We start from the raw sequence: 71,830 nt of genomic DNA on the forward strand, positions 1-71,830 counted from the left end.
TTTAATCCAAAAATTAAGTGCAATATGATTTATATTCTATTGTAACAGTTATTGTTTTGTTTTATTATATTTTATTTGAGTGTTGTGGACGACAAAATAGTTTACTGACATAATGACCTATTCTAATTTATGCATTTGGAAATCTTATGTAGAGTTTCTGAAGAAACACATTGTCGGATATTTTATTTATTAATTTAATTCAAGCATCAAGGCCCATTTATATAAAATGTTACCACACAAAATTATATGTGTTACTTATCTACATAAATAAAGCGAAAATCAAACCTATATTTTAACGTTTAAATGAACTCTAAGAAATGTTCAAGTAAATTATTTTGTCGTGCAAGAAGTATTGTTGTAAGGTTGCATTGCGCAAGAGTGCATTGAATTGTGATGCCCGTCGTAGTACATAATGTTAAGTACATTGTTGTAGCTGATGTTGGAGATCATTCCCATTAAAACTACATTTTACACAAAGCTTTTGTTTTATTCTTATACCTATTCTATTACAAGCAAGCATTTACAAACGAACATGATAAATAATAGGCTTGAGTTGAAAATTGATAACGGTCATAAAATTGCACTACTTATATAGTACAAATAATGCTTCTGCGAGTTTATCTAGAGTCAGAGATATTCTAGAACTTATGGGCTGGTTTGAAAAAAAAATCAGACAGCCCATTTATTGAAGAGAGCTATATGCAACTTTTTCCAAGTGCGTTAAAAAATTGGAAGTGCGCTTGAAACCACTGGTGGAAGATAGTAACAGACACAAATAAATGCATTCACTGCATTTAGTTTAGGTAGGTAGGTACTATAATATAGCTGAGAAGCCCCATGCTCCTTGGATGCCGTACGTAGATGGTGAGGTTGCGTTTCACGGTCGCGGCCTTATGCTGGCCAAGTCAGCTTCTAGAGCCTGCTAACGAATAAATCTGTGATTAGTCTACTTCTATACAATACACTATACGATATGGGCTACTCTTTATCCGAGATAGGAAGCAGTTTCCTCGCGTTTGAACCAGCTAGTCATGTATTCTATTCTATGCTATTATTAAAAGAAGACATCATTTTTTGTTTGCATCCAAGGCTCTGAAACTACAGAACCGATCGGAACCAACTTTTCACTTATGGGAACCTACACTATCCCCGATTATATTTGTATATTTTTTCCGGGTGCAGGAAGAAGTCTCCCTAGGATCCAGCTAATCTAGTCGAACATTTAGATACAATTCAAACAAACTTTCAAATCCAAGACCTTCATGTCCAAGCTCCTCAGCGCGTCCTGCAGCTCCGACAGTCCAGGGTCATCAGGTTCGTACACGCAGCATTCATCAAACTCCCTCTGTATGCGTCGGCGCCATTCCTCGTTGTAGCGACGCCGAGTTTCAGCTAGTTCGGCTGCTAATCTTAGTTCGGCAGCCTCGAGTTCGTCAGTTGGGTCCAGTGAGATGTAACTGTTGGAAAAGCAGTTAGCATATTTGTCTACTCTTACCTTATATTCCTACTTATATAGTGAATTAGCTTCCGCCTGCGGCTTCGCCCGCGTAGAGTTCGGTTATATCGCGTTTCCAAGAGAAATCTTCAAAGTCCGGGATAAAAAAACTATCCTATGTTCTTTCTCAAGGTCAACTCTATCAATGTACCAAATTTCATTAAAATCAGCTCAGTGGTTTAGACGTGAAAGCGTAACAGACAGACAGAGTTACTTTCGCATTTATAATATTAGTAGAGGAAGGTTTATTAAAATTTACTTATGTTTGGTTAAGCAAAAACTGACTGGCATTTCTTTTTAGGGCTTTATTGAGTTTAAAAAATGTGTGTCCAGCCCCGTGCTTTAGACTTCGAAAATAAAGAAAGGTAAGTTTTACTGTACTAAGTTACCTGTTCAGAGAAGCCATGTAATCTGGCGGGAAGGCGTTCACAGCATCTCGCAGGTGATCCCAAGTGTCGGTGTAGTTCAACCGGTTGTACTGAAAAAAAATAATTTTAGACAACTATTAGAGTAAATGCCACATAAAAACCACTGCCACATCTAATAAGTTAATTCTGACTAATATAACAAATACGAATGGTAATATTGTTTTTATTTGTGGCTTGCCTGGATTTGGACAATACATCAGGCCGCACCAAACATTAAAAATTACCCGTTTATAAAACCCATAGTCAATCTCCGAGTCAGTCATTGCCCTGGACAGCGGAATACTAGAGTCAGTACTATAAGTAGCCCTGTCGATCTCTGCCATACTGTCAGTAAGGAGGCTCTCACTCCTCAAGGAGAGAGGCTCCTCAGGATCCAACCACTCGTACGGCGTTAGCGTAATCTCCGGTATCTCCAGGTCCTCGACGTACTCAGACCTGTTCTTTGGTATTGAGTTCAGTAGTGTTCTGAACATGTTCATTTTGAGCGGTTGTTGAGGAAGGCAGGAGTATTACTTGGCAGATGACGTCGGCTAGGAAAGGGTAGGATAATGATGGTGCTGATTCAGGATTAGACAGGAGCAACTAGGGTCTTGATTAAATAAATCCGATACAAAAAAATTTGGGGATTACACATATACACTAACGACGATCTATGATTCATATGACGCAATTGATACACCTTGGGCCCTTAGTGCCAATAACAGCTTGAAAAACTAATCTCTTTACTAAACAAACTTGCAATTTAAGCTTCTTTTTAAACCCTCACGTGATTTAAAGTTATCGGTATTAAAAAACACTGATTCCGGATTGTACAACGCGGTAGAAGTCGCGTACACCTAAGATGTGTGACCCGGTTGGAACTATTGTGCAACCGTGAAGTTTTGTCGATATGCGACGTGATGGTTACCACGCGACAGCTACAAGCAAGCGGTCACGTTGGCAATTTTTTTTGGCGAAATCACGAATGGTAAGTATGTTAAGATTTTACTGGGAAGTTTTGTAAATACATATGTGGATGTAGTCACGGATCTTCAGTAGGTAACATAAATGTGATCCAATTTTTTTTTTCATCCCACCATCTCGGAAAGAGTAGTTTTACCCTTTGATATCTGAGCGCAAAAGCCGTTTTTATCCTCTAGAGCGGCAAAGTGATTTGAATTTATAGTAGGGGAGGCAAGGGTGCTAAACCGGGAGTGACTCGAGCGTCAATGAGACCTATTAGATTGCGAAGCTTAGATTATAAGAAGAAAAAAATGTCCTGACATACACACACTTTCATCGGTGGGTGGAGCGGCTATAAACTTTCAAAAATGTAAAAAAAAACAGTTGCATGGACATACTCGAGCGCGTCAGATATTAATAGCATGCACGTCGTACGTCATTTTGAAAACATACGTATATTAATCTGACTGTTTCCATGGTGGGGGTGGTCGTAGGTAAGGGTTAAAAATGGGAAAAAAAATAATTTTATTGAGCGCGACAGATTTTCAAAAGGGGTGTTAAGTGAACCAAGACGAAGTCTCTTATGCAATAATCTGACGATTTAGACGTGACCTAAACTCGTGGCCATTATTTGAAATTGCAAAAAAAAATCGCCATTTTGAAATACTCGAGCGCGTCAGATTAAGATATATATGGTTCATTTATGTACCCTTAACGTAATCATCTTATAATCTGACGATTATCTGGAGAGACTCGCTTAATCTGACAATGGAAAGTTTTTAAAACTAATAATAATCAATACTGTAACCTAATTTTCTTTGAAAAATTAACACCAATGTCGTTGTTTTTTAATTTTGTTATAATCATTATCTAAGTCGTGGTGGCCTAGTGGGTAAAGAACCAACCTCTCAAGTATGTGGATTCGATTCCAGGTCAGGCAAGTACCAATGCAACTTTTCTAAGTTTGTATTTACTGTCTAAGTTTATCTTGGACACCAATGTCTGCACAGCAAGTACTTAGTACTTACAAGACATACACGTTGTAGCACTTTGGTATTCCTTAAAAACTTGAGATATCAATAGATTATTTAGTTTTAACTTTTACACACTTTTTGATCTATATCCCAGAACGGACAAACATTTCAACAAAGCTGTCATAATAAAGGTTGTTCTAGATAAAAAGGCCTATCCAATGATATGTATGAAATTGCTATTGGCGGAGTGTACCAATCTGCTCATACATTACATACATTGCTATAATAATTACATTGAATTATAATGACATTGATAAATATACATGTGACATAAACAATACAATTGAATCTATAATAACATGGCTTGACGGAAATAATCTACGCCTAAATCTTACAAAAACTAATTTTATTCAATTTAATACATATAGATAAAAAAATAAGGCTCATCATCATCTGCCTAGCCTTTTTCCCAACTATGTTGGGGTCGGCTTCCAGTCTAACCGGATGACTAGGCCACCACGACTGTATAAAAAGAAGACTATAAAGAGTAATTATAGAGGACATAAATTACAAGAAGTATACGAAATGGCATTTCTCGGTATCACGATAGACAAACAATGCAACTGGAAGGCACACGTACTTAACGAAAGTATCCAATAAAATGAATCGTCTTCGTTAAAAACAGTATATCTGCATACTACGTATGACTTCCTGAGATTAGCGGGTTCAAACAAAAAAACTCTTCAGCTTTATAATATTAGTGTAGATTATTTAAGACCCAAAATGTACCAACACTACATACTAACACACATTCATTTGCACTAAAATGAATTGAATTGAAAAAAGAGAGAGAGGAATAGAAACCTGGGAGGAGAATACCGGCATCACGTAGCTGCACGCTTTAAACTTTATCGATTAATTTTCCTTACTTCGGCTTACGGGAATCGTCAGATTATATATTTTTCGTGAACGTTGAATTATTCCCTTCAAAATAAAAAAAAATTAGCCGCGCTCGAGAAAGTCAAGATGACGTTTTTTTTTACAAGTTTGTAACCTTCCTACTTCTTATCGTCAATCGCAAATTGTCAGATTAGTGGAATATACACTTTTTAGCATATAACTAACTTACCCTATCTTAATCTGACGCGCTGGAGAATGTCAGATGATATTTTTTTTTTTACTAATCTGATCCTTTATTCTAGACACGCGGCTACATATACAGGGCTTATACTTGGTGGAGGTGTTAAATGGGGTAATAGGTACCTCCCTATATACTAATCTGCCGCGCTTGAGTAAATCCCAAAATCCCTTCTAGGCCTCCCCTACTATTAGAACATCGTGTGCAATACTCCATTTATGACAATCTTGATAAGACTTTTCAAACAAATACATATTAAACAAATAAAATACTGCTTTAAATAATGATTCAATTAATTAAGTAATTTTTATTATTGTTTTTACATAGATTTTTATCCTCGTTTCATTTTTAAACTGAGTTTTCAAATAAATGAACTTTAATAGGTACTACTTTTTAATTTGATACTCATATGTGCGCGCCATTTTGTTTTTTGCATTTAGAAAGGAGATGGCCAAATTTTCATAGTAAAAAAACCCAGAATCGACAGCAACGAAATGGGTTCATTATGATAGACTTTTGATGGTGCCAAAAAGTCAAGCCTGAAATCCATGGGGTATAGGAGCTGTACCATATTTTCACAAAAATAGGTTATGTTGAATTTATGTTGATTTTAAAGATTATTTACATAAAGGACCTAAAAAACAAGGAACATTAACATTATACATGCGAATAGTAATATCCCCATAGTTACAGAGTTTGCCTGGTAATTAAAAGGTCTTGAGTTTGACCCCCACCCATTGCACTATTCACATGAACCACTCCAGATACGATTAAGTACCCTTTCTTTTCTTTCCTACTTGAAGAGGTTTCCCTGTTAAAAAAACTTCGTGTAAACTTCTGAACTGGCAAAGGTTAGTAAAAAAAACTTAAAAGTAAAAAAAAAAGTTTTTTTGTATTTTTTTTTAGCTTTTTAGTCACTATTCGCATACGTGAAAAGTTCTCGTCAATGCGAATAATATAAGCCCAAACACTAGGTTGTTAATATTTACCATTGCCGAGTTCCCTTTACCTTCTCTCTTCTCCATCATCAGGTCAGCTCTAAACCTTCACTCGTGTATCGTGCTAACAGACATACACCTGAGTGTAAAGTTTTTACCCTATGCACAACTTCTAATGAACAGCAAACACAAAGGTTAAGCTTTTTTATGTACTAAAATCTTAATCGAAAAAACCGCGTAAAAAGAGAACCCCATGGTTTTTAGATGATATGAATGATATACTTTTTGTAATCTACAAATTATACTGAATCCAACCATACATACAAAGTTTCTGTCGACTCTGGGTTTTTTTTTGGCCATCTCCTTTCCTCGATGAGGTGGGATGAAAAGTTAAGTGTTGCACTCGAGTGCAAAGATTTTTCACCTTGTGCTCTTTTGATTCTGTCGCTATCGCTCAGGATTCTAATTATTGAAACACTCGCTACGCTCGTGTTTCAATTTTAGAATCCTTCGCTTGCTCGGTCATCAAAATTGAGCCCGCGGTTAAAAAGCAACTTTGCACTCTTGTATAACAAATAACTATTGTCGGGTGCAGAGCCCTGCAGATATAATGTAGTTAAAATGGACTAGGTTCGTTGTTCCAGGAGACGAAGTTTGTATACCTAATAGTCGGTAGCGGTCACGGCTCATTTCTTGGAAGGACGAGACCAGAGACAAATATAGTTTGGAATTCGATTGTAACTCGGCAACGACTTAGGATCCGCCGCCTACGCAAATCATTAGGTAGTAACCTATCTATTCTGAATATTCATATGAGAATTTCTCATATGAATTTCTGATATTGATAAATTCTTCTTTCTCCAATTGTCTCGTTACGAATACAATTTTGCACGAATTTACAACTTTTGGTATACTGACTTCGATATTGAGAACAGCTGGGCATTAACATACCTTGGTCTTCACGAAGAGATTTTAGCTTACTAAGCTATTTTAGCTTAAAAAAAGACCATAATGTCTTTTTTTTTAACGACGTCAAAAATCATCAAATGATCCCGCTGTGGGTTAGCAGCGATGAGGGAGTGTCAGACTCTTACTGACTAAAAACCGTCGTGTTCCGTCATAGGCCTTTTATGTACCAGGGCCGCGGTAACTCTTTCGAACAACCCGCAGCCCCGGCAGGCCTCGGCCCTGCTGGGCCCCGCTGGGGTTATATTATGGTCTTACGCGGTAAAACGAATTAATTGAAATGTGGTATCCAGGTTGTATGGACAAAGTACCCAACTGAGGTAAAGGGACGAATTAGTTGAAATGGAACAGAGGCATAACACATTCTTCACTCATATGATGAGCTCATAATTAGCAGAACTTTTTATTTGTTTAGATTTTTGAGTAGGTATTAGTCAATGCTCATCGACATTTTTTGAATAAGTAACTCTTGAAATTGGTAATCCCCTAGTCATGAACGTGACTTATTTGTATCATTCATAGGATTGGAATTTTAGTTAAAAGGGACAATTTAGTTACACATTTACAAACTCAGACAGCAGTTCTTTCATACGAAGTATCATCTTTCAGCGAATTGATTTACTATTAAATATAGTAAATATATAAACTAGTAAATATTCCTCCGGTACCTTGTTTCATATAATTTGCCTGTCTTCAATTTGATGGATCCAACTTTTAGTACCCACCTATAATATTTTCCAGAGTGCGTTTCAATCAGTACTTAGATATTTACAGAGTAGGTAGACTATGATATCGCGTAGCATGAACGCACCCATTGTCTGCTTTCGAAACTATTGGCTAACATGATAATCAATTTGAAATGGTTGCATACTGTTCCCTTTCTTTGTTATATTCAAGGATCCAATTGAAATGCAAAGTATAAAACTGCGCTTTTGCACATAAATATAACAATAAACTAAGGATATCATTTAATTATCACTTATAATACCACAAGAGCTTCAAAATTATCGGGTATTTTCCGATAGGTTCGTTGCAAACAAATGAAGGAGTCAAGTTTTTCAGGTTAAAAAATAACGAGCGCGAAGCGCGAGTGATTTTTCCTGAAAAACTTGACGACTTTATTTGTTTGCAGGGAACCTTGAGGGAAATGCCAGATAATTATGAAGCTCGTGTGGTATTCGGGAGATTATTTTTCCGTCCCAAATGTCGGCCACAACCTGTCAGTTTGACGTAGCAACGACCAGAGAAAATATTCAAAAAATTTTCAGTATAATACCATGTAGGTTGTACCACGTGACGTCGAATGGTGCAATTCTATTGGTCGATATTTGGGTCGGAAAAATAATCATTTATTAATCATCGTTTGTTGTGAAATTCTATAGATAGATTTAGATAACAGTAGGGTCAACCCTAGAATTGCTCCACAAGGTACTTATAAAACTAGACTTTTGTAAGTGGCTATATCAGTTTGAGGACAAAAGGACACTTTTGTGCAAACTGACCGATATATTGATAGCGACAATAAAACAATAAATTAAATGGATTAATTGCCATTTAAACAATGTTTCACCTTGCTTACGTTGACTCAGGTCTTAGGGAATTGCATTGATAGGTACTGTGGCAATAATAAAATGTATTATCTATGGTGGCAATCGTGTCGGGGAATAACCGCTCAGTTCTTGACAGCGTATCATCAGTAGCCATCCTGTATCCGTTTTCTAACGAATTGAATGTTACGGATACTTTAGGGTGCTGCCGTAGTAGTGCCTATTTGATGTTCTACAACAATAAAGAATACCATCTATCTACACTAATATTATAAAGAGGAATGATTTGAATGTATGTTTGTTAGACTTGAATAGACTACGAAACAACAGACCGACTTTAAAAATCTATCACTGTTGGGTAGCTACAATATTCCTGAGTAACGTAGGCTATATTTTACTCCGGAGCCTGTGCAGTAGGTTTCAAGAGATGCGGATGAAACTGCGAGAAAACAGCTATTTTCATGAACACATAGATAGATATAGGTAGATTTTATTCAGCACAAACAACACAAGGATATAAACATCATAAAAAAGAGAGTGAAGAAAATAATACTCGTGTAAATTCTATTTGTTTCAGCCACAGATACTTATGTCACTATGTCCCCGTTATTTTGTCTATCTCAGTAAAAACCTTGAATTTTAAACAAACGATCGTAATATTTTTTATTGCCGCGATAAGACGTGTTTACTTACTTGTTCGTCAGTTTCTAAACATTAACTTTAGGGAATCCCGAGTTGTTTAGGAAACAAACTAAATTATGTTTGTTAATGTCATTTTAATTATTATTTCTAAGTAATTTGCTTACGTGTGAGGTAAAAAGATGCCACATATGATTAATAGATTACTAAACACCGAAATTATTGTTGCTAAGTCATTATTTAGTACCTACTTAATCTGAGACTAAATTAGGTACTACTAGAAAAGCTATTTCGCTGATATTTTTATTGATATTGTAGCTATTTATTTGAAATAAAATTACATTTTTAAGTACTGATATGTTCTTATATAAAAAAATCATTAAAAAATATAAAAACCTGTTATTTTTTTCTTTAGTTGTTAATTTCGTTCAGGAATATTCGAGATATTCCGGATTGTTCAGATGAAGGTCAGACATTATGCTAATAAATTAATTTAAAATGATGTGCGAGCCCCCAGCAGAACTCGTTTCTAAATAAACGTTAATAAAAAGTTATTTTTAAACCTCTAATAAGATAATTAATTCCGTATTACGGAAATAAGTTTAATAGATATGGCAAGGCAAAATACGTTGTAATTTTATTACTTTTTATGTTCAATGAAAAGGAATATTACTTTTAGGGTGCGTCCACATCTGGCGAATGTGCCGCGAATGTGCGGCTCGCGAGCCGTTTGCGACCTGCCCGCGAGCCGCGCGGGTGCAGTCACTGCAATAGTTTGGTGCGCCTCTTTAGCGCAACTCATGCAAGGCTCGTATAGAGCGCGCGAGCGGCGCGCGATCTGCGCGCACTCAGTTCTCGCCCTTACAGTTCCGCTTACTGGCTCAGTACTATCGAAGATGTCAGAGGTCGCGCGCCGCCCGCGCGCTGATCGCGTACGGCGCTTAGGTCGCGCGCGAACCGCGCGCGAACCGCGGGCGGCGCAGAAGCGGCGCACGAACAAAAATGCACGCGCGCAGCTCGCGAGCAGGTCGCAAACGGCTCGCGAGCTGCATATTCGCGGCACATTCGCCAGATGTGGACGCACCCTAAGGCTCTACGGACTAACCCACTTCAAAAGGATAAAGTATTTTACTCCAACTTTAAACCTCATCTAATCCTTGTTTTTGTGTTACTCCAATTAGTTGTGATGAAGTTAAATATTCCTTTAGCCGCTGCAACAATTCTTTTTCAGGTTTGAATTTTTACTTATCTACTCAATTTTTTGCTGTCCATCTTGATTTTTCTTTTTAGATACAATGTTAATTTTATTTTGCTTTTTCCCTGCAGGATCGTACCTAGTTAACAGTCGAACGTCGCTCCAATTCAAAGCCTTTTATGTAACCTTTATTTACTAACAATTTTGTATAACATATTTATGTAAGTATGCTAGTTTTAAGGTATTTATCTATGGGCCTTTGATGCATGACAATAAAAATGATTTGATTTTGATTTATTATATTATATACGAATTGCAAGTGAATAAAAATAAGAGACTACCCATGTTCGATACATTAAAAGCGTCTCTACCAACATATAATTTGGCGTATCCAGGAGCGTTATCAATCGTCAACTGAACCACGCTCGAGTTATGTGGCTTCAAATCTCGCCTTCCCATTTCCCTGTTCTTTCTTCGAGTTTTCAATCATGCGATGCGGTGAGCGTACCGGGGCGGGAACGCTATCGTCTGTCCCGCACTCGCTACAGGAATACACGCATGGCTCGGAAGTGTTTACGTTGAGTATGGCACGCTGCCCGGCTCCCCGTGCGCGCTGCGTGACAGTACGCCCTGCTCGCCTGATCGCCCTTGCACTTGAATGTCGCCCCGCACCACATGCAAACAGATGCAAACAAAGATATCTCCGTTTCACCCGCGACGCCTCCTCTAGACACAGTGCTCAGTATACAATCAGCTGAGCCGCGGCCACTGCATGCGCGCGCGGCCCGCCTCGACTCGGTCTCTCAGTCATGCTTCGATAGCGCACACAGATGGATGTGACAAACGGGTCGCCGTCGCTGCGACTTCGCGGCGGCGTCAACAGTAACAGTGATAGTAAAAAACATGAGTTAAATCTGTGCCCGAGTGTGATGTCGCCGGAGACCCAGCGGCTGCTGCCGCCTACCACGGAGACTATTATGACGAAGCCGTTCCCTATACGAGGTAACTATAACCGCCACTCTAGAATAATAGTTCTGTCGGACTAAAAATACGCCGGACGCGCGAATTTGTGACAGCTGCACGAGCGACCCGCTACGTTCCTTCTCCCGGACGCTCGGCTGACGATCATTTGCAATGTGTTCACGAGCTTCGGAACTGGACTATCATATTTTATTTCCTCTCACGACGCTATAATGTGTGTCGATTATAAACAGCTTAGCGGACGCTTGGCTAGCGGTAATACATATATTGTTTTATAACTACGATATAAGAACACGCGCCTCAGATATGATAGTCGGCTCAGTTATGTGTTAATGTCACATTAAATCTACAATTCCTGTTTCGTCACAGAATAATCGTAAAATTCCATAATCGCCTTATGCTCTGTCAATCCGTACATAAATTCTAAGACGCCTTTAGTCATGAATAAGAAATAATAGGATTATACAAATGACTTTAGTCTCTCACTAATCCCAGTTTTAAATCAATCTTGATGCATCTTTCTCGTGATGAATGACGAATACTGAGATAATAAATCGCGGGAAAATCCATAATTGTGTGTTTGCTACGTTAGAAATCCTCTTACCCATATCTATATTATGTACAGAAGCATTAACAGCCAGTTTCTTCATCAAAAGTTAAAGCCAAAGTAAAAGTCAAAGTAATGTCTAAAGTAAAAGTAACGGTCAAATTCAATTTTTCTATTAGTTTTGCTGTCACTTTAGCCTTGAAAAAACGAATTTGACCGTTACTTTTACTTTAGACATTACTTTAACTTTAACTTTTGATGAAGAAACTGGCCGTGAGTATACTTAAGCTTAGTTTATGCGAGTGGTACTATGCTGTTAATTATATTATTTGCAATTAACAAGAGTTATTGTAATTTATACTTAGCTAAAAACGTTTTTCTCATTCTTACAAAAAGAAAACAACTTTTTTTTTTAATTTGATAAAAAATGTAAACTTGGGCCGAATCATTTAAAGTACTTACTTACCTTATGTGGATTCATTTTGTTTTAGTTAAATCCAGGGTATTGTGTTTTAAAATAGTAAGTAAACAAAAAATTCCGTTGTATTTTGTTTACTTTAGTCACAAAATGTTACATTTGCACCTGTATCAAATATTAAACGAAAATAAAAAAAAAATTATTTAGATACGTAACTAACAAAAAACCTAAATTATTTTATAACTTTTTATGATAAACATCTTCACAAGACACATAGAGGAAAGTGTTGTCATATAATTATATGTATTCGCAGACCTTCACGAAAAACATCAATTTAATCAAAATATATTTAAGATTGAATATAATTACTGTAAAATAAATTAATTAGATTCAATCAACCAACGCATACATAATAAGATTATTTATAAACCTGGGGTCAGTTTAGTTGACCTGCATCTATCCTGGGTCTTATGTCTGATCATGTGACTCGAACGGCCATTAGATCACATATATCTACACATATATGTATTTATAGATAGCTATAAACCGGTTACACATATCAATAAATACTTATAAATGACACATAGTAGGTATGCGTATATAAACATACTTAATATAAATAGTTGAAGAATACAAAATTATGTATTAATGCAGAAATTTAGTTAGAAAAAGGTTTAATTTACTTTATTTACTCGTTTGAATTGTTTCAATACGTTGGTTTGTTATTTAAATTACTAATGTTTTTTTTACGTAAAAGCTACTGAAACACGCCCATTCTTGACTAATAAATATTCAACTTTACTGAGTACTGAAAATTCGAAATGTTTGTCCAGGCTAAAATCAATTTTACATGATTCCCTACGTAGAATTAATTCTCACGAGTTTGAAGAAAATTTCGCATTAAATATTGTCTTAAACACGTGACAAATGTCTGTTTAACTTTTTCGTAATAAGACCCAGTCTAACTTTTCTGAATCCACCTAATTCGTCCCCTTAATTTCTTCAAAGTTTTATATAAAATCACTTTTGAAACCTAGAAACGATGCTTAGAATCCAGCCATTAGGGGTCCTATTTATGCTTCTATAATCTCTTTTGCTAACTTCTACAATGAACAGAAACGCGATGACCATCACGATGTTTGTATCAGAGACAACTTAACATGGCTCTCGAGATAACAATGTATGTAATTGACAAATAATCCCATTCTTACAACTTCTTGATAACATCGCGATAAAACGAGTGACGAATGTTGTATTACCTAATAAGTAATTGATTTATTAATAACGTTTACATAACAATAAAGAACAATACCATCATTAGTTACATTATAATATTTATGTTAATTTCCATATGAAATTATATACGTAACAACCTAATAACCATAGATAGAAAGAAGATGTCTATGGCAACAACTTTTTTCAGAGGAATTGTGGCTCAAGAAACACAATACACAAGATTGAAATAGGTTCTATTAGGTGATGATAAATATAACACTCTGTATTTGATAGAGACAGTTCTAGATACGTGACAGTATTCCCATTAAATAGAAAACCAATTTCTTTAGTTAACTGTTTCACTGGAAAACGCAGCTGTTACAAAGATACGTACAAAATGGCGACCACTCTCTCGCTTTCAATCAACTCGGCCAACGGATTTCATCAATCAATCCTTGTTCCAATACAACCGTTTTATTGCTTTTCTCTTGATTCAAATAATTTAATAGCGGGCATCCAATTTTGATCACATTCTGTCGAATATCCCAGTAGAATAATTGGCTTTTTCGCTGGATTCCCCAAGGTTCAATTTTAGGACCCTTGAAAATATCGTTTGAAGATCGAATGCACCCTTTGAATTCCTTCAGTCAAAAATCGAATGGTCCATACCTCTATGTCTGCATGTACAAAATAAAGATTGAAAGCTTTGATTTCTTTAGAAATCTACAAACTGGGCTTTTAAAATTATGCTCGATTACCATCAAATCTCAAAGAAAAATATTAGGTACCTTTAATAACTATTTTATCCAGTTAACTAAAGATTATACTTTTTATCGAATGGATTATTATAACTAGTAGACTGAATGGCTCGTTTCTCATCTGTTTACAACTGCAGATGAGAACGGATTCAGTCGGCTGATTGAATTCATAGACGTGCGCATGTGGGTTGACCCCTCACAGTAATCATTTGATGAGACTCCAACGCTACCAATCTTTGTTTGTATCCGGTGACTTTCAATTCTTTTGTTTACATTTAGGTACCTTGCTCGACCTTACCCCCCTCTACAATACAGAACAACCGCAAAAAACAATTTCTTTAATAAAACGATCGAAATTAGTCAAATTATCACATAGGTACTATGTTGGTTATCGAAATTGGTCAATTGTTAACAGAGTAAAAAAATACACATCAAAAAGTAACGAGTTCTTCTAAAAAAATAAAAATATAAACAAGCCCATTAAGTATCTTTGAAGATCCTTCAACACAATGTGGCAGACATCTTAAATATCAAATACGACCTCTTTGCTACGAAGGCTGTCGCAAGGTTTAGGAAATGACCTAATTCTTGTATTACGCAACGAGAGACTTAACTTAGGCATTCTAGAACTCACTTCCCACTTACCTACTTAGTATTAACACTGCCCTCCTATTTATTAAAGAGGCAACTGGTACATTTACGTAATAAGCCAAACCTACCAAGAATCTCTTGAGAAAAGAAATAGTTCAAAATTCATATTGAATCCGATTCCCACTTGGCTATTTTTTAACTGTAGTACATAATAACATACTGTAATACTTTCAGCTGCCAATGCATCGCTGGGAAAGTATATCTATTCTCATTGTATAGTTACGGAAATACGTGATAAGCATAATCTACATTTGGCGGCGAGCAGTGCCAAAACGCTTCGTGTTTGTTCGCCACAATAGATGGACAAACATAGGCTATTTGTTTAGTGTTTACTAAATAAACTTATGTAAACGATAAACGTGCTAGCGTTTCTATTAATTTTTAATTTATAATCAAACGATTTTAATTAGGTGAGCTAGAAAATGTCTGCCGTCAAAAATATTCGATTTTCGTCACAGTTTTATTGCGCCCAATTTGGTAAGCTCATACAAATTCATTCTTTTTCAAGTAGGAACATTGTAGTCTATTCATTCATGACTTATTTTACGTTTAGGGTCACGGTTAAATGTAGAAGTTCATTAGTATGCACGCAACTACTTACTGTTCTAAAATACATTGAATGTATATGTAGTTATTTGTAGTATTCTGTGGTTTGCGATTCGTTGTAGCACAGCTTTAGGTCCTATTTATAATCCTCTCCATATGTGGAAAGTAACGTTGGCCTATAATAGACGATTAGTCGCCTCTATGGTGCGTCGTATTGTAACTCGTGGAACAGTGAAAAATATTAGGTTACAAGATCTAACAGTTATTTCAGATATATTCTATTGTTCTTAGAACTTTCACTCATAAGGATTTTCTTACTAAATCAAGTGTAAAATATAATGACATTGTCTCTACTTGCTCTATTAATTGTTTTTAAACCATGCTGGTGAAAAACAGTGATAGTGCAGACGTAGAAATATTTTCGTCATGATAAGCCCTGAATGTGGCACTAAGCCAAGTTGTTACATGAACAATACCTCAATGGAAACATTTTATGGTGCATGAAAGCTTCCTAAGCATAGAAGATTGAGTTACATAAAGATTGGATGGATAAAACTGTTCAGCTTACTTTTATAAAATTATATTATATTCTGCTCTATTTTCCCTTATATTACAAAAGATGTAATTATTTATTAATTTTGATGTTACTTTATTTTCTTCAAAGCATAAAATCCAGCTTTAAAAGTGATTAATGGGATCTCTTATCTCAGTTATCTTTTTTCACAGTTTAATTAATTTTAATGACTGGAAAACCTCCCTCGCCTCGGGGTTTTTTCTCGAGCAACATTCTTGCTCTCGCTTAGACAAATGGTTTTAAAAATTCCAGTGTAATTAACTCTTAAATACGGTTTTCCTCGTACTTTGGGATATCCTCGTACTATGGGGCCGGTCAAATCAATAAGTCTGTACTTACCTAATAATCTTCTTACTCGTTAGCATAAAAAATACAAGTCTCGAAACTTCCGTAATGTTATGTTTACTTATCGTTTCCAATTGTTTGCAAAACATAGTTTAACTATAAAATAATTTTTCTGGAAGCATTTTTTGTCACATACAATACATAAATAGGTCATTATACTTTGATAATATGTTTACAATTTATATCCGTGTATTTACTGATTTATTTGTATAAGATCAGAAGTCATTACGAGTTTAATAATAAAGGAACCATAGCCGTGACATACTTTCGCGAATCAGACAGTCAACGTCACTTATTGGTGTTTTTTCCTACTCAAATAAAAATAAAATGGTATCTACACACATCAAAAGTGTCTAGGGATCAAGCATTTTTATGCGGATTTCTTGAGATTGAGATGTGGCTTTGTAATAAATTTATGATTTTATAAATTTATATGGATCCTTTTTGGTGCATTTCATAATTTGAATCAGGAACTGTGAATCAAATTCGAGTAAAAGATGAAAATCAGCTGTCAATATTTTCCCTATAAACACATACAACGCATTGAAGACATTATTAGTGCTACTGTTTCCCTACTACTGATTAAAACCAACGTTATTATGGAGCGGCGACGTCATTTAAGCAGGGAAGAAATGCTCAGAGCCGTGGGAATGATAGAAGCTGGTTCCCGGCAACGTACTGTGGCTTTAGCTCTGAATACAAGTCAGAGTGTTATCAGTCGACTTTGGACACGTTACCGAAGCACTGGTACCGTAGCTGAGCGCCATGGAGGACGGTATCGCTGCACCACACGGAGACAAGACCGATACATTCAAATCTTAACTCGAAGAGCTCCAACAATAACCGCCATGATGTTAGCCGTGAGGCTTCATCACTCTTCAGGGAACTTAATTAGCGACCAAACAGTCAGAAACCGCTTGCATGAAGTGAACCTTCATTCCCGAAGACCGCTACGGGTACCACCTATAGCAATGCACAATCGTAGGATTCGATATCAATGGGCTCTTGAACACAGAAATTGGGCAGAAGAACAATGGCGTTTCGTGTGCTTTTCTGATGAGTCTCGTTTTGGTATGAGACCGGATACAAGACGTATACGACACTGGAGAACCCCTGGACGCCAACAGCGATTAAAATCCTGCCAGGAAGTCCATCCTTATAGTGGTGGAACCATCATGGTATGGGCGGGTATTTGGATCGGCGGAAGAACTGAGTTGATTTGGATCAGAAGCAACCTCAACGCTCAAATTTATGCTGAGACGATTGTATCAGACGTCATCGTTCCTCTACAAGTGCAAATCGGTCCCTTATTTCAGTTAATGCATGATAATGCACGACCGCACACCGCAAGAGTTGTAAGACAGACTCTCGCGGCAGCTAACATCAATGTCCTGCCCTGGCCTGCTCAGTCGCCAGACTTGAACCCGATTGAGCATGCATGGGATATGCTACAGAGAAGAGCTCTGCCGAATATGGAGGGTATCCAGTCGCAAGAAGACCTTTTTTTGTTGTTGCAACGAACATGGGCGGCCATTCCACATCGTGATTTGGATGAACTCATTTTGAGTATGCCAAACCGATGTTCTTGTGTTGTTAGTGTTCGCGGTAGAAACACGGATTATTAATTGTTTAAGTTACCCAATAAACTTTTAAAGAAAACTGTTATTTCAGTCTTTTTTTTCGAACTTTTGTGTTAGTGTTTCAAATGTCAAAAATCCCTTTATTAGGAAAATGGCAAATTTCTTTATTAGTGCAAAGGTGACTTGGTTTATCGTTACTGTGACAAACGAAAACACTTTATTTGATGAATCCTTAAAGAAAATTTTAATTAATATCAATCAGGAGAAAAGTTATTGCAAAAATATATGTTGATCCCTAGACACTTTTGATGTGTGTATATAACGAAATTATTTATTCGCTTAGTTCCCTTGGTTCCTAGAGATAACACCATAATGTCAAGAAAAAGCATGTGATTCGGCTGTGATAATCTTGCAATTGCTTATCTAGGTAGGTATATAGGTACATTATTTTTCACAAGTATGACCAATCCATTCATACTTAGTAAACACAGTGAGTCATATTATTGTTTAACGGTGTAACTACGTAAATCGTATTGTTATAACTTAGTTCTGCATTATTTATAAACAAGCTACAATTCCCATAAAGTGTTATAACAAATACTTCGTACGCAATACATTGCGCCTTACTTTTTTATCTATACTTCATACATTTATGTATAGGTACTTCATTCATTATAAAGAGGAAAAAGTTGTACTTTTGTTTATTTGTAATGGATCAACTCAAAACTACTGGGCTGCTTTTAAAAAAAAGCTACATAATCTGCGAGTAACATAGGGTATATTTTATCCCGGTACGCGCGTGATACCGTGGGAAAATGACTAGACACCATTTAAGAAATTCGCGCTACCTACCGCGAAGCATCCTTGACCCAGAAAGTACATGCGTTCCGAATTTCTCAGCGATCACAAAAACCTTTTATTCGCCTAGAAAATCCAGTATTTATAAACTATGTAGGTATTTAATGTACCAGAGCAGCTGCGTCGGCCGATAATGTGAAAAATCACGAGTGAACCGCGTGTGCCGTGATAACCGCACAATAAATTATGTAATGTAAACCGTTGCCATAACAAACGACTCGTAATGTATCAACTAGTCACTATAATGTATTGTCAGCGAACGCCATTGTATTTTTTTAGGTGAAGTCATCAATATATGATGACGGTGTCGCGAGAATGGCTTAGAATACGTGTGAAGATCCTGTTTTTCTATATTTGGAATGTTAGTTCGTGTTAACAAAATAGAAAAGATCGCAAAAGTGTTTTTTTCGACGTCATACAAACCTGAAATACTGCGTCGAATCAAGTAGCGTACCTTGTCCATTAAAATTTAAAATATTTTTAAGATAAATCTATATCTGAATTAGAAAAAAATAACCTTAAACAGAAGATACTGCACTTTGGAAGAGACAAACAAAGCAAAACCTGTTCACTTCGAGACACTAGACACAACGAATCGTTTGTCCAGTATCAATACCGGTATCTGTTTACATCAAACATACATAATCAAACATGTAATGCAAATATACTGATATACGCAATAAATCCAGTTTTAAAATACTGTCTAGTACAAGCTACAATACCAGTAAATACTAATTCCATCGGGTCATTGTTCCCGATATTACGTGTTCCACTCAACTGTTCCAAATAACAGCGATAAAAGAACAGATGGTATTTGTATAGAACAACACTAGTGTACGACTTATAAATTAATTGAAATTACATTTTGACTTTATTATAACTGCAAGATGAATATAATATTGTTAATACATACAGAATTATTTAATCTATGTTAATTTTTAATGAACAATGAACAGACTAATGGCGGATGTCTGTCATTATTTTTATTTACAGAAGCGATTTTTTCTTCAAACTTATCACAGGCAAAGGTCAACGTCTATTAAACATTGGTATCTTAATCTACAACATTCTACAATGTTTAAGTAGTCAAACAATAATAAACAAAAACTAACATGTCTCGTGACTGATGATAAGTTATCGATTACATAGTAACTTCGAATCGAGTCGAAAATAACAACAAATCGATTGAAGGCATTCATGTGTCGTGCGCATAGATATAATATTACTAAACAAGATTGCGCACGCTCAAAATATATATTTACGAAAATGAACTCTATTCTAACGCAATAAGGTACTAAATTGGTTGCATAATACACAGAGGCAAATCCGAGCCGAGAGGGATAGTTCGAACGGAGGCTGTTTGTCTCTTTCTAACACCTTGCCAGCATAAAAAAATGTTGTGATCAAAAGTTTTGTCTTCCCAAAAACAATTGAATCACTTATATTTTTATCTTATTTTAACAATTGTAAGTCAACAAATTAATAACAATCGCATTAATTTATTCGTATTTATTATTAAAACATAAACAACATAAATTTTTATTTTGCTTTTTTTTATTTTTTAGCGGTAACCCTGAACATTCTTGGCGCGTAATCAGCATTTAAAATTTTGTTTATATTTTTTTGTATTAAATCAATTTAAACTATTAAAATGGTGAAAAAGTGTTGCGTTTCTACTTGCAAAAGTGAATCCTATGGTGGTTGCAATATATCGTTCCACAGGTTAGCTAATAATAACATTTTCGTAAACCAAACAACTAGGGTGCCCATGAATTCTTGTAACGAGTCGAAATATGGGTGATGGATTTTAAAACTGTTGTACCATTGTTATAGCTTCCCAAAAAATGAAGAAAGGCGACATAAATGGCTCAGCAGTCTATATATGAAGTAGAAATACAAAAAAAACAGTCTTCACTTCGAATCTTCCTGCTTTTATACTGCTAATTTCCGCTAATTATTAAAGCCTTCATTAGTATCTTAAGGTCACTAACTGCGTAAGTTAAAACTTCAATACTAATCTGTGTTTAATAATCTTAGGAAATTCGGATTTGTCTCACATAGCTTAATCTCATAGTCACCCTATTAGAAAGGGACAGACAGCCTCCGTACTAACTGTTTCACTCGGCTCGTTTTTTGGGTTTATATGCGCAGTCCTGTTTACTAATATTATGTCTATGGTCGTGCGTGCGTGCGTGACGTGTTGTGCCGAAAAAAAAAAAAAATGATATAACTGATTGTAATTGTATGTTCGTGACCCCATATTTTACCTTAATTAACCCTTAAGTATAAAAATTAAAGGGTTTATTAACATTTACTATTATAAAGCGAAAGTAACTCTGTCTTTGGCATTCAGGCCAAAACTACTGAAGAATTTAACTTATATACGGTACACAAACAGTCGTAGGCTACTTTTAACTTTTACCCGTTTGGGAAAAGTAGATCTTCCGGAATGGTTTAAACTATGGGAGCAGTAAGTTTTAATTAAGTATCTATTACTATCAGATACTTACTTTTTAAATATTGAAAAGAATATTGAAAATTTACTGCTAGTAAAATCTATTACTATCAGATACTTAGCAGAAACTGCAGACGACTTGAAACGCTACTGAACTGGAATCTTGATAGAACGTTGTGGAACTCAAGATCTACTCGACATAGATAAGATATTGAAGTCAGTCTACGGTTTATCAGCTTTTCAGACTCAGTTTCATTCTTGAATACACAATGGCTAAATATTTAAGTCCTCTATTCTACTGTCTGCTGTTTTGCTCTTCATTAGGTATCTGAAAAAATCAAGTCTTCAACTTTTCTATATACAATACTGAAGTACCTAGGTACTTATTTAAGGTACTATTTTATCATGTTCTTATTTCAGTTAATAAGCACTGAATTCTGATACAATATAAGGATTTAGATACTAATCAACTTTTATTTTAATTATGATTTGTAATAAGTTGGATGGGGTTGGAAGGCGCAAAGTTTATTTAAGTTAAAGAAAGATTACACGTTTAGAAATACTTCAACAAAACACATAACCGATATTGTAAACTTACAAAATAAAATCGTCCATAAACACTGTCTCCTTCAAAATATAAAAATTATAGAAAAAAAGTAAAAAATGTCACAATAAATTCTCTTTCGTATCACGTACTCGCACGACCTTGGTCTCCGTCTGTTGAACCGGTCGCATCTGGCATTCTCCACCTTGCTGTGAATCACTTACTGGATCATACCACTTTCTGCAGTCGGTTATGTCATGATTTACAAATTGCATTGAATTGAGGCAGGATGTATGCTCATTGTTCAGATATTACGTGACTTGATAAGTGTGACGTTTTGATAAGCAAAATAAGTGCGTCAAGCTGTTGCAAGATGTGATGTAACAAAAATACATTATATTGGTTCCCCTGAGACCTAATATTCTATGTTTTTTATTCTACAAGTAAAGATTTGTCAACCTAGACTGACAGAACAATTTTCTAATCATATAGCTTCTGCCAGCGCAGTGGTTTCGGGAAGAAGCCTCCGGTAGGCTTTTACCGACTCGATAAAAGGACCACCTAGATATCTAACTGTGAAATACTCTGGAAAGCAAATTCATCAGCTTTATTAGGTACTATTCCGCCTTTGTAAACAGTAGCACAATCAGGCTACTACTTCAGGAACTCTATCATGAAGGTTTGTTTACAAGAAGTTTAGTAACGCAATCACATTTAGGATGAATGAGAGCTCATTGTCTGTGCCAAATGACGGCACTGAGTGAAAAGATTGCATCAAAGCAGCTATGATGATGACATATTTGAGCCTCATTATACAAATTGCTGTTTCTGCACTTACAAAGATCATTCTCAATTATCAACGCCATATTATTATGCCTCTTTTTCCTAAGATGGTCCTTTTCTTTCTAGGTAGATTTATTTAATCATCGCATAATGTCTCCAGAGACAATAAAAGTCCTAGCATCTGTTTCGAAATAACCACAGGTTATCCTCATAAAAATCTGTGACATCACCATTTCTCACGCAATTACTGTGAGGTGATGAAAAAAAACACATTTAAAAATAAAGAATATGGTGTAGGTTTTTCTGAAAATAAATACAAACGTGTACTCAGAAGAGTAGGTAGGTACACATCAGTTAGATAAAACTTTAATGACTGTAATTGTGAAGGCCCATCATTATGTTGAACCGAGATATGAAATATGTAGGTATCTAGACAGTTTATTTTACCGTCTACATGCATTAAGTATATGTCTAGACTTCTAGAGATAACTTCTTTCATGACTGAAAAACGTGCCCATAATTTATGCACATTAATTAGTCATTCAGGGTCGATTTCAAAAATCAAATAAATTAGGTTTCTTAAAAGAAGAAGTGAAGAGAACATTAAATTCCACCCTATGTTTAATTTTCTGTCCCATAAATTGAGAACTTTTTACTAAGGGTGGATTGCACCATTTAACTGTAACGATAACCAAACCATAACCAACCATTAAATTCCCGCCCATTGGTCTAATCGTTGATTTGATCAGCTGATTATCACTTGGTTATCGTTATAGTTAAATAGTGCAATCTACCCACCTAGTATACTACTCTTAAAAATTATATTCAGCAGTCAAGTTCTGCAATTTCATAAAGTTCCAGCGAATTGTTTCTATCAGAGTTCTTATTCATAGATGCATAGATTTTAGAGCACTTCTACCATTGATACTGGACCAGCGGGTTATTATTGCAGCAATTACTCGTACTTACATTGTAAGATGTGTTTAGGTACCTACGTCTATGTGAAAGAGATGTTGAGACGGCCTAACGATAAACTGAAAATCGTGGAAGAATTATTACACCACTTCTCTTAAGTCTTGTGCAATGTAAATACCTATTTAGGAAAAACTTATTTCACGGTCTTCAGTAGGTATGTACTGTAATAATTGCTTTCAAGTCCTTCCTTATAAAGAAAATATTTTATCAGTCTTGAACATTTTCAGAAACTGAGAGTCAGAGAAATATATCGACAATACGTCAGACAAATATGTAATCTAAAAACAGTCAAGTTTATCTTAAGTCTATTATTCCACGTAACAACCATTCTACGGAACAAATACAAAATACAAACTTCGTGCAATCCGCGTTTATCAATGGCCGCCATTATGTTTTAGCCTAGGTTCGCCTAGGTCAATAAACTGTGCACACAATGGGCTGTAATCGACCGATAGCAACGTTATGAAACCTTATCGGTATCGCAGTGAGAACTACCACCTGTTAGGCTGTATATCTGCGTTGCTTGTGCCTTTATTGTGGTCTGGAAGGTACCTAATATTAGATGTATTGCGAAGTCAAGTATGGTTACTGTAAATAAATCATCATCTCTCTGCCCTTGTCCTTAATTTATTTCAGCTAAACTCCTATGTCCATAGAATATCAGTCCAAAAAAATAGCTTCATGATAATTTCGCAGTCTGAAAACGTGGATAATCTTCATAGACAAGCTTTGTATGGATAGCTAGCTCTATCCTTAAAATGTTCAAATTAAATATTTTGGTATTTTTACAGCTAAAACCAGTCTGTAGGTGTAGCCTATTCTGCCTATTTACATTAAAAACTTAAATACTGTCTCTAGACAGTGAATCAAAAAATCCACCTAAATAACAATTACATAATTTACTATCAAAACATATTTTAAATAACGAGTCTTAATTATTGTTTAAATATGCACATAAACATTAATAAATAAAAGTTATATAATAACGTAATCTGTACATTACAAAGTACAAACTCCAAGAGATTGATTGGAGGTAAACAGTTGTCTATGTAACGTAATTTGTTATCGTTGAAACAACAATAATTATTAATTAGAAATAACTGGTTGCACTTTGAGTTATCAGTCAACTTACTTTTGTAATTTATAGTAGCTTAAAAATCTATTAGATAAATACCTAAATATAGTACCTAGACTATATGTATATTGTTAAGTTAAGATTGCTTTTGCTACAAAAATATTAAAAAAATAAATACGAATAACAGGTAGGTACCTAATATTGGGTATGATTTCCTATAATAAACGCCAAGTTTCTACAGCGAAGCCTGGTATTCAATAATATCTAATAATCTTGTTTCGACAGTCCGCATTACACCAATCACTCCACGATGCAGCCAATAATTGAATATTCCTGAATTTGCCTGAAGTCAAAGATTAATGAATTTCAGTGCAAACCCGTATATTCTGAATCTTTGGCATAATATAGTTGTTTGCTATTGTTTTCCTCTGGTGCTTATCACATAATATTATAGACGATAATTTCTGACTAAACATTAGATGACAAGTGAGAGGTAAACATAAAATATTATCTTTATTTCAAAGATATGTCTATGTTATGCTAACCTTTATCTTTTATTAGATATGTGGTCACAGCCCGTCATAACAAAAATAAAAATTTATAATCGATAAGGAAAACTCGTTAAACAAGATATTTATCAAATAAAAAAGCGTCAGACCTAAAATGCAACCTTGGGGCACTCTCAAACGAATGTTCGAAAACAGACTTCTCTAACAATATATTGCAAATAATTCTCAATTATTGCATTTTTTTAATACATAGAAATGAATGTGTAATGTTAATTTTATGTTTTTGTACTATATTTGTTGTAAATTCCTGTGTCTGACGATGTCGGAGGCCGGATGCAAGTAGGCTGCAATTTCCTTGATGATCCAATTCATTACCGCCTCTGTTGTTTCTCCATATAAGTACTTGAGACTGCAGTTATCTAGCTCGTCTGAGACGGTTTAACAGGCCTTCGCAGTGCAATAACCCGGCCATGTGAACATTTTACAGTGTTAATCCTGTCTCTATTATTGAAGTATGAGGTACTTACTATTATTAGGTAATACCATTTAGTTTCTATAAAATAACTTTTGGGCACAATATTTTTAAAATATTCACCTGACTGTGACATATGTATGACCATACTAGGAATTATAAGTGCTGACCGCAAAAAGAAATACTGACGATTTGGATGAAGTTATAATTCTCATTAGATGACAAAAACCTATTCCTAGACTGCATGTGCCGCTACTCTACCACGTGTTGCATAAATATGCCTTAAGTTCAATGGCCAAAAGGACGGTCAAAATGTCTTTGGCAGAAAACCTAAGAATGCAATAATAAAAAATAGGGCATTCGAAGAAGTCTGACAGCAAATTAATAATGATTACTCCATCAAATAAGAAATTGGCAATGCAAAAAAACATGATACAAGCTAGGGATTCTATTGGTGTCACACTCTTCATAAGAGCAATAAATCCATACCCAGAACCATAATTTTCATATGACTTTCCACTGACGAGAAGTTAAAAAAGACTCTTCCTTCCACCATTTATCAGCTACATTTACATTACATATAAGTACATTTATCTTATCCAAACGATCCACAACGTATACTCTTTTTATTCATTTACGAAATATATCTGTTTTTATACTTAAATAGTAGGTACGTATTTGTATGAGTGTTCTTTATTGAAGTAGCTTCCAATTTATCATGTACGTAGGTATATCCGACCTTCCGTCTGATTGCCCTATCAGGCACGTGGCGGCATGACATGAGTTGACGAGCAAACAATTATGTCAAGTGCCCTCGTGACCTTTGCCAAGTAATTACTTAATTAAACTTTGTTTTAATACGCTATTACTAAAGTAATGAGTTCTTGTTCGAAAACATAGTTAGTAAGAATATCAGTTTACTATTCAGATGTCTGGTGGTCATTAATCATTATTGCTATGGTTAGTTATGTAAGGAAAGGGATATAAATATGAAAAGAAACAAATGGTAATGAAATTACAGTCTCTTTAATTTATTAGCTCATGAAGTCTTAAATGAAACCAGCTCGTGGAGTTGTATTGCCAGAAATCATAACAACGCCATCATTTATCTTCATAAATTACGTTAAAAAAACCCCATCACCTCTCTCTCAATTTTCCATAGAGCCGTGCTCCCTTATATCACGGTAAAGTATCTAATACAGGTGCATAGACAATATGAAAAGGTTGAATATATCAGAGAGTAGCTTTCAGGAAACTACTCTCTTATATGTATACATAAACAGGTTTAAACTTATGGAAAATCTTGAACATCTAACCTCTGCAGTATCCAACTCCACAAAGCCGGAAATTAAAGTCATCTTAGTCATGTAGACTTGGATCTTAAGACACATCCCTGGCAGAGAGAGCTAACATTCAAGAGATAGGCGTGTCAGACTCGGCCCAAAATGATGCTCTATTGATGCTGCTATTTATATCTCACGAGTGCGTCAATTGTTATAAACGTGATTATGGAATGCTCGTTGGTAAATCTACGTATGTAATTAAATTCATTTAAGGGCATCGTGGGTATTAGTGTAAACAAGTAAACCTATTGTGTATTACTTACCTACTTAGAACATGGGTTCTTAACATCCCTGTAACTTTTACATGAAATCATCAGATTTGAGCGACTTGGGCCACGTGACTCTCAAAGATCTTTATTGGATTTAGACTTCCGAGGTAATCCATGAATTTTGGCTCTTAACTTTCCCATAAAATCATTAGATTACCACCGATAGGGGAGCTCCCCATTTGTTGTCTATGCTTCGTTCATAAACTGCAAAGCCAGCAACTTCAAACAACCCGGAATATTCATTATAACGATATTATTCATTACAACGATATTATTATTAGAAAAGTACTATAATAAGTACAGTCAACTGACGAGTCGAAATTGACGCAATGTCAAGGGCAAGCAATGACGTAGCCAACTGCGAACTAAATTAGCGCGTCCCACCCACCGTACATCGTTCACTTTCATTCAAAGAGCCGGCGTGACAAGTGACGTCACAAATGTATTGGTAGCACGGCGTAAGGAAAGAGAACAGAGATGATATAATGCAGGTAGGTCAGGCGCCTTCTGTTTGGTCAAATTCGCACGCTGGGCATGACCAAAACGATCAGGTATGAGTGAATTAATGAGGTTCGGGTTCTTTAAGACATCTGTCAATGACTTTTGATATAACAAAAAATGGTCGAGTCCTAAGAAGGCGGATAGCGGCGAAAGCAATAACATTTCTCGTCCCCCGCTCACCCGTATTTTGGCACGCTATTTGCTTAGGCGATTTCCGATATGGCACCTCCGCTAGTCATTTTGTTCTCCATGGACGTCACAAATGTCTTGGTAAACAATTGACAGTCAATTTGCACGTTAGCGCCTTCAGATGCGGAGTAGCAACGTCAGACTAAAATAATGGAAACCTTTTTCTGCCAGCACAGTTCAGTGTAACTGGAAATACTGGAATCGATTTATGCGAATGAGGTCGGTTAAAATAAATGGGTCACGAATTGCTTGCAAGTGTACAGAAGAAAATTGAATGTGAACGGCAAAGGTACACTAGAGCCATCTAGCTTGACAGTATCGAACTAACATTGGTCCTTCTTCTTTGTATTTCGCTCACAAGAAGACGGTTTATTATGGCCAGTCTCTGATAGCCTACCAGGTCCTTATCGGACAAATAAACTATAACTTTTGGTTCCACAGGTCTCAGATAGCAATATCTGGCAGAAATTAGAAGCGGCCATACCTGGCAGATAACTAACTGACATTTTATCAGTTACCAGTGAAATCTTGCCTTAGCATCATTGTAGTTATAAGTTCGGCCATTCAGAGAATGCGTTCCTGACACGTCGCGATTGAACTGACGACGTAACTACATTCATTGATTATTGATATAATAATGTTGTTTTAATGCTCCTCAATTGTTAAAACGGTAAACAACCAGCAAAAATATTTTTATCGTAACTGCAACGCCATTGCAAAGTTACGTCGTCAGTTCAATCGCGACGTGTCAGGAACGCATTCTCTGAATGGCCGAACATACAAGATAATTATTAAGTAGAAAAATCTTACCTGCGAGACAAAGATTAATCGGTATTAATAATTCAAGTATTCTAAATTGCGTACATAACTACAGGTTGATTTAAATGTGACATAAAAAGTAATCCGTATATTTTATTGGGGTGAATATTTTTTGTCTGTCTGCACGTGGAAATCGTTAGTAAAGCCGTGATAATAAAGAACAAAAATACTAACATGATTAGAAAGAGCAACCAGGTAGAGTCAACATAGTAAACTTGCTGATAATATAATCTGTCAATAACGAAGTACCTACGCTTAAACAGGAGGCAATAAAAAAAAATCTTTTGAGACCTCAGAAACATCGAACGGACCATGCATCGTTATCGTCAGCCTTATTCCTGGGCACCAGCCTCTTGTCACATAAGTAAAGACTGCTCAAATCCATCCGATTTCTTCATGAGGTTTTTTCTTCTATATTAGGTATAAGGTAATCGCGCCTAAGACACAATTAGGTAGTTAATAGTTTAGTTGCACTACGCCCACTACCGCCTACACTGACCCGCCCGTACTTGAAACATTTAATTTTCCTTCTTCAATAAAACTCTTTTCATACTTTTTGTTAGTTTCCAGACTCTTTACTAGCGCTTTTCCGGTTCAAAGATGTATTATCTCGAAAGATTGATATCTCCCGCAATGCGATAGGTATTGATTCGTGGCAAAAGGACCCGATAAGCTGATAATAAGCTGTAGCCAGCCGGCTTAAGCCGGTTTCGCACCTAAACCAATTTTCGTGAATTACATCCGATTATTGAAAACCTAGTAGAGCCTGAGAATAGCACACATGAAATAGTCATCAGGGGCCCGATTCTCCTAATTTTACTTAAGCGCCATTCGATTCACGCTCGACTCGATTCGACTGAGATCCAATCCCGACTCGATTACGATTGAAGCGTATGTGGCATTCCGCTATTTTTTCTTAGAAATAAACGTTTTTATCCTTTTCTGTCATTCAATAATGAATCATTTTGTCTGCAAATGATTTACGATTGCAAAATGATTGTACAGCAAACTACCGTATAGACCAAAATCACCAAAATAGCAGACCAATCGCACACCAATCAAATGTCAATCGAATACGATTGGTCTTTTATTAGTAGCAGAATGCCCGATATGGTTAAAACTGCTATTGCGATCATATTGCGATTCGATTTCTATTCGATTTTGACATTATTAACTTAGGAGAATCGGGCCCCTGAAAACTGCAAATCCAATTTCAGCTATCCACAGGTTTTCAGATTTAAATACTTTCCTTGAGGGTAGCTCTTGTTGTAGAACGTAAGTTTGTTTTGTCAGTTAGATAAGATTTTTATTTGGGTTCACTGTAGAAACAGCTGCTATTTTTAATCGTTGTCTATTTAGATAAAAAATATAAAAAAACAATGACGATGATAACTTTATTAGTACGGGTAACAACCAACGACATCTGTGAAGCCACAGTAACACTAAGTTAAGAACTAATATTAGCCATATTTAGAAGTTATTCAGATCCAGTATTTTGTGGACTTAGGAATGATTAGTTATAATGGCGCCGTGGAAAAATTATGAGCTGTTATCATGCAATTTATGTAAAGGTTATCGTTTGCATGTCGTCAACTGGCTTCATCAACACACGGCGTGATCTCTGACGCATTTCTCTCGCAACCAATATTACAGAGGTTACATTTGTCGTAATCTTTAACACATAAATCTAGTACACTCTAACTAATTAAGTACACAGACGAACTTATCTTAATAAGAACGATATGTTATATTTGGGTGCTATGTATTTAACTGATAAAAACATATTTATGCTGATCTTTTGGTGATAATTAATAAATGAAATACTGACAATTTTTTGACATAAATTACATCCAAATATAATCCAAACAATCACGATTGAGGAGTTTTACAGACCAAAAAGGTAAATCATAAGAAAAAGTTTAAAATGGTACTGGCTGAAATAATACTAGCTGAAAAGGCTCTTGTCTATTACTATTAAATCAACTGTCAGATGAATGTCATGTCAATCGATTTAATCGTTGACTTTGACAGTTCGCGTATTGCCGTCGGCGGAGTTGATCGAGTGCGAATTAATTCAATTTATTGAATAAAAAAACGTATTTATTTCTCCATCAAGGCTAGTATAAAATCGAGCTTGATATGGATACCGAAGACAACCGCGCCGAAGGTTGGAAGTACCTCAACAAGCAGTATTTTGGTGATGGTTAGTAAAAACTCTAGTTTCGCGAATTCCGTGGGAGAATTTAGCAGTAGTTTACATGCTGTCGTCACAAGGACGCACATATTTCTTATGGCGACGAGTTCTTCACATCCAGTTTGTTAGAACTTGTATTAAAATAATTTTTTAACCAGGAAGTGTTGACTTCATGGGGTGTAGGCTAGGCAATTGATTATCCGTGTTAATAGATTATTATCAGTTAGATATACGTGATAATCGAATTATCTGGTCGGCTATAGCTATCAGATAGGCGTTAAATAGCGTTAGAACAGTATTGTATGTTTAGATGAGTGTGCAGTAATATTCTGATAGCACTCTACAAGTTGTGGTAATCAATCAAAACTTTGGATAGGACTACATTGAATAATAGGTGGATTTTCTTCCAAACCACTGTCTGTCTGGATATTTTATCAATCAATATTTTAAATATCTATATTGCAATATAGGTATTTAGAATATGAATGGTCCCTATCAACTTAGCTGACTCAAACAAATATCTATTTCATTGGCTGCATCTGCATAGAATATTAATTTGAATCAAAAGAAATGGCTTTAATTCCTAGTCAGCCAATAAAAAAACATTCATTCCAAAGACATTCATAATGTTATATTTTCTCAAGTGATAAGAAGCTCAGATAATTACACATTCTGCCTCTAGCTGATTAAAACCTGCAAGCATAGACTAGATAACTTGCAAGAAGTTTTAATATCTCATTGATTTATTATGTTCAACTGTGTGACCTATAAAAATGCTTGCTGACCTTGTATGATATTATTGATTTTGTAATTATATTCATGTTCCGTGGAAGTTTTAAATTATGCTGCTGAGTTTTAAAACAGGAACCTGTTATGAACATTTCAATCGTGTTTATTTTTATTGCCTTTGTCCTGTTCTACATAAGCTATGATACAATAGTGGGTTGTACTGATAACTGAAATCTATTTCTGGAAAATATTAAGATTTATATTAATCTAAATTGTTTCAAGAACAAAATAAATTTCGTATTTTCTGATCCAAATAATTAAAGATAATATAAAATATACAACAGACATGAATATGATTATAATTACACATAAGTAAATTGGTTAACAGTATACTTGTTTGTGCAAAAAATAAGTTAAGAGAGCAGTACTCATAATGTATGCAAACTTTATTGATGCCAACAGTCAACAGAGATAGCAAAACATGAGCATAGACTATCACTTATATCATAAAACTAAGCATAAACAAGTACTTATTAGATGATAACCTCCTGCGGGTACATACCTACCTCACATCACATGTTTTGCTTGTAAACATACCAGTTTATTAATAGATAAAAATTATTATTACGTCAAATAACTTTGTACTGTTTTGGTAGGTTTTCATACTATCTGATTACAACAGTAGACAAAATCATAACTATTTTTAAATGTATTCAAAAAAGAAGGTTTTCATTTAACTGTGTATATTTTATATTCCATTAAAGTTCAGAAATAATCATAACTATTTATATTGGTTCATCATCCTCCATCCTTCGAGCCTTTTCCCAAACTATGTTGGGGTCGGCTTCCAGTCTAACCGGATTCAGCTGAGTACCAGTGCTTTACAAGAAGCGACTGCCTATCTGACCTCCTCAACCCAGTTACCCGGGCAACCCGATACCCCTTGATTAGACTGGTGTCACACTTACTGGCTTCTGACTACCCGTAACGACTGCCAAGGATGTTCAATGACAGCCGGGACCTACAGTTTAACGTGCCATCCGAAACACAGTCATTGGTGTCTAAGGTATATTTAGAAAGTACATACAAAGTTAGAAAAGTTGCATTGGTACTTGCCTGACCTGGAATCGAACCCGCACCCTCTTACTCGAGAGGTTGGTTCTTTGCCCACTAGGCCACCACGACTTACCTATTGATGATTTTATATTCCTTTAAAGGTCAGAAATAATCATAACTATTTATATTGGTTGCTATGAAAAAAGTCTTTCATAAACAGTAGCATAATTTTTCAAGCATTTTTCATTCATCTAACAAGTGCACTGAGCAAACATTTAATTTATCTATGTTCTCTTACACTATAACAATGAAGGCAATAGCTTCATCAAACACGTCATGCTACATCTGCAGTATCATAAACAATCTGTCTATAAACAAGAAAATATCTGTACATGATGCAGATACAATAGTTTAACAATTACTATGGATTGTATCTATGTAAGATATAATGCAGGACAGAAATTGAAACTTGATACTAGCCCCTCATTAGACTGACTGATTAACCACTTAGTCAATGTGACAGGTATATTATGAAGAATATGGATGTAATTTTTTATCCATGTTCTAAGACTCCTCTTTCAAGATTTTATTCCCATATCAACGAATATATAAGTTTGAAATATGTACCATGTAAGCCTAAACAAAGGCCACCAATTTCATCTCAATATTTTTGCAACAGGAAAAATTACACTTTTTTAAAAAAGTAAAAGGTCTCATAGACACCTATTACAGGTGTTACAGGGAAATAAAGATACTTGAAGTATTTTTGTGAATGCATTTAAATGTTTTTTGTACTAATATATTTTTCTAACAACACATGTCTTCTATTGCAGGTGAACGCGCGAACTATGTGAACATACCGCACGTGATCGCGATGGTGGGCCTGCCCGCCCGCGGCAAGACCTACATCTCCAAGAAACTCTCCAGATATCTCAACTGGATAGGAATCAATACGAGGGGTGAGTTTAATAGTTCTTAACTAATATATACGAATATATTGGGTTAATCTGTACTTGATATTATAAAGCTAATAAAAAGTATAAATCAAGTTCATCAAGAGTTGATTTCGTTGGCGCTAATCTCAGAAACTATTGGTCCATTTTCAAAAAATCCTTCAGTGTTAGATTGCGTATTTATTGAGGTAAGGTTGAGGCTCCTTTTTTTCCAGATGCGTGATGTAATTCCCACCGGATGCAAGTGAAACCACCTGTAACAGCTCAATTACACCCTAATGAAATTATCCTAGATGTCCAAATTTTTTCCGAGGGATATCTTCGGAGTGGTGTTGTTACCACACACCACCTGTCGAACACCGGTGAAGCGGTAGAAAGTCTCAGCTCTTATAACTATACTTATCTCTCATTAACAATTTTCGTACTAAGATTGCCTTCAATATTTCGGGAAATCACAAAGCCTTTCCCCCACCTAGGTACAAAGCGCCACAACATCATTAAACTAAATAGACTTCAAACAAGTAGTCCATTGGTGCAGTACGGCAGTCACGCGATATCAAATGCGCCGCTATACGTACTTCTGCAGTTAATTGAAGGATTTTAAAATTGCCCTCATGACCTATGTCGTTGACTATAGGTATTTATAGTTTATCTGCATTACTGTTATATTCCCTACTGTAGGAACTGAAACGTATGTCAAAGACGCAAATTCTACATAATGGTCTGACCGTTTTTGGTGCAGTTGACAATTCCCTTGAAAATTGACAATTGTAAACTGCACCCCTATATAATCTGACACCCTCTGTTTTTTTTTTTACAAATGCACCATAGGGCATTGAATCAGTCAGCTTAGATTATGTGGTTGTTCTTACCTAGCTAAGTACCTAATCAGTATCAGGATGCCCAGTAAACTTTGTTGAGGACGTCAGATTGTCAGTCGCTCCATGTAAAGCACTAGTACTCAGCTGCATCCGATGAGACTGGAAGCCGACCCCAACATAACTATGTTGTCCCATGATCCCATCCCCTGTCTGTCTCAACTGGGAAAAGGCTAGGGAGATGACCTGCTACCTTAGTACTTCATCCAAATTAAATTAATCGATGATTTTATGGCCAGTTAGGAATAACGTGACACACAACGCTTGACGCTTTTAATTTTCCATTAATTGAATGCTCGTCATTACACATAAATAAAATTATTAAAATTAACTGTCACGGTTTCTGCTAAGTAATTGACTAGTAGGTAGAGTAATATCGTTAAAAACAAACAAGTTTCGAAATAATAACATCAACCTTGAGGTTGCACGTGGTCTCCATGCATTGCGGTGCCAGACAGTCTTGCCAGATTCGCTTTTCCACATATCTGAATAAATTATGTGCATTTTTTTGCGGCTATTAGAATGAGTACGAAAGGAGGTGGGATGGCTATCAGCAATAAACGACAGAGAAAAATATTTTAATGCATTATTTGAGACCGAGATGTCAATAGAGTATTTAACTAAAACAGTAATTTACTAGCAACTCTTAAGAGTTCACAGTACAGACAGCTAATTTTAAGCCCCTTTTTCTAAGGCCCGAGTCCCACCGGAATGGCAGCAGCCGGCAGCGACGCGACGAGCACTTTCAGTGTAAAATAATTTTAAACTTTAACTACATACTTAAAAGACCAGTATCACTTGAAAAGCTTGCACGAGGCCGCTCGCGTTGCCTTAGACGGTCGCTGCCATTCCGGTGTGACTTGGGCCTAACTCAAACAAAAAGTGACCTATGCATTTTACTAACTCCACATATTTTTGCCTGCAGTATTCAACCTGGGCGAATACAGACGCCACGCTACAACCGCGTACACGAGCCACGAGTTCTTCCGCGCGGACAACAAGGAGGCCATGGCGATACGGCAGCAGTGCGCGCTGGACGCGCTGCACGATGTCTGCGAGTGGCTCGTCAAGGGCGGAGAGGTTGCTGTGAGTATACACACACATGTTGTTCCGCGCGGACAACAAGGAGGCCATGGCGATACGCCTTAACGCCTAACTATTATTCCCCTGCCCTCAAACTGCTTCCTATGTGCACGAAATGGATGCGAAAGCGGAGCAACAACTTTCTTAGGTCATAATCCATATTCCGCATTTAGCTTTCAGCCGGAGTGTTGATCAACGCTCTTGATTTATCTGTATACAATTTAAGCCTTTGACCAGCTTGGCCCCTAATTAAACGCAAACTTTTATGCAAAAAATACTGAACTAGACCAGGTTTAAAGCCTATTGTGCAAGACAAGTTTCATAATAAAGGAGGATTATGGCTGGCTGTCTGCTGGCTGATCAACTTAGGCACGAAGTCCAGTAGACTCTGTGGATCGATACCATTTTAATTAAAATGGAGTACGTCTAAGTATTAGGCTCGATCTTCATTACATTAACCTTAAATAACTAGGAAAACATGGGTGGGCTTTATGACCATGTAAATACGCCTAACACTCCCAATTGAAACATCCCATTTTTTTGGGCATTGTATATAATAACTCTCTTTGTCGCCAATTGATAGTTATGCCTAATAATAGTGACCCTGGGAATCAATAAAGAACTATTTAGACGACCAATATTCTTATATGTATTATCGATATGTACTTATATCATAATTGAAAAGAGGCCATTTCTATGAAATTGCACACGACGTAAACTTCAATAGAGTATCTAATGGATATGAGGCCTCAATGGTCTAACAGCTATACGTGCAATTGATTGAATGGTTTATTGAGAGATGACGTACAGTCTACTTATTATAATTCGTGCCAAACTTAATGGCGGGCCAGAACACGATGCGAATCGTGTCTTTCAGTCACAGCTGTCGCAGTCGACCGCGAGTAAGGATGAATTTATATAAAATCGTATGAAACTTCGCTGTTGCCGAACGTGTTGGTTGTCCGAATCTGGAAGATTCACAGACATAATATTTGATTCGATGTCTTCGCCACGCTCAATTCTGACAATCAAGCGTTCCCTGTTAGGTATCAGTTTGCAACGAAGGTGCACTAGAGGTAATGCCACGTAGGTTTACTTAAATGTGCTCCGAAATTTGTTGCGAGCCGCCATCAAGTTTGCCACGAACCATAGTTACTTAAAAGAGCTTTCCATTATCCAAAATCCTCCAATCAAAATTGAACCCTAATTCCTTAATAATAAAGTTCATTTACCCCAGGTGTTCGACGCGACAAACTCGACGCTGGACCGGCGGCGCATGATCCGCGACATCGTGGTGCACAAGATGGGCTTCAAGCTGTTCTTCGTGGAGTCCATATGCGACGACCCCAGGATCATTGAGCAGAATATCATGGTGAGGTATTATGGGGATAGTTTTAAGGATTAGAGGTTTATTCTGTTTTGAAGGGATGATACTTTTGTGAAAAACTATTAAATGTTAATTATACTGTTAGAAAATTTTCTTTGTCACTGAAAAAAAAAATTTTTGTTCTACTTCGTCTTGACGATGATGAAAAACATGCTCTGACCATTTATTTACTGCAAAAAAATATCAAGTCCCATATCCATTTAATTGTTATCTGAGTATAAGTGTTACTATTTTTTAAATTGATGTTTTCGAATATTTATCTTGAGTTTCATAACATAAAATTCAATTTCATTCTCAACTTTCATTCAGTCTTCTGTCACCAAATTTCTTATCCCACATTTCCAAGCACAGCATCAAAAACTAACGAACACTCCCCTAATTCCAGGAAGTAAAAGTTAGCAGTCCTGACTACACCAACATTCAGAACACAGACAACGTTTTAAACGACTTCCTCCTCCGAATAGAACACTATAAAGAAAAATATGAGCCTCTAGATGAGAGCATGGAGTCCGATTACAGCTATATGAAGATCTATGATACTGGGGAAAAGGTTGTGGTGCATAAGCACGAAGGTCATATACAGAGCCGGATTGTCTATTACCTTATGAATATACATATCGTGCCGAGGACTATTTATTTGACTAGGGTGAGTTTTTTTCATATAGTCTACTTTTTGAGGTATTTTTGTTTAATTTATGAATACTAGCTTCCACCCGCGGTTCCATCCGCGTCGTACCGACAGCCGAGGGAACTACTTCCCGAACCCGGATGGTGATAAACAACTTACTAAACTACTGTCCCACCAATTTTCAACCTTGTCGGTTCAGCCGTTGTTGAGTTATAGGTATACATAGTGCAAGTAACACAATGTTCTTTTATATGCATTTGAAGTATGTTTATACGTAAAAGGTTCCTGAATAACCTAAATAACTTATAATTTTGCCATTAACTGTAATGTGAATATTACATATCCTTCGTCACTCAAAATTAAACCTAAACCACTTTAACATAAAACACAAATTCCCCCAGCACGGTGAAAGCACACACAACATAGTGGGCCGCATAGGAGGCGATAGCGACCTCTCGCCGCGAGGCCGGCAGTACGCTAAGGCCCTCGCGAACTACATCGACCAGCAGCAGATACCCGGCCTCAGGGTCTGGACCTCGTGGATGAAGAGGGCTATACAGACCGTAAAGGATGTTAAAGCTCCTCAAGAAAGGTGGAAGGCTCTTAATGAGATTGATGCTGTAAGTTTTGATACTTTTTATTAATTACTAGATCTTTCCCGTGACTTTACCCGCATCTCGTGAGGAACTTTTTCGTCGTGTCCTCTGAAATAATTTCTGAAGAGCTGTTTGTTTTTTTTGCTAAACAACACTTATTTGTATTCCTTCTAAATACCAAAAAAAATACTCTAGAGTAGTAAACATCCTTAATTGCTCATCTACGTGTTACATATTTCTATGTTTGGACTCTGTTTGGATCCTTGACTCTGTTTCTGTGTTTTATTTCGAGGTAGTTAGAAAATATCGACCTTTTTCTAAGACAAAAAATTGATCCGTAAAAGTGCTGATTTCATAAAGTTTTCAGAGTATTATTTGTCCCTTTTATCCTTCCAGGGCATATGCGAAGAGATGACATACGCTGAAATCCAGCAGAAATACCCGTCAGACTTCAACGCCCGCGACGCCAACAAGTTCGCGTACCGCTACCCTCGCGGCGAGAGCTACGAGGACCTGGTGGCGCGGCTGGAGCCCGTCATCATGGAGCTGGAGCGGCAGGGCAACGTGCTGGTGGTGTCCCACCAGGCCGTCATGCGCTGTCTGCTCGCTTACTTCCTGGACAAGTCTGCTGGTAACTGCAGATATATTTCATCATCATCTTTTCCCAAATATTTTGGGGTTGGCTTCCGGTCTCAGTGGTGGATATATTTCAGTTGACAGTAATAATGTAACGATGGCCCGATATTAGAACACAGCGGCTCTTCTCATATGAGGAGATCAACCAGCTGTCCTAGACATAATATGGTACACAAGCAGTCACACAGACGCAGTTGACACAATAATGTCTTTGTCCCTCTTACGTCAATTGAGAATTGCATAGTCACTGGTATCTTTTTTCGAAATTAAGAGACTAAAATTATTTAAGATTCGGTCAGCACAAGAAGCCCGATTATTTTGTCATTTTGACTGTGTTAATATACTGTTTCTGCACACTATACGACATATCCCAACCACACAAAAACCATATTATCATGTTATAGAGGAGCTGCCATACCTCCACGTGCCGCTACACACAGTGATCAAGCTGACGCCGGTCGCGTACGGCTGCCGCGAGGAACACATCAAGCTGTCCGTGCCCGCCGTGGACACGCACCGCCCTAAACCTTCTGTAAGTAAACACGCGTGAATGTGCCTCTATACTAGGACAAAATGCTCACTGAAAGCCGTTCCCACTACTGCCGTTCAAACGTGCTAACTCTAGTAAGCAAATCAACAGTGAGAATGTTGGAAACGGCTTTAAAGTAACACAATGAAAGAATGATGATGGGTTTAGTCAGTGAAAGTCTGACACACCCTCATTTGATGATGTCTCACGTAAAAAAAGGTTGCCAATGCACCAATTTACCAAGATGGAAATATATTAGTAGGGGAGGCAAGAGTGCTAAACCGGGAGTGACTCGAGCGTCAATGAGACCTATTAGATTGCGAAGCTTAGATGATAAGAAGAAAAAAATGTCCTGACATACACACACTTTCATCGGTGGGTGGAGCGGCTATAAACTTTCAAAAATGTAAAAAAAAACAGTTGCATGGACATACTCGAGCGCGTCAGATATTAATAGCATGCACGTCGTACGTCATTTTTTAAACATACGTATATTAATCTGACTGTTTCCATGGTGGGGGTGGTCGTAGGTAAGGGTTAAAAATGGGAAAAAAAATAATTTTATCGAGCGCGACAGATTTTCAAAAGGGGTGTTAAGGGAACCAAAACGAAGTCTCTTATGCAATAATCTGACGATTTAGACGTGACCTAAACTCGTGGTCATTATTTAAAATTGCAAAAAAAAATCGCCATTTTGAAATACTCGAGCGCGTCAGATTAAGATATATATGGTTCATTTATGTACCCTTAACGTAATCATCTTATAATCTGACGATTATCTGGAGAGACTCGCTTAATCTGACAATGGAAAGTTTTTAAAACTAATAATAATCAATACTGTAACCTAATTTTCTTTGAAAAATTAACACCAATGTCGTTGTTTTTTAATTTTGTTATAATCATTATCTAAGTCGTGGTGGCCTAGTGAGTAAAGAACCAACCTCTCAAGTATGTGGATTCGATTCCAGGTCAGGCAAGTACCAATGCAACTTTTCTAAGTTTGTATTTACTGTCTAAGTTTATCTTGGACACCAATGTCTGCACAGCAAGTACTTAGTACTTACAAGACATACACGTTGTAGCACTTTGGTATTCCTTTAAAACTTGAGATATCAATAGATTATTTAGTTTTAACTTTTACACACTTTTTGATCTATATCCCAGAACGGACAAACATTTCAACAAAGCTGTCATAATAAAGGTTGTTCTAGATAAAAAGGCCTATCCAATGATATGTATGAAATTGCTATTGGCGGAGTGTACCAATCTGCTCATACATTACATACATTTCTATAATAATTACATTGAATTATAATGACATTGATAAATATACATGTGACATAAACAATACAATTGAATCTATAATAACATGGCTTGACGGAAATAATCTACGCGTAAATCTTACAAAAACTAATTTTATTCAATTTAATACATATAGATAAAAAATAAGGCTCATCATCATCTGCCTAGCCTTTTTCCCAACTATGTTGGGGTCGGCTTCCAGTCTAACCGGATGACTATAGTTCGGCCATTCAGAGAATGCGTTCCTGACACGTCGCGATTGAACTGACGACGTAATAACATTCATTGATTATTGATATAATAATGTTGTTTTAATGCTCCTCAATTGTTAAAACGGTAAACAACCAGCAAAAATATTTTTATCGTAACTGCAACGCCATTGCAAAGTTACGTCGTCAGTTCAATCGCGACGTGTCAGGAACGCATTCTCTGAATGGCCGAACTATAGGCCACCACGACTGTATAAAAAGAAGACTATAAAGAGTAATTATAGAGGACATAGATTACAAGAAGTATACGAAATGGCATTTCTCGGTATCACGATAGACAAGCAATGCAACTGGAAGGAACACATATTTAACGAAAGTAGCCAATAAAATGAATCGTCTTCGTTAAAAACAGTATATCTGCATACTATGTATGACTTCCTGAGATTAGCGAGTTCAAACAAAAAAACTCTTCAGCTTTATAATATCAGTGTAGATTATTTAAGACCCAAAATGTACCAACACTTATTGCAAATGAATTGAATTGAAAAAAGAGAGAGAGGAATAGAAACCTGGGAGGAGAATACCGGCATCACGTAGCTGCACGCTTTAAACTTTATCGATTAATTTTCCTTACTTCGGCTTACGGGAATCGTCAGATTATATATTTTTCGTGAACGTTGAATTATTCCCTTCAAAATAAAAAAAAATTAGCCGCGCTCGAGAAAGTCAAGATGAAGTTTTTTTTTTACAAGTTTGTAACCCTCCTACTTCTTATCGTCAATCGCAAATTGTCAGATTAGTGGAATATACACTTTTTAGCATATAACTAACTTACCCTATCTTAATCTGACGCGCTGGAGAATGTCAGATGATATTTTTTTTTTTACTAATCTGATCCTTTATTCTAGACACGCGGCTACATATACAGGGCTTATATTTGGTGGAGGTGTTAAATGGGGTAATAGGTACCTCCCTATATACTAATCTGCCGCGCTTGAGTAAATCCCAAAATCCCTTCTAGGCCTCCCCTACTATATAGCAAATCCACTATTGCCGGGCTCATACGGAGTGATTATGCGCTTGCGAATCTGAGTCTCCGGGTTTCTGAGTCTCAGTGTCTCCGGGACTGTGTGTGAGATTTGTTAAATGAAACAAGAACCTCAATGATGCAAATTTAGCATCGTAGTAAAAAGCTTACTGTAAATACAGTAGTTAATAATATAGAGTAGTATAGTACTCGAAGTAGTTATATAGTAATGAGCTTATAAAGAAACTTTTAGATGTATAATCGCAGATACAAAAACCTTAGCTTGTGATACAAGCCATTACAATAAACAAAATCATTATGCAAAGAGAAACTACACTAAAGAATGAAATAATTATAATCAATCGTCGAAAGTCGTGACGAGCATAAATAAAGCAACGTTTTATATTTTTATTGAAATTTTTATATTTTGATAATTCCGCAATCACAAACACGCATGTTTCTAAACGTCATCAAACCTTTCCGCCATTTTCTATTTCTTCTTCACGCATCTGAATTACTCTTTCATAGTAATATCGGACTTCTAAAAATAAAAAAATATTAAAAGAGCAATTTATTTGACAGGACGACGAAGACGCGGCTGAGGTTCAAGTACGAAATGTTTGAAGCATGATTAAGTAGATAGCATGGGTAGTATGGTGTTGTTGTGAAAACCATTAATTGTCGCTCGACTAGTCATCATGTTAATTATTGCCGAGGACTTTTACTTGTTTTCCAGATGGATGCTAAAACTTGTATACAGAAACATATTTTGTTTCAACAAACATATATTATGTTTCTCTCTAGATGATATAGTTTGACAGCTGCATGACAGACTGACAAAGATACTCCTTGGTGAAAAATCAATTTTGTCGATGGCAGGTGGCGGATCCATTTTAATGGCAAGGAAAGAAAGTTCAGTATTCTTCTTGGAAATAGATCTGCTGCAAAGGTAAAATAAGTCCATAAAAAGATTTTCATTGTTTCATGCAATTTGTAATAGATATTTTCAAATAGCTAATCATTTGAGTTGACGTGTCACACGCCGTCTTCTGATTTTCTTGACAAAGTGAAGAAAAATCAATTTAATGAATTTGTAAATGTAGATAATTTGGCAGATCATGAAAGCGGAATGAATTCAAAAATGAATGAATTAAAAAAACAATCTTCAAAAGCATACAAATAGTAGACTTGTTCATAGGACTCGTACATAATTGGCATAATAACTAGTCACGTTCGTGGCGAAAAATTATTGATTTTTACAGCAACATGGTTGACCATTTTGGCGGGTAAAGTGACAGTTGACAGGTGGCGGTTATCCGTGTGTGTTTGCTTATGGCGGAGGCGGATTTTTTTTTAATTAAACGTGTTATTTGTTGCGTTCAAAATTGTGTGTTTATTCAATTGGATATTTATACGTTTATGTATTTATTGGTAAAGGTGTTTTATATTGCGCTAATATTTCCCGTATTGGTGCGACACCATACCGTTCTTTACCCGTTCCTTTTCCCAATGGATACCACCATCCTGGCCTATTTGATGTCACAAACGAAAAGATTAAGTACCTACTGGTTTTGGGTTGAATATCATTCTTATAAATACCAGTCATTAATCCACCAATACCACATTTCAAATATTTTTTGTTACCCACATAATATAATTGTAGTTAAAATATAGAAATCACAAACACCCATCAAATAGTCAAACTAACAATGAATGTTTGTAATTTAGAATAGAATTTTGAATAATAAAGCTTGGATTGGAACCATCATGTGACGTAGACAAAAGCTGTTTCTATGGCGGTCATGCTAGGCCCGCAGGTGACGGTTTGTAAAATGACTGTCTTGTGGAAACGTATATGGAAGAGAAAACGTAATAAATATAACCCGGGCACATAACGAATGGGATGGGAAATGGCGGCATTGGCCTAGTACCGCCAGCATGACAGGTGAATAACGCTTTATTTAATTACAAAAAATAGATACTGAAAAGAAGACTTGAAACGAAATTAATACATTTAATGACTATTTATTTGAAAAGAAAAATCGAATGTAGGTATGCGCGACTTGAGTGGCAACACGAAAAACCATGTACATTATGTAAATATTTTTTATATTTTTTTGTCAGTCGCTATTTCTAATCCTATTCTTTATCTCCACGGATATTAGTAGAATGCTAAATTAACGGTAAAATGTTAGCCACTTGCGCATTCCTTCACGAACCGATGTGAACTGGCTAAATTAGTAGAATAACGGTCACTTGCTCTACTAGTTTTGGCTATGCTTATGCTAATCGCTACCGGACATACAAGTGTAGCGAGATTTATGAAGAACACGTGATGAAATAAGATGTTTGGTCATGTCTGCGACTGACGTTTAGCAGGTAAATGAAAAGCATAGAAGATTATCCTAAAGATCCGGTTGAAAAGGTAGCTCAAACAACAAAATCGAGAATCTTTATATTCCCTACGCCTCGGGACACACGAAGATACCCTATATATGTTCAGCGATTTTTTGTGGTTTTATTTCCCCTTTGTCTGTCTAATTTGAACGGAAATCACCCCATAGAATAGGTCTATCAACAACCCAGTCTGGTCTATGTGTGTTACTATGTACAGAAACGTCTCATCTATGTATTCACAGTCTTGTGTATTGTTTGCACGTGGCCCATATTGTCAATGAACACAAATGCAACCTAGTTTTTCTCCGCAGGTGATACCAGCGCCGCCTATCAAGGCTCCCGTGCCGCCCGTGCTCAACGGGGAAACAAACGGCGAACAAAGCGAAGACAGCCAGTCGCATAAACATTTAAACATATAGGACACCGTAGATAAACAATGTCCATGCTAGTTCAAAACTTTAGATTAAAATGACATTTGGGTATTTTTTTGCTGTGTGAACGAGTATAAAAAAGAAAAAAAAATGCATTGTGGTTGTTATCTGTGACTGTGTACTATCAGTCAAGTCGACGAATTTGAGACTGATGATAAGTGAGTTTAGATTTTTAAATTGTTAAGTCATGTTACTGTCTTTGTATGAAACGAAATACCTAAAATATGTTCACATACACTTGGCTATTTATCACCGTTCACTCAGAGTCAGCGCGGGGTCACAACGTCCTGAGATTATTTTCTGTTTGACAGAAACCTGACTAATTATTACCAGACTCTGTAGCTTTACAAAATTAAATGAAATTTTCAGCGCTGCAGCGCTTTTGCTATTCGATTAGCTTTTCTTTGACAAACACGGCCCAGCCGCAGAAGCGCTTTGAAAGCTTACTGGCGTCAAACGCAAGTACAGCACACAAAAGGAGCGAATTCTTGATAATGTGCCCCCACGCTTATATATTTTTATAGGCTATCTCGTTTTGTCTAGTTAGCTCCTATCATCCTATCCTATTTATAAATAATATTTAACTATACATAAGAATTTTTACAAAGTGGCTATGTATATTAAATGTACCTAATATTGTAAAATTATAATATTAACTTTTATTTAAATATAAGTTTAATCTAAGTGGGTCCTTGAGTTTTATTTACAATTTTTTTAGTGGCTGATAATATTCCTGAAAGTAACTATTTCGTTACACAAGAGCTGAAAGAACTTTGTCAACCATTTAAAGTGCTCCTGCACTAGTTTACAGGTACAGTCGGGGTTCTAGGTCTCATTTGTCTGTACTAATATAATAAAATGGATAATTTTTTGTTTGTTTGTACCCTTACAACTCCGAAACTGGTGAACCGATTTAAAAAATCTTTCGCTGTAATATATGATATACTAGCTTCTGCCAGCGGTTTCACCCGCATCCCGTAGGAACCTCTGCACGAACCCGGATAAAAAGTAGCCTATAGCCTTCCTCGATAAATGGGCTATCTAACAAAGAAAGAATTTTTCAAATCGGACCAGTAGTTCCTGAGATGAGCGCGTTCAAACAAACAAACAAACTCTTCAGCTTTATAATATTAGTATAGATTTTATCCCGGTACGGGAAAAAGTTTCTCCAGGACGCGAATGAAGCCGCGAGAAAACAGCTAGTTTTAAATATTAGACGAGGCTGGTATTTTAGCTGAATACCTTGAGAAGAAACACTCAAACAAATAACGTAGGTACATAGTTTGATAATATGGATGGCCCATATCATTTAATGGATGCAAACTACACGATCTGGTCTGCAAAATTAATGATTTTATGAAGAAACAGACAGAATTTCGCAAAAGTTTATTTTTCGTACTGCCACGTCACCTATTGGTAAATAGTGACTCATACAGCATGTAGCCAGTAGTAGAACTACGCGTGATTGTACCTAGATGGCGCTGACAGTCTCATTATAAGACCTCGAGCTGCATGGCAGTCACAATTTATAATAATTTTACTAAACACTAGCTTCTGCCAGCAGTTTCACCCGCATCCGGTAGGAACCTCTGCATGAATCCGGATAAAAAGTAGCATATAACCTTCCTCGATAAATGGGCTATCTAACACCGAAAGAATTGTTCAAATCGGACCAGTAGTTCCTGAGATTAGCGCGTTCAAACAAACAAACTCTTCAGCTTTAAAATATTAGTATAGATACTAAAAATAATTTAAGAGCGAGCTGTTTACGGGAGAATATTTATATATTAGACTTTTCTGACTCTTGACCTTATTATTTGGTTAAATGAGCATATTATGGTCTTTCTTCATTTTACTATTCGGCGAACGTAAGGGCTATCTTCAAGCTTCTACCTGCTTCTACCTTAGAATAGTGGGTGGCCAGTTCTTTAGGTTTCGGAGTTATCAAGCTTACATATTTATTAAGGAAATATAAGTAGTAATTCATTTTAGATCCTTTTTTACTTACTAAAAAGGTTAAAAAACCTTTTAAGTTGTTTTATTAGGTGGTATTTTAGGTCACTCATTCTATTCGCTTTGTGACTGTGAAATCGATTTAATGCTGCGTATTCACTTTGTGTACCAAAATACGCAAATGCAGCTACGTAGGCTCGATTCCAGGTAAACATCCGGGCGACCTACATAGCTTTTACAGTGCTAAATAAACGGGCCGGGCAGGCGTACCTACTGTACCTAGCTAGATAACTATGTAACGTGAAGTCCACGGCTACATACAAACACGTGAGCAATCAATAAAATACTATATACACGGTCATGTACTGCCGATGCCTACCTACACGCGTCCCGGCCGGCGGCTATGGAAACGAATGGAGTTGATATAACATTTAGTAAAGGTTTATCGGATATGGGTTTTAAAATAAAGAGTAATAAAATATTTATTTAATGATAAGTTTTTAGCAGCACAAATTAAGTAAACAAAGAATCGCAAACTATAATCCGTAATTTTAGAATCTTAGCAACAAATAGTTAAAATCAATTTATTTTAGTTAATCAACATAGCTTCTGGTTAGACGAGTTGTGTATATTTTTTAATCGAATTTAAGCGGAAAAATTCTTGATATCGATTGCCTTATCGATTATTCACCATAGATCTATGAAAGTCTTTACTCTATTCGTCACAGCTGTCAATGACATTTCGACGTTCGAAACGTATTTTTACGAAATGTATTTTGCTTAATTTTCTTCGTCAATTCGTAAACTTATGTAATTATTATTAAAATACCAAAGTTATGTGCATATAGATAAGTGTGGATTAAATATGTGCTGTTAAAGTTAGTGGATTCAATATACCTTCAATAACAAAAATGGTATCAACTTTGAATTTAGACGAAAAATATAATAGAGGTGCGTGCGTCATATTTTTCAATGTGACCTATTTTGCCCAATAATCTATAAGGTTTTGTTTTCGTAATACTATTCATGTGTTGCAGTGAGGAGGAATTTCTGTTTTTATTTGGATATTCAAGACCATGGTTTGGCTAGATCCATATCTCGCAGGATTCAAGACATGGGTTTGGTAAGTACACAAGGTGTTTACCGCCAAAATTGTTATTCTTCTGAAGTAGCACCAAGAGCTGTATACCTACGTTGCCACATAATTTTTGGTTATGTATAAGTGTAGTGTGACTAAAACAGAGATAACAGTATTTTTTATTTGTATGGGTTAGGTAGGGGATAACTACATTTGGTCATGTTATTAACGTTCTGTTTTACATTTGTACGCTGGTCTGAATAATGCATATCTTAACAATGAATGGAAAATTATCGTACTACGATGTTTTATTACGCATTCCTTCCGATTCAACATATCAAATACTTTAGTTTCATGTTTTCCTCTATAGCGATTTTTAAAAATTAATTTCTATTTTGAAAACATTATAATGAACAATCTCCATGTAAATTGGAACGCAATTTGAGCGAGCCAATGGGCAGCGCGCCCCCTCCCACTTGACAACAGCGCCTCCAGTGTCAAAAACATAAACTAACGTGAAATATCTCCATCTTGTATGACAGATTTGTGTTTGTTGTTACTTTTTCGATTTTATTTATCAATTGTGTATAAATACGTTTAAAAATTGTATCAAACGTTGCATAATTAGTCGACAATCTTAAAATTCAACGTGTGCTACAGACAATTTGAAGGCATTTACCCACAGAAGGTAAATCTATGAGTGACGAACGTAGTGGTCGTCTGAGTGACTAGTATATAGTTACTTATTTTTGTGATAAGCGGAGCGCGGGGGCCTCACGGACGGCTTTTATGTAAGTATATACAGTGTACATTATCCACACGTGCGTACCGACACAACGATCGTGTCAGGATTGTTTAGAAAACAGTTTAAAAACAGTTGGAGTGGCTAGTGGGTAGCATAGCTTGCGTTCAATTTTAGGTCATCTTTTGTACGGTCGCGTTAGAGCCGCCGCCGCCGCACCGCGAAATGCAGCGGGCCGAGGCCGCGCGGCGCGCTCTCTCGCGCTGCGTTGCACTACATCCATTTTAAAAGCCGTTTGAAATGTCGTTTCCTTCGGGTTACGCGTGTGTCCGCTTAATTTTTGACAGTTGATATTGCTTTCACGCGCCCAAGGGGTTGTGATTCTTAAGCAGAATGTCTTAAGGGTGAGATTTGTGTGTGGTAGCGTAGTGTGTTATTTTTTTGCGCGGGACGGTTGGCGCGAGTCGTGGAGGGCGCGATGGCGCGGCCCGCCGGCGTCGCCTCGCTGTGTCGACCGTATTTCAAGGAAAACTCGGCGATGTGTGTTCCGGCGCGTCGATACTCGCGGCGCTGATGCCCGCCCCGTTACATTGTGCCGTCGCATGCATCGCTCAATAACATATTCCGAGAATGCCCTCTGACCAAACGCCGTGGTTCGCGTCGAGTACCAAGCACTTGCGACACATACACTACGCGTATTAGGTCAGCTTGGTGCAATGCTGACTTTCACATAATGTCAATGCACACTGCTTTACCTAAACAATAACATTAGCTGACACTAAATTCCTATAAGAGTTGCCACCATTTTTTCCCATTATGTTCTTATATAATCATTTTAGTGCTGGCAACATTAATTAATTACAGTAGTCATAATCATTGTTGAATTTTTATCAATATGTGCTGCATACCTAAGAATAGTTTTATATATATTCAAGTGGTTTGTTATATAAATATGTGTGATAAACTGGTACAAATTATGATTGCTCTGTTGTACACAGATGATCACACTGACACATGCTAAACTGTGCATTATGCGCTGACAGTCAACCTTTGTACTAAACTTAAGAATATGTTAACTTGTTAATTGCAAGGTTGGCAAGAAAACACAATTACAATGACATGCAGTTTTATTTAAATGCACTTAAACAGCAAATAAATTGAGGGCAACTTGTTGCACATGTTCACTTGAAAACCTTGCCTAAGTTGGAAAAATGCATTATTATCAGCAATTTTAAAAGTAACACCAAACTTTTGTAAATAGAATAGGTTTTATTAAATATTCAAATTAGATGGTAATATGTAAAAATATTATACAGTGTTTATCCAGCACAATATTATTTTTTATGATCACTTCATTATAAAATCAATATTTTGTGAGTACTGTTAAAAAAACTACATGTATTATGTATGGTTACAGATAGATATACATGCCACTCAGACAATTATTTAAAACCATGACAAAAAATATTATAAATAGATCTACCATAGACTGCCAAAAGTTGGTATTATCATCATTTACATTTCTATTTTTATTACTTTTGATTTGCATTTCATAAAAAAATATTTTTTTCTTAAGAAATATAAATAAGAGACAGTTTTTATAGATTTGTAGAAAAATAAATTGATAAATCAAAACTTCAATCTGAAAATAAATAAATAATAGCTGTAGTAATTCACATTAGTAATGGGTTTGTAGTTCTAACATATTTATCAACAAATTAAATTAGCTCATTTTAGTTTGAAGTTAGAAAGTAAACACTCAACCTGTTGCTTAGCAGCCATGAAAATTATAATTAGGATCTCAATTAAAATAATAACCTTTATCAACAGCTAATGTGTTTGTTGAATCAATTTTTCCTCATCACATAGATCTAAAACATTTTAAATATGAACCTAAATAATCTATAAAATAATAATCTTTAAAATATTTTTTAGCATACTGTGTCATATTAATCAGTCCCCTATATTTATCCTAATTATTTGCCTCCCAAAATATAATTGATTTCCCATAGAAATATAAAACTCTGCGCCTATTATAGTTTATTTATATTCATTTGCCCCTTAATTTAATCACATCTATTATTCCTTTTTCTGTTGCTTTACTTTCCTACTTTTACAGTAGGTATGTAAAAAAAAAAAAAAAACAAAGGCAAAATTAAAAAATCTTCGCAACACATAATTTATTTTTTGTAATACTCTGAAGTTCTAGCTGAACGGAACTCGATCGCAGGCTTTGTATGGCGGGCGACCAATTAGCGAGTGACGACGGACATACGCTATCACTATGCCTCCACTTTATATTATCTAATATTTTTACCTAACTGTACTAAACCGCTATGGTCATATATGTATGTAGAATATTTATTTATATTTATAACGTATTGTTATCATAAAGATTGGTGATTGGTTATAAACAATGTGGTTATGGATGGTGATCCATGTAGCTGCTTAAAGCGGTTCCATGACCATATTTTTTAAATTCATCTTACATTCACCGCTCCGAGCAGTAATTTTTGCCTACTATTAACAACTAAATCTAATAAATTTCTGTTTAGGCTTTACAAAAACACTTTTACATATCAATATTTTTTAAACCAGATAGGCCAGTACTTACCTTTAGGAGAAACACTGAAACTAACTCAATGGTCAAAGACTTAAAATCCAAACAAAAGTCAGTCACACTAGGTTCGTATACCATAAGGGTAACTTAAATATTCGTTGCTAGTAGTCGAAGGGTGTTGATAAAGCTGCGATGTTTGGTTGCAGCAACAAGAGGTATTCCTAACATCCCGCGTGACGCACGTGGTGCGCTCGCGCGGCGCGGGCGGCTCGTGCGCGGCGCGATGGCCGCGGCGTGACGGGCGCCGCGCCGATGCCATGCTGCAGCGCGTGCGGCCGGACCCGCCACTGCTCCAGCCCAACACCAACTATATACAACTCACTGTGCAGAAGGTACACATTACCGACCCCCCTAAATTAGGAAAACGGATGTCATAGTTGATAGATTCAATGTGCCTCTCTGCTCCCAAATACCAATCAAAAAATGCTCTAAAAGTTTTAATGATGTAGTAATGTCAGGTTATTGTTGTTCAATATTCGCACAGTTAGATTACGTAGGCCTTCTTAGAGCTTGTAACCAGTTGATATCTATCCCATGCATGCTACTTTCTGTCTAACTCAAAACTAACATTTTCCTTTTCCTTCTAACGTTTCTATTTATTTATACCTTGATGCAGCTTTATTATTATATATCTTTACAAAATATTTATTAATCTTTCAGGCTATAAGTCTATTGGATAAACTGTATGATACATTCTTCACGGCGTCGCGTAAAGCGCATGTCACGCTCTTCACTAAACATTTTATCAAGATTGAATTTTTGGACAAGTATGAAATAACATTTTTAAGAAATAGTATGTGTTTTTGACTCCCCAACAACGAAAATACTAAACTTGTATGTACATTTGCAGGTTGTGCAGACCTATTTACAAGGAATTCGATGAATGGCCCGAAATATCGTTAGAGCCAGATCCACCCAAAGAAAAGAAGAAGGAAACGCCAGAAAAGATTACTACCACTAATCAGAACGTCAAAGATATAGCAATACAGAAGTAAGTACACATTGTGGTAAAAATAAAGTTGTAATGTTAAATGTTTTTCTGACAGTGTAACTTTGATTACAGAATGACGCGAAAGAGTCGTCCGCGCATCAAGGAGCGCGAGGAGAAGGAGGCGAAGGGCGGCTACTGCGAGATGTGCAACACGGACTACGAGGACGCGGCGCTGCACCGCCGCTCGCCGCACCACCTCGCCTTCGTGCGCGACCACACCAACTTCCTCGCGCTCGACTCGCTCATCGGCTCCGGCGCCGACGTCTCCTCCTTCCTCGACAAGGCCACGCCCCTCAACGGCGAGCGCCGCTCCCTCCGCAAGATATGCAATGGCGACGTCGACACTCCCAAGAGCAAACGCTCCAAACGCTCCCAGTCGCCAGACTCTACAGTCAACGGCAACCTCAGCCCGCGGCGAAACGGACACGTAGACGAAGAGAGGAAACATAACACCCGCTGCAGCAAACGACAAAGCGAAGCTCTCGCTGAAGACCGACAGTACTACAAGGTGGTCGGCGTCAGCACTAAATTAAGATCAAGCGGTGGGTTCGCCACCAAAAGGAAAGATTCCCCGCCCACATGTAACGGCACCAAACCTCTCGTCGTCAAGTTCAGGAAGGTGCGGCGGTCGGAGCTGTCGGTGCTGAGCGACGAGGCGGAACAGTTCATGTTCCCCAAGCGCGCTAGCTCGACTAGCTCCACGTCTTCCGACGATGATGACAAGGAGTTGAGCTCGCGGCGCCGCAGCCCCGCGCCTCCGCCCCCGCCGCCCGCCAGCGAGAGACGACGCCAGGCAAGACCCGTCGCACTTAAAGAAGAATCCTCAGAAGAAGATAGTTGGCCAGAAGACAAAAGGAGACGGAAAAAACGGGCCCCACCAGTCGCAAAACGGGGACGCAGAGTACCATGTAGAACACAAAATTCAGAACCACCTCCTGAACCGAAAGCAGAGGTTGTGGAGCAAATAGTACCTGCGGAACCACCTGCGCCGCCCGAACCTGAAGTCAGTCCGTTGAGAGAAGAGCCCGTGGAGAGATGTATGAAGTGGGAGGATGGCAAGCTGAAGTATACACCAGCTGTAGAACAATTGGAGTTCGCCTTTGAATGTGTGCCACACAGTGAACCGTGGTTTGAGACATTCAAAAGGCAAGATGAAGACAAGGTGCTAGCTAAAAATATACCGCAATATTTTGGTAAGTTATCTGCGTAATATAAGATCTTTTTTCCAGACTAAAGTAACATGTGAATTGAGTCTAATCTTTATTGTATTTTTGTTACAGCACTTTATTCAAAATCGCCAAAGTTACCGTATGAAATCGGTCAGTTACCGCCCTTAAAGCCAAATTGCTGTCCACTAAGTGACTTAGTTAAACGAGAAGAAAAGCCAGGGCCTTCACGTTCTTACGGGACGCGGGGCATGAAGAAACAGAAAATCAGAAAGCGCACAGCCGCTCTTCTGGCGCTGGAGGGACATCCAAGAAAGTCGCCCAGGGAGCACGCGTCCACTCTAGCTATCCTCGGGTCGGCTGGCCTGGTGCATCGGCGGAAACACGCAGACGATACCAAGTCTACTGCGTCAGAAGACACCATCAGCGACACACACAGTAACGTCAAAGTCGATCCTGTGATATCTGAGACTCAAGAAGCATCGGAAAGACTGCAACAATTCCTATCCGAAGTGTTCGAGGACGCAGCAGATTACGACGTATCTGATGAAGTTATGGACGGCGACGCAGCAGTCACCACGTCCACTAACATGCCCGACGTGTCCAGCTTAGTGTCCGAGTGCGAAAACTGCGATCTCATCAGGAACGAGATCAAGGAGGCTGCAGACAGACCGAGAGGGCGACGCGGTAAATTCAAAAAGAAGAATCGAACGGGCTGGCCGAATAAAAAGAAGCAAACTAAAAAGGGCTCGAGAACAAACAGCGTCGAGTCGGAGAACAAAGTGGAGAGCAGTCTAGACCGGTCGTCAGCGGAGCCGCCCGACGACGACACCACGCAAGACACCATCAGTGAAGAGGACACTAATTTATCAGAGACTGAAAAGGAAGAGAAGACTATCATCGAAAAATCCAAATCAGATGGTGACTCACAAGACAAGACTCTAACAGAGGACACGCTAGATGACAAGTGCAAGCCGATGGACATATCAACCGATAGCACAGATAAGACCTTACAGGATTTGAAGGTATTGGCAGAAAAGGCGAAGGCTGAGGAGAAAGAGGAACGGAAATTGCGTTCAGAGACTGAGGATAAGGATAATAAGAAGAAGAAGCGCACGTTGCACGCGCTGGGCGACTGGCTGCAGCCCGTCGTGCGCGTGGCGCGGGTGGACCCCAGCGCCGCGCGCCGGCTGCGCTCCGCCGCCCGCGCCCGCACCAACCGCTTCAGGTAGCGCCCGCGCCGACGCCACGCCAGTGTACTACCCTAACCGACGAACAATCCGGAGTTGTGCCCGCGCTGCCCGCCGGTAGACGCAGTAGACTCGCCGATGTCGGGATTATTTTATTGTTATTTATTTTGTAAATAGCTGTTGTTGTTTGTGTCTGCGTGAATTTCGCCGTTCGAGGCGATCGAAACTGGGAGTATCAGTATTTAAATTGTTTTTGTTAATAAAAGAATAATATATCTTGAGGCTGCGAACTTCAGATGATAGTGTACATAGCAGTGAATATATGAGAACTGTGGACTCATGCATGTGTGTGTGTAAAAAGTGCGGTGCGTAGATGTCGCGAGCTTACTCTGTATATAAATGTTATTAATGTATGCTTAGAAAGTATCTTTCTTTTCCGAAGATAAATGGAGATGCAGGAATAATATTGTAATTTCAATTGATAACCTACACACTAAATGTTAATAGTAACCAAAATAATCATTGCTGTTAATAGAAATCATAGATATTTAATGCATGTGTTTTTAAATCTCAATGTTGTCTCTACCATTACCAACTAGTCAAGCCTGATAATACTTTTACTGAACTACATTTCGTATTTCTGGTCCCATCTCCTTTATCTATGTGAAACTTCATCAAAATAAAGTTGTATAAATACTATGATTCTCAATTTTATTTCGTTTCATTTACATCCAATAATAAATATGCATATGGGCCAAACGTACAGATGTATTAAGATATTGTATTGCTATTTGGCTAAAATTATTTAAACTCTGTTGAAAAAAAAACTCAACGCTGCACAAAGTAGGTACGTGCCGCCTCTGCGTAAATCAAGCGTCGTAAGGTCGATGACCTTAGCGATAGGAAGAGCAGTGTTTGTTCAATGATCAAGGTAGACACGTTTGTTAGTTTGCATTTGTACCATGAAAGTTACATCCGAGAAAATATTTAATAAGTAGCCACGGATTATGCAATACTTTTACTTTAGTTGATGCAGAAAATCCTGTTTCCCGTATTGTTGGCTAGTATTTACACAAATTAATCTAGTAGAAAGTCGACGAATATTACGAGAAAGTATACTAACGAAGATTTAGGATCTATCGTAGGTACCTACACGATCTCGTGAGATAACCACAACAAATAATGAACCTATTGGGAGTTTATGTCACATTTAAAACAGCGCCATCTAGTTATTTTGATACGAACTGGTCTTAAGTTATCGAGGTGTTGTACTATCGACCGTCCCATTATCATGTTATAATAGTGCGTACCCAGAGGTCATGTCAGGTCATGTGGCAATACTACTTATTCAGTAGAAGCTGTCCACAACGGTTTGATACAACAAGAAAAAAAGTACTTTACTATACAATGATGTCCTCCTGGCCGATTATCGGTCACGGTGGCAGTTCTTACATACATAGGGAGTTTAGCTAACTGCGCAGAACTATAGTGCACTACAAGCACAGACACAGGTTCACTCATTATTCCTTCACTCTCAACTATACAATAAGGATTTTATGATACCACATATTATTATGTACTCCCAAAATTACTTAGTAATTCTTGCTTGGTTTGGCAGGCTTTACCTTTTTAGTTAAAGGATTGGCAGCCAAATGTACTGGTTGTAAGGTGAAAGTATTCTAGTTAATGGGCAAGATAGCCTAAACAAGGTGAGCAAATATTGGAGAATTGAAAAAAAAAACTTCTTTATAATCATATCACCACATGTTATTTCACAACTGATGATAGGTATCACAATAAAAACAATTACTAACTAAGGCTTGATACGAAAATGCAGTGTTACATCAGTTGCTTTTCATGAAGTTTCTAACAGCCAAAAAAAACATTGCAATCTAACTGATCAATTTATTTGTTCAGGTATTGATAAATGACCAAATGAAAAACAAATGATCTACTCTAACAGGCATATAATCAATAAAAACAGAATTTACACTTTATACATCTTTAGAGATGGATGTTGGATCAGCAGAGTTCACATTGTTCATTCTTAATTGAATAACAAGGATAATAAATTGAACTAAAATCTAAATTCAATGTCCTGAGACCTTAGGCCAGTTGTATTGTAAAAGCACTGCACTTTGGTTAAACTTTCAACAGTATAATTGTACAACTGGCCTGAAATAGCAGAGACAAAGCTACTTGTTGTGATTGTGTAATTTATGCATAAACATCCTCTTTGTCAGCAATGTATTGGATAATATCTTTAGGTCTAACCAGCCTCTCTGCATCACCGTCTGGAATTTCAAAACCGAACTCATCTTCCATTGCCATAATGACCTCTACGTGGTCCAGGGAATCCAGACCGAGGTCATTTAGAAAGTGGCTGTCTACATTCAACTGAAAAAGAAAAAACATTGGTTAAACACTGTTTTAGTTCAATATTCAAATAAGTCAGTAAGCAGACAGCAGTCTTAAGTTGGAGAAAATTGTATTTCTATTAGAACAAAATAACTTCAGTAAAGGCTACCTTTTCAGGGTCAATTTTGTCATAAAGTTGAAGAACAAGTAGCACTCTACTTTTAATAAGGTCTAATGAGAGTGGGGGCCCGCCGCTGTAGTTGCGGACACTGTTTTTCTGGGCCTGAAACAGAATATTGAAGAATAAATTTTATGTATGTACCTTAACACAACTGAGTTTGTCGTATGCCTTGCAAACTTTCATCACTCGTTCCTCTATTTCCACTGGCGAGGGCTTGGGGTGCCCGCCTGACGAATAATGTTGTGTTCGCTGTACCTAAACAATTTGGGTAACACTGTACACATTTGTTATGCAATAAGATTGAGGTTATATTTTAACTAAAGCTATAATATAACAAGTCCATCTTGCAGATAGAGCTAGTACTTAATCTAGCACCAATTCAATCTAGGAAAAACACTATGTGCGCAAAATATCACGTTGTAAAGACTGATTAGGCCCTTACCCCATTTTGCCCGTTCAGAGAGATGCATGTCTTAATGGCAGCATTGACTGTACTATATTTTTGCTGCAGGGCCACAGTTGAGAGCCGGCATACTACCGGCGTCCTATAGGAAGTGGATTTTCGTAATAATCCACTTAGAGCACTGCGGGCAATATTTGCAGCAGCCATTTTCCAGACTTCGAAAATGATTTGATATTCATAGACAAGACAAAAGACGAGACGAGACTGAAGAAAAATTGCACAGATCAATAAATTCGATGTCAAAATTAGTTTGACTTTGAAAAAGAGGTTTTGACTATGGCAAACACATAATTTTGTTGTGTTCGTACGTATTTATAATTTATTTACTTGCTATCATAATCTTAACATTTTTAAATATTCAGTAAAAACATTAAGAAATAAAACGTTCTAAGATATCGCACTCAGGGCTCAAGCTAACAGTGGTTAGGGCTACAGAGATAGAAACCTCTTCACAATACGGACTATATAAAGGAGCCACCTTCTGAATCAGTCTCTTGCATGACCCAGCCGCTTAACGAGAGCCTCTTGCTTAAATGTTGTTATGGGGTGTAAAGGTCAAGCCATTACGCTTAAAGGGTACTTACTTAAATTCTCTGAAAAGTATAACTATTATGTCTTTGACACGTCGTCTTCTGTCAACTAAACCAACAATCTGTCAGTTTGTCATATTTCATTGTTTTTATGAGAACTTGTGTTGAGATGGATTTATTTTGTTTAAACAATTAGAAATCGTGAAAATGGGTAACGCTGACACAAAACTTAATTTTAGGAAAGCTGTCGTCCAGCTTACCTCAAAGACTCAGGTATGTGTTTTGAATCCGGTGCAATAAATATATTTATGAAGTTGGTGAGTGAGTATTGATATGTTTCTTGATTTTAGCCTATTGACTCCTCGGACGACAGTTTTTGGGATCAGTTCTGGTCGGAGAGCGTGACCAATGTCCAGGATGTGTTCGCACTGGTGCCTGGAGCAGAGATCCGTGCGTTACGAGAAGAATCTCCGAATAATCTTGCGACACTAGTGTATAAGGCTGTGGAGAAACTGGTGAAGATGGTGGACAGCAGCTGCAGGACTCAGAGGGAACAGCAGACTGGTATGATATATATTCAGAATCTTTAAGATTAAGAAAATATTCTACTATAGATACATGAGATAAGCTACATTTCACTGTTATTATTTCTTTCTTATATCACACTCAATTTAATACACAATTAAAAAAGATTCATGGATAAACTAGTCATTCAAGATGTATATTTTCCTACCTGACATAGTTTTGATAAAGTTACTGATACAATTCTTGAAATACTGCTGCCTACTAAGTATGATGTCAAAATTACATTTCAACATGATTCATATAAACACAGCAAAACTAAGATGTATGAATCATAAATGTTAAGCAGTAATTGTTTATTTTATTGATAAATGTTTAAATAAATTAATAAATTGAAATGTCTGCAGCATTTTATTCACACATTTTTTGATACATAGTTTTAATTTTACCTTTTGTGAAAATGTAGATTTAATTTGTTATATATACAAATGTATTTGTGTAAATAGGAGTTTGTATATTCAGACATTAAACATTTTATATCAATATAAAAGATATTATTTTTAGAAGTGTTAATTCTTGCATTGCAACTTTTTCAACCATCACTCCCACACAAGACAAGACACACCAAAGACAAGTCTCAATTAAACGTATTAATTTCAGCACTAAACTGTGCCCGTCTACTCACAAGAGTGTTACCCTACATGCTGGAGGAACCGGAGTGGCACGGCTTCTTCTGGTCATCATTGCCAGCAGCGGCAGAGAATGAGTCCGTGCCTCTAGCTCAGTCACTCATCAATGCTGTTTGTGTGAGTAACTTATATGTTTTAGTTATTTGAGTATTGATTAGAGAACCAGAATATTATTGATTAGGGAATCATAAATACAGTCTGGATGCAGAGGTTTGGGGGACAAGATTTATCATAATTTTTAGAGACAGTTATTAAATCTTCCTGAATGAATATACAGCTATGAAGAGTAGAAAATTACCAAAAATTATATCAGAGCCTATGCACAATAAAGAACATTTTTTTTTCACATTAACCTGGTAACTGACTAAATTTACGAGGTGTAATTAAATATGTTGTAATAGCAAGCATTCATGCAGTCAGCACTTATTAAACAGCTCACAGCTTGCTGGTTTCTGCATAATACTATGTACTGACCACACAATTGCTTGCTTGTAACATAATATAGTAATGATCACTTTTAACATCGTCCAGTTACCCATCTTTAGTCTATTGATTATTAATATTTTCGTATTGATAGAAACTTAACATTGAGGATAAGAGGATGCGCTTGGTTTACTATCTCAGGATATTCAATATGTCTAATTAAATATTGTACAGACAAGGCGCTTCAATATGTGTGTGTAAACTTATAAGCATACACAGACTTAAAAAGAGCCTTGAGGTGGAGAGTCAGCGCGCGTGCTCTATATGCGGACTGTAGGTATTCAAATACCGTTCCTATGTATACGACTATGCAAACATTCAGTTACCTAGTCTGTACAAAACGATAGACATCATCTTCATCCTTAACCGACACAATTTCAACATAACATTTGTCAACAGGATCTCCTCTTCTGTCCTGACTTCACAGTGACGACAACAAAGCGGGCGGGTCCCGTAAGTACCAGCTCAGATACAATATTATAATCTTATCAATATATCGATCGATGCACTATCTCGCGTTAGTTGTAAGTGCTAATGGACGAAACTCGTAACGGTGATGTCATTGAATTGAGATAGATGTTACATGGTGGGTAAATTAAATATCTTATAGTTTATTGTATCTAATGTTTGATTATTATTTAATCCGATTCTGCAAATATTAAGGAGCTAAGAATCTTTTGGGATAAAGACTATCCAGCCTAAACTTGATCTGATTAACAAATGTGGATTTATTATTTAATCGTCCTCTGCAGAAAATAAAAAGCAACTAAATATTTTTTGGGATAAAAACTATGCAGCCTGATCTTTGACTGATTAAGGAATGTTTATTTATTTCTCAAAGAATGATTGAACATTAACGGTGATTTGCACCATTTGATTATAACAATAACCGAAACATTTTCTGTTGAGAACAGAAAATCGGATTGGGACGGATATCGTTTGAATAAGCGACGATTACGATTAATTGAAGATTTGAATAATGGACGGCAATTTCACGGCCGATTATGGTTTGGTTAGAACACACAATATTCTACCTATGATAAATATTTCTTACAATACCTATTTCTTCATTGCGTCCATAACGCCGGCACTACTGGCCGGGTTATAATCAAACTAAGACCCAGGGGTCGTTACATTTCCATTAGCGCTCTTATTAAGTTAACGAGGCTATGAATCTAATACCCTTCTTCACCCCAAAGGCCTTATGTACTTACATACGTAGAGATGGCAAAGAAATCCTCTCCCACCTCTTGTCCCTGCCCATCTCAATATTCTTGGTCGTCTATCTATATTATAATATCAGTCGCTTTACTAACTAAATTCGGTGACTTATAATCATAACTATTAATATTATAAATGCCATTGTTGGTTGTTTGCTTGGTATGTTTGTTACTCTTTCACTCAAAAACTACTGAATTAATTTTGATGAAACAGTAAAAGGTCAAAGGGGGTGGCCTATGTTCAGCAGTGGACGTCCTATGGCTGAGATGATGATGAGTAAAAGGTAGATAATATTCTAGAATAACATATAGGCTTCTTTTTATCTATTTGCGGGAAGTAGTTTCCTCGTGACAGATGGGTCAAATAAGATATTACTGAAGATATCGCCAAAGGGTCGATAAACTATTTTTTAGGGTTCCGTATCTCGAAAGGAAAAAACGGAACCCTTATAGGATCACTTTGTTGTCCGTCTGTCTGTCTGTCTGTCTGTCAAGACCCTTTATCTTAAGAACGCGTGGACGTATCAAGCTGAAATTCACATGAAATACTCAGGTCTATTGTCCCTTTAGGCTGTGAAAATATCAAGCTTCTAAGCCAAGCCAATCAAAAGATACAACCGATTATGTCGATATTTTCAACAAATTCTCGACACTCGCAAAGGAATCAAAACCTACAGGCTACTTCCCGTAAACTCAGAATCTTGAAATTTGGCATGAAGCATTGTTATATAATGCAAATATAGGAAAAATTGCGAAAATCTCATTTTTTTTGTTATATAATATAATAAAAATATTTTAATAAAATGAAACTTACTACCTTATTTCTCACGAACGAATAAAGGTACCAAATTGAAATTTATACCAAATACCCAGGTCTATTGTCCCTTTAAGCAATGAAAAAATCAAACTTCTTAGTTAACGCGATCAAAAGATACAGCAGTTTTACCGACACCTTAGACGAATTTCCGTCACACGCTAGGGAATCAAAACTTACAAGGTACTTCCCGTGAACTTAGAATCTTGAAATTCGGCACGAAGCAACGTTATATAGTACAGATAAAGGAAAAATTGCGAAAATGATAAATTTGTAATTACATAAAATATTAAAATATTATTTTCGCTTACATGACATAAAATATTTTTTTAATAATTATAAACTTACTACCTACCCTTTTTCACATGAACGCGTAGAGATATTAAAGTTTTGAATAAAAAGTGAAATTCATATCAAACACTTCTTAAATATAATGGCCTCTAAACTGTGAAAAATTTTAAATCATTCAAAGGTCATTGGGCACCTTAGTATGAAAACCATACCCACGGCGGATACGAACGAAATATAGCACAGTATAATGATAAAGGCTCTGATTTACTATGGCATTAGTGGCATCAATGTGAACCATGGGAATCTAAAGAAAATCAGGTGTAAACATCAAATATTTTCCTCATTTCAATGGGAAATTTAAACCGACAAACACGTGGTAGTTGCAACATACCGTTCGGGAGTTCCCTTGACTCTCTGTAGTCTCCATAATCAAATCAGCTCCAAACCTTCACTGTTTACCAGTACCCTCAAAAATACACTCACATGTCTGGTTATGACTCGATGCGTGCCTACAATATTCAAGAGTTGCCCTCGATTTCTCAGGGTTTCCAGATCCTCATCAGATCCTGGTCATCCGGATTGGCACCTTCCTTCTTTATGAAATGTCTTTAACAATAAAAACTGGCATTGCAACCTGTACAATCCTCTGAAACTGCTTGTCTTTTATATTTTTCAAACGATCCTGGACATTCGTCTCCATGGAATTTTAATAAAATATTATATTCAAAGAAACATCATACCATTCTCCACGATTTAAAACTACTTTGATTCATGTCCGCCACTTTTTACAAAGCGGGTCAGATATGCCCCATGACCTTTAAGACATAATTAGTTATTTTCAATCAGATTTCTGAATGATGACTATAAAATGTTGTATATAAATAACTTCAATAAAATAACTTTTACAAGGTACTGGCCTACTATTTTAGTTATATTATAAAATAAAAAAATATTAACTATTTTGACTTTCACGAAATTACCATAACTATGATTGTTCTAAACTGAACGGTTGGCGCGAAACTCACTTTTTATCTATACAGCATTTGTACGGAACCCTCGGTGCGCGAGTCCGACTCGCACTTGGCCGGTTTATTCTCTAATAATCCTACAACATATAATATAAATAATAACTAATTTATACGGACAGCTACCGTGGGCGGCATATTGCTCCATCCATTATTAATTCCCACGGCATATCCGTTATCTGTTAGTTTTATCTGTCGCGTGCTCACTAGAGCGAGGGTATAACGCCAACGCAATATGTTATCCAGAGTGCCTAGTGCGAGTTTTGCAAGTTAACTTTTTCGATGCGAAGAGTATCATACCATTGAATCACGTAGCACTTATCTTAGAATTGTTTATTTAATAAAGACTGTCATCAGAACTTGGTCGTATTACACTTGAGCTCACTTTTGCGAGTGTAATCATTATTAACCGTCAAAATGAATGAAGATGTCATATCTAAATAATGTGACGTAGCATACGACTCTTTATTTCAATAGACTTATAATTACGTATCGAGTTGCGAAAGCTGTCAAAACTCGGAATCAGCACTCTGGTTGTCATAGAAACGGTTATACAAGGGATTTGGCAAGGTTGAAATATTGTTATAATTATGTGTTAAATAGTGTTATAACACACTTCACACTATATTACTACAAAGATAAACAAACCATAACCAGCCGTGCAATTACCGCCTATGGGCCAAATATGTGATAAAGATTTTAAAAGACAGCTGTTACAGACTTTTTATTGTCCCACTGCTAGGCACAGGCCTCCTCTCACACGGAGAAGACAGCATCCTTTATTAATTAGAAAATCTATGCTTGAGAATTGTTTCAAGCCCGTACAAAATACTGTATATCTAGGAAATCAGTAACTTATATGGATTGAACAAAGAATTGCAATTTATATTGTTTTTCTCAGTTTAATGCATATTTATTGAATTTTTACATCGTAAAAAAGCAAAAAAGACATATTTCTTGGTGTTATCGAACATCGCCTTACATATGGGTTCAAATGGGTTGTGTATAAAAAGAATATGCAAGCCCTTTAGTAAGACTGGTAATCGGAGAAAGTAGTCGTGATAAGATGGTCACCCATCCATGGGCAGACCGCGCTAAGCTTTGCAATTGCCGACTGCAACTGCTTAAACTGCATACCTACGGTGAATTTACCGTAGATTTACACGTCAAAAACGTGCAGTTTTGTTTTAGCTCTACAATGGTTTAATTAAACTACGTCTGTTTACTATTAATAGTTGCCGAAATCAGTATGGAAGCGAATACATTACGTTTAATATATTCAAGGTCTAAACTGGAACAATGACTTGAAGGTCACACCTTTCAGCTCATTGATTCGTTAGTATTTATTTATTAATGTTTTATTAGGCACACTGTAGTGTGCATAGCTTACTTATATGATCCTTATATCTTATTGTAATGGGCGTTACTTCTTGGGGGGTTATTGTTATCATCGTTTCTTTTCTAGCTGATGTCATGATAGAGTTTTAAGACATGACTGAAATCTTAGTACTAATAAATAAATGCTGTGCATTAATGCGCATAAACAGCTTAACTAGGTTATGCCCATCAGCTGTATTGTGCATTTTTAAAATATTCGTATGTAGGAGCGAATTTAGAATTCTGCATAGACAATTGAAGTTCATGCGGTCTCCAGCACGTGTATGACACGAGGCCTTCTGGACCTCGTAACTACTACGATTACCTACTTCTATCAGCCTTTAGTAGCACGATACCTTTCTCATGTCGTGTTTATTGTATGTAGGAGCGAGCAGAAGAACTGTCTTCGCTAGACAGTTGCGAGTACATCTGGGCAGGGGGCGTGGGTTTCGCGTGTCCCCGCACGAGGCCGCCCGCACTGAGCTACTGCGGTTGCTACTCACTTGCGTAGATGATATAACTGCTTCCATTTCTCAAGTCGTGTTTATTGTATGTAGGAGCGAGCAGAAGAACTGTCTTCACTAGACAGTTGCGAGTACATCTGGGCGGGAGGCGTGGGGTTCGCGAGGTCTCCGACCCGCGTGTCCCCGCACGAGGCCGCCCGCACTGAGCTACTGCGGTTGTTACTGACTTGCTTCAGCGAGACGATATACAAGCCGGCCTCGCATGCCGCCTCGCATCATAATAAGTGGATCGCGTAAGTTTACTTATGGTTTTGTGATACCTAGGTATAAAATTGAATGTGGCCTCTTTTATGGTTGACACAGTTATGTATGCCCCTTAACGCACGGTACTTTTTTTGGGGAAAACTGTTCAATGAATACACTTACACAAATACTATGATATCCGTAAATTATAGCGGTCGGCCATAAAGTTTCTTTTTCTGACGTTTTAAATTTGGGACTTCTAATAATTTTATCTGTAATACCATGTCACAGTTACCTGACAAGTCCAGACAACCGTCACGCACTGCCTCTGTTCACGTCGCTAGTGAACACAGTGTGTTCATACGACCCCGTGGGGCTCGGTCTGCCGTACAACCATCTGCTGTTCGCCGACACACTGGAGCCGCTCGTTGAGGTAAGTAGATACCATTAACCACTTAGAATGCCCCTAGAGAAGGCCTTAAAATGTATTAGGTATGAATTTTTTCAATTACATATAGTGCACAATATTCTCATAAACAAATATTAAGTCCAATATGCTGACTACCATCATCAAAAATTATATTCATACGATTCCAGTAAGTCAGTGGTGAAATATTAGATCTGCAAAATTTTAGTTTGAGTGCCCTCAACTCGCTAAGAAGAAGAAGTATTTCAGTCAGTCTTTAAGAGAATTTATATCTTGTTACAGGTGGCTCTTCAAGTATTAATAGTCACTTTAGACCATGACACCAGTAACGCCGTCAATGAGGAATCTGACGAAGTAAGTTCACAGCATTAATATGAAATCTACACACAAGCTAAATCATCCTACAGTACAACATTACACTTATCACTTCAAACGAATTAAAGAATAATTATCATTTTGCTTGCTTATATTTAAAGCTTGCAAAATAAGCACAAAGTACCGAGTAGTATGTGATGTCCGAATGTTATTTGCTTCGCCATTTAAAAGCTATATTCTGGCTTATTTCATAGAAAGCATAAGGAAATAAATAAAGCTATTAATGATACATTCCTGAGTGCTTAGTGCGAGTTTTCGTGAATTTTTTTACGGACTCACATGAGAGCGCGTATACTAAGATTTGTATGGAACAAAAACAGCTCCACCTAGTGTCAAAAATTGGAACCTGTTTTTGTTCCATACAAACAGTGTTGCCAACAGTTGTAGAAGCTTACCACCAGAGTCAACTTTTAAAACCACCAGAAAACCACTAACAAAAATTTATCCCACACTTAAAATCACCAAATTCACCACTAAAAAAATATTGTTTATATTTTATTGTAACCTAAAACAATTTAATCATCCAAAGATGTAACTCGGCAACGATAGAAAATTAAAACAGACAAAGCATTACATCTGTTTAGCAATTCATCCGACCCGATCCGAATCCTTCACAAATTATAATCGGCGTAGTAGTTTCACAAATTGTTTAGTTACGCATTTGACCAATGAATGAGTACTTAATATAATTATATAGTAGTCGTTCACCTTTTTGTTTTGTAGATGCTTTTTTGACATTCCGTGAGACTTCAAATCTCCATAGTAACTCCTTAAAGTTGTACCACAAAACTTACATTTCGCTACTTGACCCGCAGTACTTTCAACATTTCGCCACTAAATAGGGGACTTAAACCACCAGTATTAGTGGAAAATCCACTAAGTTGGCAACACTGCATACAAATCTTAGTATACGCGCTCTCATGTGAGTCCGTAAAAAAATTCACGAAAACTCGCACTAAGCACTCTGTTTATGTTACCAGCCCCAGCTGGGATCTATGAAACAAATGACGGTATGACCGTTAAAATACTTACACACAATATTATTTAATAAATATGCAACGTGTGACTGAAGTCCGAAATGATATTTTAAGGGCTCTTAACTTCCCCAGCGGGGCCCAGCAGGGCCAAGGCCTGCCGGGGCTGCGGGTTGTTCGAAAGAGATACCGCGGCCCTGGTACATAAAAGGCCTATGACGGAACACGACGGTTTTTAGTCAGTAAGAGTCTGACACTCCCTCACCGCTGCTAACCCACAGCGGGAGGGGTCATTTGACGATTTTTAACGTCGGAAAAAAAAAGGGCTCTTAACTTACTCTAAAAAACGTTGTAAATAATCCCCACCATGAAGTTTACTTACAAAATTGTTTGATTATTGCCAGAGAAACTTCAGCAATGTTACAACTTTTTAATGTAGACTGAAAATAAGCAAGGAAATGAAAAAAATATCTTTATGGAGCAAATGTAGGGGGTTATTTTAAGATTGTGGAAAAGTCCAGTTGAAACATTAAAAATACATAAAATACATTTATATAATGATTTACCAATTACTGAAACTCGACACTTCTTCTTAATACAAATTCCTATACATTATTTCAGACTTCAATCACACGTTGTACCAACCAAAACTCTAACACACATATTTTCGCAGACGCTCCCAGACAACCTGTTCATCAACTACCTATCCCGCATCCATCGCGATGAGGACTTCCAGTTCATCCTCCGAGGAGTCACCAGGCTGTTGAACAATCCTTTAGCACAGACCTATCTGCCCAACTCGGCGAAGAAGGTTAATCTGCATCAGGAGTTGTTGGTGCTGTTCTGGAAGATGTGCGATTATAATAAGGTGGGTGCGCTTCCGGAAAATCTTTGTGATATTTTAGTAAATAAAAAAATATATACTTGAAGTTATAAAGTTTTAAAGTTAAGAAGTTTCAAACTATTGATATTGGTTTAACTTCTTGTTGAAAAGATTTGTTGCAAAAATGAAACTTCAGGGTTCTGCCTTTCTGCGGAAACGCGCTAGTTATTGCGGCCCTGGTACTTAAAAGGCTCCGGAGAGAACATAGTGTGTTTAATCAATCTTATGATTTCCTATCTCCAAACAGTGTCTAGCTCTGTAAGTGGCTGGTCTTGAGCAAACAGGTCTCGACAAACCACCTGATTCTTCAAGCAGTAACTAAGAGCCAGTCATCAAGTTGTTGACAAGGATCATTACATAATAATGTTGTTTCAGAAATTCATGTACTACGTGTTGAAGAGCAGCGACGTGCTAGAAGTACTAGTGCCCATATTGTATCATCTCAACGATTCGCGAGCTGACCAATGTAAGCATTCTCAAAACAAAATAATTTATTTAAATAAGGGAACAAATCACCAGCTTTCGAACGTCTAAACAAAAGACAACCCTCAAAAAAATTCTTCACCCTTGTCTTATTGCTGGGAAGAAGTGGCGCACAAAATAGTACTCCTTAGTGTCTGACAAGCTCTAATGAGTTTTCTAAAATCTCTCATGTTATATGACGTCAAGTACTTCAATGTCATATCATATCGTTTATTGCATTCCATAATGTGCATTAGGTGAAAAAGATGTAGTCATTTTATGTAATAACTAGCTTCTGCCCGCGACTTCGTACGCGGATAAAGTCCCTTATGCCAGCGACTACGGGGTCAGCAAAATCAAAGATCTGAACCGTCTGATATTGAATTTTAAGGGCCCGTTGACTTGAAAACAACTGAATACGCATAGCCATTAGAAACGTTCCATATATTTAATTTTTGTACTTCAACGGCAAAAGCACAGCAGACTAAACAAAACGCTGAGAACTGAACCGCAAAAGACGTGACCATAGGGATAAAAGTAGTGATTCTAATTAGTCCGCATTTAAGTTGTGTGTGGCAAAAATATTACGTAAAAAAACATTAAATGTTACTGAGATGACAAAGTCGTGATGACTTAGTGGAAGTCGTGGTGGTTTAGTGGGTAAAGAACCAATCTCTCAGGTATGAGCGTACGTCTTTGATTCCAGGTCTGGCAAGTACCTGCCAATGCAACTTTTCTAAGTTCGTACGTACTTTCTACGTATATTTTGGATACCAATGACCGTTATTTGGAGGGGATGTTAAACTGTAGGTTCCGGCTGTCATTGAACATTCTTGGCAGTCGTTATGGGTAGTCAGATGCCAGTAAGTCTGACCAGTTTTACCAAGGGGTGTTGGGTTGAGCGGGTAACCGGGTTGTGGAGCTCAGATAGGCACTCGCTCCTTGTAAAACACTGGTACTCAGTTGCATCGTGACTGGAAGTCGACTCTAACATAATTGGGACAAAGGCTCTTGAGATAATAACGACAATAATAATGAGATATAAGCACCGCAGGACATCTGAGGCTGATGACGGGGAGTAGCGACCCCGGTGGGCTATATATACTGAGTTCTCCAGGGTATACTGTCCCCCATCTCCGGCCGGTCGGAGTGAACCATGACGGGGGTAGGTCTCACGCCTCTGGTTTGGCTTGGCCGTCCAGAGTGGAGTCGCTAGAGCAGGGTTAGTAGCCCTGCTCGGAGGATAGGTGCCTCGTGGTAAGTGACCCACAGGGAGCGCGTAATCTGCGTTTAAAATCCGTCGAGGTATTCTCACACTTCAGCCTCTCATGTGTCCCTGTTGCCCTCTTGTTGCTATTCAGTGACTGATTCCCGGCGGCCCAGTAAGTGAGCTGGCGAAGTCTCCACCTACAATTTTTACATGTATCTAATACATTGTCATCGGCAGGTGCCATAGTTCCCGTAGTTTCCCCATTCCTAGTCCATTAGCATCCCATCACAATAGCCCAAGTAGTTTTCATCCACAGTTAGCAATGGTATGGCACAGAACCGGTGATTGTCTTTTTTTTTAACGACGTCCACCGGGGATTGTCCTTGGGTTCATTTCTATAGTGTATAAAGGGATAATCGTCGGTTTTGTGTCACCATACCTATTTCATAACATTCGTTTCTATACATTTCAAGTGTAGTATTGCTCTTGAAGTTCCACATCAGGTGTTCCAGATCTTCGATGTATGTATATACGTCAATAGAGAGTGCTTATTAGATTGAACCACTTTTGCAATAAAACGTCATATCTTTATATGCTATAGTCTAGCTGGGCTCCTGGGGTTCCACATCAGGTGTTTTACATCTTCAACTTTTATAAGTCAACAGAAAGTGCTTATCAGATTGAACAACTTTTGCTAAAACGTCACACCTCTATATGCTATAGTCTAGCTGGGCCCCTGGAGTTCCACATCAGGTTTTTAGATCTTCAATTTGTATAAGTCAATAGAAAGTGCTTATCAAGTTGAACAACTTTTGCTAAAACGTCATACCTGTATATGGTACAGAGAAGCTGGGCTCTTGGGGTTCCACATCAGGTGTTCCAGATCTTAAAATTTATTATCTCAGCTGAAAATGCTCATCACATGAAACAATTTTTGCTATGGCACCATTTTTGTATCTCTTATAGTTTTGTTGATCTGTTGGTGTTCTGCATCAGGTCTTCAAGTTTCGAAGATAAATTATAGCCTATATGTTGACCAGGCTTAATACTGATACAACAAAGAAAAAATCATTGAAATCCGTCCAGTAGTTCCGAAGATTAGCGTGTACAAACAAACAGACATACAGACATACAGACATACAGACATACAGACAGAATTTTTTTTTTGGATTTGTGCTCCATTACTGTTTCTAAACCCCACCCAATAATTATTTTTTAAATATATTCAATGTACAGACACAGTTTTTTTACAGATTTATTATATGTATAGATAATAATACTTGATACACCAAAAACTATGTTTTTCCACCCAGCTCGCGTCGGTCTAATGCACATCGGAGTGTTCATCCTCCTACTCCTCTCCGGGGAACGCAACCTGGGCGTCCGGCTGAACAAGCCGTACACGGCGACCGTGCCCATGGACATCCCGGTGTTCACGGGCTCGCACGCCGACCTGCTGGTGGTGGTGTTCCACAAGATCATCACGACTGGACACCAGAGGTTGCAGCCGTTGTTCGACTGTCTGCTCACTATACTTGTTAACGGTAAGTGTTATTTAAGTGTTAAGGAATCCGCAAACATTTGAACAGGATTTTGCACAAAATGAAATGTACACAGTTTCGACGGATTACTTGCTAGAAGCACTACAAGTTACTCCAAAAACTATGAGGTCCTCAGGTTTCTTGATTTGGTTTCGATTGCAGGCTCATCATCAGACAGTATCAGAACTATACAAATTAAGTCCATTAGAGGTCACAGTTAAGGTACCAAGGGTCCTCGTGGTCTATTCTGAGATCCAGGCCAAAAAATAAATCAATAAGTAAGGAAGTAATACATATCTTCCAAAATCACGTACTATGTATGTATTTTATTTTGTTGCATTTTCTTTCACTTTTTAGACTTCTTCGTCTTCTAACCGTACTCTTTACCCCCAGTATCACCGTACCTGAAGACGCTATCAATGGTGGCATCCACAAAACTCCTGCATCTATTAGAAGCATTCAGCACACCGTGGTTCCTGTTCTCACAGCCTCACCACCATCATCTCGTGTTCTTCTTACTCGAGATGTTCAATAATATGATACAGTACCAGTTTGATGGTAAGTGCCACATACATAGCTAGATTATGGCAAGATATTTTTTTTTCCTAATGAATTTGTATGTAAGAAAATCTTGGAATCTTAATTTGACCCATTCCCGATCTTCGATTAGGATGAGTTCTGGTGACCGTGACCAGCGTGTTTTTTAGTTTTTTAAAGTATTAATTTACTTGTTTAACACCGTTAACACGCTTTTATTAGCTTCACTTGTAACTATATAATGTAAGAAAATCTTGGAATCTTAATTTGACCTACTTCCTGGCCTTCGATTAGGATGAAATTTTGCACACGCTCTG

General features: G+C 37.1%; 5 protein-coding genes across 18 annotated transcripts in view; 3 read left to right on the plus strand and 2 right to left on the minus strand.

Annotated features, from left to right (window-relative positions):
* Window positions 1–466: 466 nt before the first annotated feature.
* On the minus strand, window positions 467–2,921 carry LOC124637361. Of its 3 annotated transcripts, none has more exons than XM_047173751.1 (4): window positions 2,148–2,921; window positions 1,885–1,973; window positions 1,244–1,457; window positions 467–919 (listed from the first exon to the last, which is right to left on the minus strand). In XM_047173751.1, exons 1-4 carry the CDS (start codon window positions 2,400–2,402, stop codon window positions 878–880), a joined length of 600 nt encoding a protein of 199 aa, XP_047029707.1. In that variant the 5' UTR covers window positions 2,403–2,921; the 3' UTR covers window positions 467–877. The 3 variants fall into 3 exon arrangements, with proteins under 3 accessions (XP_047029707.1, XP_047029706.1, XP_047029708.1); XM_047173750.1 differs by having other exon boundaries at window positions 467–922; window positions 2,148–2,920; XM_047173752.1 differs by having other exon boundaries at window positions 1,259–1,457; window positions 2,148–2,914.
* Window positions 2,922–10,998: 8,077 nt separating this feature from the next.
* Window positions 10,999–45,393, plus strand: LOC124637409 (6-phosphofructo-2-kinase/fructose-2,6-bisphosphatase). Of its 3 annotated transcripts, none has more exons than XM_047173843.1 (10): window positions 10,999–11,264; window positions 33,482–33,607; window positions 35,405–35,565; window positions 36,800–36,934; window positions 37,335–37,595; window positions 37,979–38,197; window positions 38,570–38,804; window positions 39,214–39,341; window positions 42,459–42,485; window positions 44,585–45,393. In XM_047173843.1, exons 1-10 carry the CDS (start codon window positions 11,093–11,095, stop codon window positions 44,690–44,692), a joined length of 1,572 nt encoding a protein of 523 aa, XP_047029799.1. In that variant the 5' UTR covers window positions 10,999–11,092; the 3' UTR covers window positions 44,693–45,393. The 3 variants fall into 3 exon arrangements, with proteins under 3 accessions (XP_047029799.1, XP_047029800.1, XP_047029801.1); XM_047173845.1 differs by lacking the exon at window positions 10,999–11,264 and adding an exon at window positions 30,687–30,872; XM_047173844.1 differs by lacking the exon at window positions 42,459–42,485 and having other exon boundaries at window positions 11,000–11,264.
* A 2,007-nt stretch (window positions 45,394–47,400) lies between these two features.
* Window positions 47,401–55,153, plus strand: LOC124637449 (protein chiffon). Of its 6 annotated transcripts, XM_047173940.1 has the most exons (7): window positions 47,401–47,608; window positions 47,695–47,780; window positions 51,244–51,429; window positions 51,758–51,864; window positions 51,948–52,088; window positions 52,161–53,281; window positions 53,369–55,153. In XM_047173940.1, the coding sequence occupies exons 1-7, from the start codon at window positions 47,569–47,571 to the stop codon at window positions 54,484–54,486; spliced, it is 2,799 nt and encodes a 932-aa protein (XP_047029896.1). In that variant the 5' UTR covers window positions 47,401–47,568; the 3' UTR covers window positions 54,487–55,153. The 6 variants fall into 6 exon arrangements, with proteins under 6 accessions (XP_047029896.1, XP_047029900.1, XP_047029897.1 ...); XM_047173941.1 differs by lacking the exons at window positions 47,401–47,608; window positions 47,695–47,780 and adding an exon at window positions 48,101–48,526; XM_047173944.1 differs by lacking the exons at window positions 47,401–47,608; window positions 51,758–51,864.
* A 1,036-nt stretch (window positions 55,154–56,189) lies between these two features.
* LOC124637735 (acyl carrier protein, mitochondrial) lies at window positions 56,190–57,672 on the minus strand. 2 transcript variants are annotated; one of them, XM_047174367.1, is made up of 3 exons: window positions 57,426–57,672; window positions 56,972–57,085; window positions 56,190–56,841 (listed from the first exon to the last, which is right to left on the minus strand). In XM_047174367.1, the coding sequence occupies exons 1-3, from the start codon at window positions 57,591–57,593 to the stop codon at window positions 56,662–56,664; spliced, it is 462 nt and encodes a 153-aa protein (XP_047030323.1). In that variant the 5' UTR covers window positions 57,594–57,672; the 3' UTR covers window positions 56,190–56,661. The 2 variants fall into 2 exon arrangements, with proteins under 2 accessions (XP_047030323.1, XP_047030324.1); XM_047174368.1 differs by lacking the exon at window positions 56,972–57,085 and adding an exon at window positions 57,125–57,238 and having other exon boundaries at window positions 57,426–57,670.
* Window positions 57,673–58,083: 411 nt separating this feature from the next.
* LOC124637732 (protein HID1) overlaps window positions 58,084–71,830 on the plus strand; it is a 20,608-nt gene continuing 6,861 nt past the window's right edge. For 2 of the 4 annotated variants that reach the window (XM_047174362.1, XM_047174363.1), the window contains exons 1-12: window positions 58,084–58,249; window positions 58,327–58,540; window positions 59,159–59,304; window positions 60,070–60,123; window positions 64,955–65,154; window positions 65,396–65,537; window positions 65,814–65,885; window positions 66,887–66,916; window positions 67,554–67,748; window positions 68,139–68,229; window positions 70,749–70,979; window positions 71,370–71,534. In XM_047174362.1, coding sequence (XP_047030318.1) covers window positions 58,184–58,249; window positions 58,327–58,540; window positions 59,159–59,304; window positions 60,070–60,123; window positions 64,955–65,154; window positions 65,396–65,537; window positions 65,814–65,885; window positions 66,887–66,916; window positions 67,554–67,748; window positions 68,139–68,229; window positions 70,749–70,979; window positions 71,370–71,534 — 1,606 coding nt within the window. In that variant the 5' untranslated portion in view covers window positions 58,084–58,183. The remainder of the gene's footprint in view (window positions 58,250–58,326; window positions 58,541–59,158; window positions 59,305–60,069; window positions 60,124–64,954; window positions 65,155–65,395; window positions 65,538–65,813; window positions 65,886–66,886; window positions 66,917–67,553; window positions 67,749–68,138; window positions 68,230–70,748; window positions 70,980–71,369; window positions 71,535–71,830) is intronic. The other 2 variants (XR_006985280.1, XR_006985281.1) reach the window with 2 other exon arrangements.

Source organism: Helicoverpa zea, chromosome 16 (genome assembly GCF_022581195.2).
Source record: "Helicoverpa zea isolate HzStark_Cry1AcR chromosome 16, ilHelZeax1.1, whole genome shotgun sequence".
Taxonomy (NCBI): domain Eukaryota; kingdom Metazoa; phylum Arthropoda; class Insecta; order Lepidoptera; family Noctuidae; genus Helicoverpa; species Helicoverpa zea.

Excerpts from the sequence above, each read along its gene's own strand:
- LOC124637361 (XM_047173750.1), bottom strand. The coding sequence starts at position 2,402 with ATGAACATGTTCAGAACACTACTGAACTCAATACCAAAGAACAGGTCT. Across the intron at positions 1,458-1,884 it reads TACATGGCTTCTCTGAACAG|TTACATCTCACTGGACCCAA; the intron begins GTAACTTAGTAC and ends CTTTTCCAACAG. Across the intron at positions 923-1,243 it reads TGAAGGTCTTGGATTTGAAA|CAGGCTCTAGAAGCTGACTT; the intron begins GTTTGTTTGAAT and ends TTTATTCGTTAG.
- LOC124637409 (XM_047173843.1), top strand. The coding sequence starts at position 11,093 with ATGGATGTGACAAACGGGTCGCCGTCGCTGCGACTTCGCGGCGGCGTC. Across the intron at positions 39,342-42,458 it reads CGCACCGCCCTAAACCTTCT|GACGACGAAGACGCGGCTGA; the intron begins GTAAGTAAACAC and ends TTTATTTGACAG. Across the intron at positions 42,486-44,584 it reads AAGACGCGGCTGAGGTTCAA|GTGATACCAGCGCCGCCTAT; the intron begins GTACGAAATGTT and ends TTTTCTCCGCAG.
- LOC124637449 (XM_047173940.1), top strand. The coding sequence starts at position 47,569 with ATGGTATCAACTTTGAATTTAGACGAAAAATATAATAGAG. Across the intron at positions 47,609-47,694 it reads AGACGAAAAATATAATAGAG|TGAGGAGGAATTTCTGTTTT; the intron begins GTGCGTGCGTCA and ends CATGTGTTGCAG. Across the intron at positions 52,089-52,160 it reads AAAGATATAGCAATACAGAA|AATGACGCGAAAGAGTCGTC; the intron begins GTAAGTACACAT and ends CTTTGATTACAG.
- LOC124637735 (XM_047174367.1), bottom strand. The coding sequence starts at position 57,593 with ATGGCTGCTGCAAATATTGCCCGCAGTGCTCTAAGTGGATTATTACGA. Across the intron at positions 57,086-57,425 it reads CTCTGAACGGGCAAAATGGG|GCCCAGAAAAACAGTGTCCG; the intron begins GTAAGGGCCTAA and ends ATTCTGTTTCAG. Across the intron at positions 56,842-56,971 it reads ACAAAATTGACCCTGAAAAG|TTGAATGTAGACAGCCACTT; the intron begins GTAGCCTTTACT and ends TTTCTTTTTCAG.